This window comes from Convolutriloba macropyga, chromosome 14, assembly GCF_964194025.1.
Source record: "Convolutriloba macropyga chromosome 14, txConMacr16.3, whole genome shotgun sequence".
Lineage (NCBI taxonomy): Eukaryota > Metazoa > Xenacoelomorpha > Acoela > Convolutidae > Convolutriloba > Convolutriloba macropyga.
The window spans coordinates 13817939-13890027 of NC_134481.1; the positions used below are offsets into that span (position 1 = coordinate 13817939).

General features: G+C 37.8%; 3 protein-coding genes across 3 annotated transcripts in view; 2 read left to right on the forward strand and 1 right to left on the reverse strand.

Moving 5' to 3' along the window:
* Positions 1 to 11142: 11142 nt before the first annotated feature.
* On the reverse strand, positions 11143 to 30370 carry LOC142353267 (syntaxin-binding protein 3-like). Its single transcript, XM_075405498.1, has 12 exons — positions 30107 to 30370; positions 29540 to 29703; positions 26972 to 27158; positions 25125 to 25236; positions 24774 to 24815; positions 22241 to 22406; positions 21744 to 21803; positions 21016 to 21209; positions 20438 to 20679; positions 19899 to 20175; positions 18968 to 19523; positions 11143 to 11361 (listed from the first exon to the last, which is right to left on the reverse strand). Exons 1-12 carry the CDS (start codon positions 30157 to 30159, stop codon positions 11195 to 11197), a joined length of 2220 nt encoding a protein of 739 aa, XP_075261613.1. The 5' UTR covers positions 30160 to 30370; the 3' UTR covers positions 11143 to 11194.
* Positions 26338 to 40962, forward strand: LOC142353266 (catenin alpha-like). The gene is made up of 6 exons (XM_075405497.1): positions 26338 to 26458; positions 33230 to 35098; positions 35601 to 35795; positions 38670 to 38815; positions 39297 to 39469; positions 40268 to 40962. Exons 1-6 carry the CDS (start codon positions 26414 to 26416, stop codon positions 40765 to 40767), a joined length of 2928 nt encoding a protein of 975 aa, XP_075261612.1. The 5' UTR covers positions 26338 to 26413; the 3' UTR covers positions 40768 to 40962.
* Positions 40963 to 59902: 18940 nt separating this feature from the next.
* Positions 59903 to 72089, forward strand: part of LOC142353366 (kinesin-II 95 kDa subunit-like) — a 437531-nt gene continuing 425344 nt past the window's right edge. The window contains exon 1 of the mRNA XM_075405599.1: positions 59903 to 59916. The gene's annotated coding sequence lies outside the window, so the exon portion shown is untranslated. The remainder of the gene's footprint in view (positions 59917 to 72089) is intronic.

The following is a 72089-nucleotide window of genomic DNA, read 5'->3' on the forward strand; positions in this document are numbered from 1 at the left end:
TGGCATTTTTGGAACTTGCCCCCGCATCGCGCGTGAAATGTTTGAACGTTGTGAAGAGACTCCGCTGCCCGGCTCTCTCTTCCTGTGTTTCATTTTTTTATCACACTTTTGCTTCCGGGTGAACTCTTTAATGTGGCTGTGGATCAGCTCTTCGACGACTTTCTCCCCAGAACGTGGCCCGCGTCTGTCAGCATATACTTTTAATGGAGTCTGTCTCTCCTGTTGGGTGCCGAATTTGGCAATATCGCTATTGCGGACGGTAACAATTTGTTTGCCCGGCTCCTTGATGGTCGATGTGGTCGGGCTTACGTTGAGGATGTGCGACCCCGGGCGAGAACCTCATAAAGATTTTCTAGTTTCTTCTTGGATCGCCTTTTGCCGTGAATTTTGCGAGCCCAGTTTAACTCTACCGATCGTTCTTTTAGGGGAATGGGGCGGATTGCTTTTGTTTTGAGGAATCTGGGTTCGCCATCCGTGCTTGCCCTCTCTCTTGCGCTTGCTTCCGTTGTGACGCGTGTCATGCCCTTTTCGACTTCAATGTCGCTTCGGTAGCCACTTATCCATTTGTCATCGGGCAACATTTCCTCCGGCATCACTGTTTCTTCGTCTAAATAGTGATTTATGATACCCTTATACGACAAATTCATCAAATTCGGTTTAGTTGCAATCACGCTTAGCGGGGTATTAGGTTTTCTCCCAAAATGTGCTTCGAAGGGCGAGATCTTTGTTGCTCTTTGTTTACGTATTCGCAATTGGTGAATGATTATCTTTAATGCATGCTTTACATGAAAGGCGTGTGCAGCTAATTTCTCTTCTTTGATACATGCGAGTCTATTCTTAATTGTTTTTATTAACCGTTCCACCAACCCAATAGCATGGTGATCATTTACAGGCGCTTCAATAATTTCAATGTTGTTTTTATTACAAAAAGTCTTTACTTGATGTCCAATTAAACATTTAGCTTGGTCTAAACGGATAGATCTTAGAATTCCGTGAGTTTCGATGTACATGTCCAAAAATTTTAGAACATTTGGTCCATTAGCTTTTTCGTAGATATATGCAGTTGGATATTTAGAAAAACGGTCAATTGCTGCCAAAAAATATACTTCATTGTTCTTTTCATCGAAAATTGGTCCCCCAAAATCGATTTGAATTTCCTGATTAGGTTCAACACATGGTATATGAGGAGTAAATTGCTTAGCGGGAATAACGGATTTTAGATTCTTACCAGTTACTGTGCACGGTTTGCACTCAGTGGCCTTGACTATTAGCTCCCGATGCATGTAAGGCCACCAGCAATGTGTTGCCATACAAATCATGCCCCATGTACCCGGATGGCTGGCATGAATATCATCTATGAGTGCTTCGCGGAGCACGTTGGGGATAGCTACCTTCTCATCTATACATACGCACCCGGAGCGCACGTGAAGGTCCCTCCAGTACGAATGTATGTACGTGTTGATGGCTTTTAGTCGGGCTTCGTTATTTGTCAGTATGCAATCCCTGACTTCTTTTAAGACGGCATCTTTGCTAGTTAGAGAAGCGATGAGTGTTTTATTGAATATCTTTGATACTATATATTCAAACGTGGGGACGTGCGGGCTCGGCGTTAACGGGGTACTAGCATTAGAAGAATGGGTTGGGGATGTTGGGGTTATGTTGTGTGCCATGCTTGTTGCCGGCGGAGTACTAATGTTTTGCGGGCGTTGATTTGCTGTGCGGGGTGTAGATGTTGAATTAGATCGCGTACTCGCGGTGTGCGTGACGTTGTCACTGTTTGAGGGTTGATCCGCTGCGCGGGATGTATCGTTGAATCGTACTCTGGATATTGTTTTCTTTGACGGCATACTGTTGGCTATTAAATTGATGTCTTTAATTATGGATGACGATTTAGTTAAGTTTTTGAGATTAGAAGGATGCGACTGAATTCTAGATCGACAAGGGGCATAAAGCACTGATTTTAATTCTGGGTGGTGACTTTTGGAGTTATTTTCGGAATGTGATTCGATTGGCGGGATTTGTAATTGAGTAATTTGATGCTTGCGCTGCGCGTATGTCACTTTGTTCCTAATTTGGATTAATTGTTTATTATTACTGGTATTTTGCAGAGCGAGAGGAGTGCTAAGTGGATTTTGAGACGCGAGTGGTGCATATTTTAAACTGTTTAATTGGTAAATACTATTTGAGGCATGATTTCGCGGAGCGAGTGAATGACTAAATACATGTTCGCATACTTGCATAGCGCGTGTGCTAATTGAATTTATTGAGTTATTAAGAGACTCAAATTTAGGTGTGATTTGGTGTGCGGAGTTATATGCTTCAATTTTAGGTGTGTTTTGCGGGTCGAGTGTGTGATTTGTTAGTAACGGGTGTAAATGTGATGCGGGGTGTTCAGTTTTTAATTCTAATGTGTTAATTGATTTCGAGATTAGTTTCAACTTTGCGACTATAAATTCTTCATCATATGTGGAGACCTTTTTAGCTTTTTGAGATGGATTGCGGGAAATATAATCTACCAAACCCATTTTTGCCCCAGGAAAGTGTTCAATATCAAATTGAAAAGGGAGAAGACGATCTACCCATCGGATTAATCTACTGTTGTAGGAATTATTAGATCTGTGTTCTTTCATAATTGAGAGAAGTGCTCTGTGACCAGTAATTACTTTAAATTGTTTTCCATACAGATAATTTTTGAAATATTCTGTTGACCAGACTACACCCAAAAGTTCAAGTTCGTTTACGCTATAGCGTTCCTCGCATGAGTTTTAAAATCGAGACGCGAACGCAATTGGTTTCCATCCATCTACAGTTAATTGTTCGAGTGCCGCACTAAGACCTGACCAAGATGCGTCGCATTTCACACGTGTTTCGAGTTGCGGGTTGTAGTGACTATTAGCAGTAGCGTTCGCTATGCGAGTTTTTATTTCTTGGAAACAATTTTCATGTTCAGTCGTCCAAATGAATTTTGAAGACTTTCTCAGTAGCGGACGAAGGGGATGGCTTATTTGGGCTAAATTTGGGATGAATTTCCCAATATAATGAACGGATCCCAAAAATGAACGGAGTTTCTTTAATGTTTTCGGTGCATCAAGAGCCAAAATTGCCGCAGTCTTAGATTCGAGAGGCGAGATATCCTCTTGTGATATATGATACCCAATCCAGTCAATTTCTAGTTTTCCAAAGTGACATTTAGGTATATTTATCCTAAGGTTTTCATCATCTAAACGTTGTAGGCACTTCATGACATAATTTTTGTGATTATTCAAAGACCCTTTGCTAACAATTAAAATATCATCCAGAAAGCAATATGTATTTTGCAAGCCAATTAAAGTATAATCCATAGCTTTTTGAAATTCTGCTGGCATATCTGTAAGTCCGTAAAATCCTGTTTGAAATCTATACGTGCCAGTCATATCACCACTAATTATATTAAAGTTGCAATGATTAGCTGTATTAACATCCAAATTCAATTGACTGTATCCGTATTTCAAATCGATCGTAGAAAAGTAAGTTGTGTTTTGCGAGGCGGGAGCGCTTATCTGTTGAGAAATTGATTCAATGAGCGTATCAATATTCGGCATTTGATATTTGTTCTTGTGGATGGCTTTATTTAAAACTTTTGAATCCAATGCAAGCTTTATCGTTTGGTCTTTTTTAACAGTCACCACAATAGGTGAAATGAAATAATTATCTGGGCAGCTCGACAGTTTTATAATGTGTTTTTCGGCTAATAATTTTCGAAGTTCTGTATTAACTTTGTCTTGGAGATTGATAGGAATTCGTCTACCTTTTTGGTGTCTAGCTTGGAAATTCTTGTGAAGTTTAGATTTTGCTACATGACTTTTTGATCGTCCGATGCGTGATACCAGACCAGGGAATTTTGTGGCTATTTGCTCTTTAAATTCCGAGGATGCAATGTTATTGACATAATTACCTTTTTGAAGTGTAGATTGTGTTACTGCAAGTCCAAGTTGGTCGAACAAATCACGACCTATTAAGGACTTTAAGCCGTCAGCAACAACGGTGAAGGTTGCTGTGTCGCATACCCATCCTTTGCTTGTGATCGGAGCTTGGATTTTTCCCAGTACCTGTATTGGCTCGTTAGAGAAATTTCATAGTTGTGCTGGTGACGATTCGTGGATCCAGAAAGCGCGGGGGCTGTTCTGTACTACTTGCGACGCGAGTGAATGATGCAATATACTGCATGCACTCCCGGAGTCCACGAGCAGAGTTGTATTAACGTTTCCAATCTTGAGTGGCATATTGAGGGGTTCAACTTTCTCTACTGCGTATTCAATCATGGCAACTGTGTTGTCCTCTTCGCCGCTGCTGTAATCAGATTCATAGAGTTTTGGCGGTTGAACAAAGTTTACTGAGTCCTCTGGATGTGGATCTTCTTCCACTACCCAAACCATCTTTTTCTTGGGATCTTGTGGTTTTGTGTTGATGGTCTTTTGTTGTTTGCGGCAGACTTTCGCAAAGTGGTTTAGCAATCCGCAATTGTTGCACGTCTTTCCTTATGCGATGCATTTTTCGCGATGATTTGGGAGCCAAACTCCGCCACAGTTGGAACAATAGAGTGTTGATCTATTATTCTGTTTTGCAACATTGTTATTGTTGTTCTGCCAATCAGGTCTTCGTGGATTGTTGTTGAATTGGACGGCATTTACGTTCGCCGGGACAACAATTTTGTTATGCTGTTGAATTTGGTGTTGATTTCGCATTCCGAGTTCCATGTTGATTGCTAATTCCAATGCCTGACGCGGTTCCACAGTTTGTTTTAGTAGCTCTTTTTGAATCTCGGGGTCGATTAGGTTTGTGATGAACACATCGCGTATCAGAGTTTCTTCTTTGTTCTCAAAGTCGCAGTTTTCTGCCAATTCTTTTAATTTACCTTAGAAGTGTTCAACAGTTTCCCCCTGAGTTGTTTTGTGATCAGAAAGAAGTGTCTATCGAATGTTATGTTACGCGGGCGGATGAATGCTTCTTCTACGACTTTCCAGAAATCAAGAGTTGATAGTGTATCTATCATAATATGCGGGTTCTTACAATTTAAGATACGGCGTCCCTCTATTCCAATACTCAAGTAGAGAAGGGATACTGATTTTCGGTCCGCCAACGACCACGGTTTGTCACCACACATTATGCCTATCTCGATGAGTCGTTGGCATTTGTTTTGCCAATTCATCTTTTGTTGCGCGTTGCGCGCGTTCCTTTCCCTCTCTGATTGTGCAGATGCACCCACAATAGTCTCTTCATAGATGGGTTCCAAGGTTAGCTCCACCATTTCAGGCTTTGGGCCGAGTAGCGTGTCCAAAATGATATTCTCTTTGGCTAAGAGTGCTAATTTGTATTGAATTCTCCACTTCTCCCAGCGAAGTGGTGGGTCCGGTGTCGGTTTGTTCCAGAAAGGGTCGATTCCAAGAGGTGTTCTTTTCGTTGCTGGCTGCGCCATGTCGTACTTTTTTATTTTGCTGTGGTGATTCGCGGTGCGAGTATGCAGACGGAATGTTTATGAGCTATTCGCGGAGCGAGATCTACTTTTACTTATGTTTCGCTTACTTGCGGAGCTGGAGAACAAGAGACAGTTTTGCAAACTGAATTGAGTTGCATAAATTAGGAAGAATGAATTTAACAAATTGGAGCCACTTGGGCACAACGTGAATACGTGATCAGACATGTCTGATCACGAAACGGGAAACTATCAGACAGTGGAATGAAATCATATGATAAACAAATTGAACAAAGTTAGTGAAGGTGAAAGTAAGGTGAAAGTAATTGAACTAATTTAAAGGCATCAAATAAATTTAGCTGCAACAATTAAATAAATGAATAAATATATCACCAGGTATCACAAGATCCTTGAGGAACACCCGTTTTTATATTTTCTATGCATCAAATTTTCACCATCAATCAACACTTTCTGAAAGCCAAACTTGTTTCACGAATTGGAAGAAGTAATTCATGATTGTGAGTGTCAAAGGCAGCTGATAGATCAAGTCCAATATAAAAGTGCTTTTTGTCTCATATAAATTGAGGAAAAAATCATTTGTCACCTTGACGAGGGCTGTTTCTGGAGAAAAAATTTCCTGTAGGCACCTTAGTTTTTGCTAAAGAGAATAATTTTTCAAGGTGTTCACGCATTTGCATAAAAGCCGTTCGTTCTTATAGTTTTGAAATGTAACTTAGGTTTGAGATAGGTCGGTAATTTGAAAAATCTTCATTTTCAGAGTTTGCTTTTATCAAGTGAGGCGTAACAATGGCCATTTTAAAGGACTGGGGGAAACATCCCGCCGTCAGCGAAAGGTTAAGAATTTTTTGGAGGTCAAGAAAATAATAATCTGGAAATGACTCTAAAAGATGTGTCGGAATGATGTCCAGTGGAGATATACTATTTGACGGTGCCGAAATCAAATCTCTAAACTAAATTATCGACAACTCTGTGAACGAATTCATTGAGTTAACTTCAATTTTCAGAATTTCAGGACCTATCGCAGTGGGATTTGATGCAACAAAATTTTCCACTTTAGATATAAAGAACTCTTTGAAGTCGTTTGCAAGCTGTTTTTTGTTTTCAAATTTCGGGAGCTGATCTACATCTTGACCAAAAAACAACTTTAAGGTGGCAAACTTTTTACCACTACAGTTTTCCATCAACGCATTCTCAATGTACAATCTACGCTTCTCTAAAATTTTTTAAATTTTTCAAAATACATATGGGTAACATTTTTGTTTTCAAACTTGAGTAGAGGTGCCTTCGATTTTCTGCATTTACGCTCTGCTTTTCTCTTCTTTCGTTTCAAACTCAAAAGCTCGTCGTCAAAAGTGGGCATTTATATTTGGTAGATTTTTTTTATTGGTAGAACAAAATCCAAAATTTTCTCCTCAAACATTAGATACATATTCCAGGCTTCATCAATACTTGAGGCAACATGAGACTTTAAACACGGCTTCAAAACTTTATTAAAATTTTCAGAGTAAAACATCTACCAATTTCTATACATCAAACGGTGTTGAGATTTGCGTTGTTTCACACTGCTGTGCGAGAATCAAATAAACGAACGGTCCGAAGATGTAATGAAGGTATTCTAGTTAACAGTAATTGAAATATTGTTTGACGCTATGACAAATTAAAAAATCCCACCACTTCTATGGGTTTTCTCGCAGACGTGCTAAGTCAGGCAGAAATCTTCAAAAAATGAATTCCACATTTTCCATGCATCATTATTTACATTCAGTGAATTGATAAAATCACCAAGGAGAACAATCTTTTCGAACTGTAGCCTTTTCTCTTCAAAGAGAATAGTAAAGTGATCATTGAAAGATATAACATTTTGTACAGGTGGTCGATAAACAGCGATTACTGAATAACTGTTAGCCCAAACAGTTAAAGAGGCATAACAGCACTCAAAAAACTCAGAGGTAACTTTTTCAAAATTTTCAAAATGAGATCATATCAGTAAAAGCGGCAAATTCAACCTCTTCTTTTTTTAACCCTTGGTGCACTATAGAAAAGAAACCCCTGGGGACAACACTGTTTTAGAAAAAAATTGTCATCTGACTTGTTCATAATCCACGGTTCTATAAATACTCCAAAACTAATTTCATTTACTTCCAAGAGGGCATTTTTATCTTTTGTTTTGTTCCTGTCAGAGCGTACATTGTGTAGAAAAACGTTTAGTTCTGTATTGTTTCGTCGATCTTTGGTTTAACGGATGACTGGCTAGTAATCAATTTTGATCTATTTTTTTAGCCAATCACAGGCTGCTTCATTCAGGTAAAATCTTGACACCGTAACGTTTTCAGGCCAGATATCAGGTAATTCAAATTTCTCCTCTTCAAACATAAATTCACAAGGAAAAACTTTCAGTTGAGCTTCTGACTTCAAAATTTGGCGAATATGAAGTAGTTCAACGTTTTTTTCTACATAGTACTCCTCCGTTTCTGATGCTGTTATGTTCCAACTCAATCGATCTACAAATAAATGACGACGCTTCAGGGGTTTTTGACACCCTTGCTGACGGCTGGATTGGTGTTTGTTCCCGTTTTTACCTCCTTAGTTGATCTTATTTTTCTCTGTACAGTTTCAAATTCAAAATCATCCGTCTTTCTCTTTGTTTTTAGGGTCACACTGTAATAACCGGATGAGTTGGAGTTTCGATTCCAGCGGGAACCACTTTTTGCAGCTTTTAGAAAAGGGAATTTCGGTTTCTTTATCTCCACCATCTCATTGCGTATTATTGTCACCTCGCAAACCGAACAATCAAATCAATCAAATCGATCAAACAAAGCTTTCTCTCAACGGCCGTAATTCTGTCCAGCTTAGATAGATCTTCAGTTAAGATAGGAGAACAACCAGCACATGACCAGTAGATCATTCCTTTAATATTTGCGTTACTTCAAATTCCAAAACAACCAAAGTGAACATATTTTTTCTTACATTTGACACAAAATGCACTCACTTGTACATTGCAAAGCTCGTTACAAATATTGCAGAGAGTTTCAGGCGGTGGCGGCGTTGATGGGGGCACCATGCTAACTTCGGATAAAAGGGGGACTAAGGGAAGTGGCCGCTAGGGGCCTAAACTAATTTGTCAAACTAATGTGGAGAACACTCACACCAAATTTTCTACTATAAAAATTTTTAGGATGGCCAAAAACCTAAGGAAACAATCGAGCAGATGCAGAGAACTGTCTCGCCAAAGCTTGATACCAAAAATGAATCGTAGATAATTCTCGTATAAATTCTTCCGCCGGAATCTGAAATCCCATGTAACTGGTGCTACCCAAAAAATTGCAATGATAGTAAGTGCCGTCAGAAAGACGAGATGTCAATGGGTTTGTCCTTGGTAGTAATTTTTGCTAACATTTGGATGAAATTGTGGGAGCCACAACTGAAATTACAGACCCCTAAATCTGAAACCAACAAGCAAATTAGCATTTGTCGCAATTGCGAACACCGTGTGACAGCACGTTCCAGGGGTGTTGAGTGTGAAATTTGCAAAACATGGTTCCACGCAAAATGTCAGCAAATCAGTAACACAGAATATGATAGCATGGAAGACCAGTTTTGAATGTGCTCATTCTGCGGTAAAAATGATAAAATTGACATTGACCATTCGTCCAAAACAAAATTTTTTCTAAGATATGTCGACGATATTGTGAGAACAGTAATAGGCAACACAAACGAGCTGTTAGATGAGGTCAATAATCTCCATCCAAATCTTCAAATTACATTAGAAACAACGGATGACAAAAACACTTCATCATTTCTGGACATGTCAATTAACGTATAACCAGAGGGGACAATTGTTTGCGCATGGTATCAAAAACCATCAGATAACGGAACAATTCTGAACTATCGTAGCTGTGCATTCCTTCAACATAAGAAAAGCAGAGAACAAAACACCGCCTGTTCCAAGCCACCTGCAATTGGGAAGCGTTTCGTGGAGCTTTGACAAAAAATGAAGAAATTAGGGAACCTAATCAATATCCTAGGCATTGGGTAGGGCATATTGTCAAGGACACAATTAACCAGCTGCAAATGAAAGATCAAAGAAAAGGATACAACGCGGGCGTAGCCGTAAAACATCAGAGAAATACTGAGAAGCAACAATTTGTATTACAGTTCAGAGGCAACATGCCTAATGTATTTGTAAAGAAGCTGCACAAAGTTCATCCTGTACAGACAATTTTCACTACTCGCAAATTTAAGAGCTCTTTACCTAGCCTTAAATCTAGCTTTGATAAAGAACTCAAATTCCACGTGGTTTATGAACCCACTTGTAATGGATGCAAATCCATCTATGTTGGGCATACATGCCGACATGTTACCACAAAAGTTGCAGAGCATGCCATTGCGGACTCACCGATGGGAATTTATGCAATTGAGTGTAACGGTGATATAACAGCTTTCTAGTGGAAGATATTAGACCAGTGCAGCAACCAATCTAAATTAATGACACTAGAGGTGCTCTATTTAAGAACACTGAAACCAGTCATCAACACGCGCGCCAAATACCGAACACGAGAATTGACACTGAAAGCTTAGTTTGGAGATAAAATTCCAACTTGAAAGACACGTTATGAAACGAAAATTTCAGCTTTACAATTTGATGAAAACAAAAGTAAGTTAAAGGTAATTTATGTAGGTTTTTAAATAAAAATTGTCGATATGCATCTGCTACGTCAAATCGAAAATGTATATTTACTCAGATGTAAAGTTTTGTTGATACGACTGTTGATATGTAAAAATTCGTTTTAAATTTCCTTGAATAAGTGATTTTAGGGATTTGCATTTTATTTTCCGGCTTTTCATTTTATCATTTTGTATTGTTTATAACCTGACGATGAACTCAAGAGTTCGAAAACGTTCGTAAGAAAGTTTTAAATTGACTAAAAGTTTTAAATCCGACTAAACGAGGTTGTATGGGCGCTATAGTGGGGTATAACTTGGATCAACGTAGCATCCGGGTCAATATACTACCCTGGAACGAACGCCGAGGCTGTAGAAGACCAAACGTCATAAGTATCGATAATCGGATCTTTTCTGTTTCGGCTCGCCAACTTAGCAAGCATAAATCTTTTATGAACCCCAGTCGGACGTGCTATTTTCTTACGTACTAACGTGCTATATAACAACATATAAATTGTAACTGAGGGTCATAAAAAACAGAGGAGGGGGGGGGGGGCGAAACAGAATAGATCTCGAAAATTTATCGAGAAATGCCATGAATTGTTGCAATCGAACACAATTAAGTCGAAGCTTTTGATAACACTATTTATACGATACCGCTCCGATTTCTGTCAGGTTCACTTAGTCCTGATAAAATCATTCGGCGTGCGTTCAATAATTATTGTGTCGGCTAATACACCTAGCCCGGGAAAAACGAGTTCATTGGTTCCTGAGTCCCATACATTTATCTAGACCGCAACCGTTGAACTAGAATTAGGGGTCTGTCTCATTATAGCCCTCCCATGAAATTATAGCCCCCATTATGATATAATTACCGTGAGGGGGGCTATAGGTTATCCGACCAATATGCTGGTGAGGGCTATAATGGGAAAGACCCAGAAGTTGTGTATAACAGAAACTATTTAGATTCTAATTCCGTTCGCAAATTCTCTTTTCAAAAAAGGCCAAAAAATTCAGCTTGGTCTATTTTATATAAAAAGAAATTAGCATGAATAACTGTTAGTTCATGGTTGTTTCATTTTCATCAACTGATTCTGGATTGAAGGATCCGTACACTTCATCGGCTAAGCCTTTCATGAAGAACTGTGGATCATTAATTCCAGAGATGCGTTGATCGAGAATGTAGAGCGTGGACATTGACTCCCGGTGATCTTGATCTTTGGCGTCTAAATATAAGACTAGAAATGTGATACATGGATAAAAAAATGATGCAGCAAGTCATTTTATTTTTATTATGGGATTGGAAACTTTGTTACCCTGTTTTTTTTTCATTTTAGCCAATCTCTCCGCGATATCTTCTGCGGAGAGATGCAAAAGTCGGGTGTGATTGAAAAGCTTATCAAAAACTGAATCGATCGTTGGAGATTTTGTACCACTTTTATTTTCTGGAAGAATTGTGGTACACATTTCCACCTTTTCACGCTTCGTCTACGCTGATGTACTTAAATAACGTTCTTTGTTGATTACTTTAATAATGACTTGCCGGAAGCCCTCATGTTCTCAGAAACTTATTAAATAGATTTGATTTGTTTAAATCCTTCCAATCCCGACTCTCAATGGAGAGGTTTTAGAGGCAAGGTACGAATGGTTTGCTTCTCGGAGCTAGCCGTCTGGATAACATAAAGAATTCTCTATCCTATTGCGAACAACAAAATCTATCTGGAAGACTCTATTGTATTAGAGGGCTTAGTTTCAAGTCCACTAATTTGGAGCCGAGGAAAGGAGAAGAATTCAAAGATCTCAATTACTTGCTGACAAAAGGAAAATTGAAGACAGCGAACAAAATTATTTTGTGGCACGATATTGTACGCAACTCTAATAACAATCACAAGTCTAACCGAAATACTCCTTGTCACATCGACGAATTGAAAGGAATCTTAAAAGGATTCGGTGACCGAATATCTGCTCTGGTTTACGCTAGAAGATACGGTGCCCCGAATTACTTCAAGCAGCTGAAGAACAAGAAGTATTGGGTTATTGACGTGAAAACTCAGATCGTAAGCAAAAGTGTGCCGACACTGTAAGTGAACTGCAAAAGGTTCACCCCTGCGTGAAAGTAGAGCTTTACCTTTTCGACATTTCCTACCGTCACCGAAAAAATCTCAAACAACTCATATCCTAAAAGAAAGCGACAAACAACACCGGCAGTATTCAAAGAAAAGCAATGAAGGAGAAAAGTCTGAGAATCATTCTTGAAGGCAGAAGAGGAAGTTCTTCGAAAGGAAGCACCTCCAAGAAAACATCCAATCAGCAATCTCGACCACAAAGGTTTATTAAGAGTTATTTATGATAATCTAACAAAGGAGCCGTTGGTAGACTTAGTTGTCTCGCTGGTGCGACGTTGGGTTATCTTAAGTAGCTATAGATCAACGTAGAACTATGACTACCAGATCGAAACTTCAATCGACAAGTAACAAATGTGTTCAAGCTAAAGAAGATGTCAAGCTTGTGGAGTGTAGAAAACAGCTCAAAAATTGAAAGCAGAAAAAGGACAAAGTTTCAAATCACTAGAAAAAACTCTTTCTCAAATCAAAAAAGCGGTAAATGCACTGAGAGAAAACGTTAAGTTAAGTGACCAAAGTCCGCCAGCGAAGCATCCTCCCAAAGTGAAATCAATACCGAAAGGGATTAGAATTCGAGGTGTTCCCGAGTTTGATTCTGAAAATGGATGAGATCGTATTGAGCAGGACATTGAAGAAGTTTTAAAGGTTCTCACTCTTCATGAAGTCAAAGCACAAGTTGTTGACTTGAAAAATGATTGGGACGTTCAGAAGCGAAAGAATTCGAACTATAATAATAAATAGGAGTAATGTCTGGGAAAAACTACTCATTCTGTCTTCCGCTGCCAAATTAAGAAGTTTTGAACCACAAGTGTTCGTGAGCCATGAATTGACACCTTCTAAAGCTAGGCTGGAGCTTGAATTCTTGAAACGCCACAGGAAACTGATTGATGAGGAAACTGATAGAAGAGACCTTCGAATAAAACAATACCAGCAAAAAGATGATAGTTGGATGGAAGTGAAGCCTCAGTCAACTGAGGCTTCGAATTGACTAGACTCTGAAACAATTATGACAAAACGCATTCTGCTTTACAATATGAGAAGTGGATATCCAACGAAGGCTGAATTTTTCCAATGCGCTTGAGATAACCAGTCATAATGACATACTCTGTTTAACTGAGACTTGATTAACAAATGATATTCCCGACTCGTGTCTGTTCCTTGACGGGTACATCATTCACCGCCAAGATAGAGCCACTAAAAGCAGCTCAGACTCTAACCATGGTGGTGTTTTGATTGCAGTCAAACCTGAGATCATTCATGAGAGATTGGAGCCGGAGATTTTAATTGAAGATTTTATTGTCCTGAAAATACAAAGTAGTTGCGAAAGCTTCGCGTTTTGTCTGCATAGCTCTCCGAAACCAAGTTTTATCGCCTAATACAGATCCGCAATTTTTGTTTAGTCAACTTTTGTAGGCGGATTGTAAAGGATTGTTCATAGTGGGCGACATCACTTTTAATAGAACAAGATGGACAGAAAGCTATTCTACTGATCCAGAGGAAACAGGTTCTAGTTTTTCTCCTGCAGAACATATCTCAACTGATAAACGAGGGCTCAAGGCAACTCAATGTTGTATTGACTAACTGTCCTGATTGTATTTATAACTTGTGTTAGATCAAAAGTTGAACCAGGCGTTCAAGACAGACCATCTGCATATTCCATCAAGCTTATTATTTCATTTTGTTCGTCGAGCTACTACGGAAGCAGTGTAAAAAGATCAAAGCGCGATTTTTCTGGTTTTTCGCTTGACAAAGGAAATTGGAAGGCCTTGGGTGAAGTAGTATCGAATTTCCATTTCAACCGTACTGCTTTAGTGACGTCAATGTGGTACTAGAGCTTCGGTATGAATGGTTGTTTAAGTGGATAAGCTCAACCTTTCAAAGGAAAAGAAAACATCCTATGAAATTAGCTCCATGGGTTTCAAACCAAAGTTCTAACTTGATTAAAGTGAATAACACTCTTGAAAAGACCTCCCATCAACCAAGATCGAAAAGAAAGCTCAAAAAAGTTACAGATGACCTGAAAATCAGCCTTGAAGAGGATAAACTCAGCTTTGAAAAAGAGCTGTTTGGCAGTGACATTCAAAATTATCTACTTCTCAAATGTATTTTGAGAATACAGGCTTTCGAAGGCTTGGATACGGCCCAACTGTTCAATAAGTACTTCCTGTCTGTTTTCCCTAAGATTGGTTATAAAAGAAACATTAGCGAACGGAACTTGCAACGACAGCACGAAGTTCACTTTTCTGAGCATAATAGCAAAGATGTACCTGAGCAACTAGACACCATGAAGGCTAAGGGTGCAGATGGATTAGGCAACGTGTTTGTGAAGCGAATGGCAAATGTTTTTTTCCAAGTCGTTTTATTCAACACTAGTGCAAAGAAACATGTGTTTCCAGATGTTTGGAAAACAGCAGAGGCTGTGCCCACATACAAAAGTCAAGATAAGCAAGACATCTCCAACTAAAGAGGAATTAGCTTTCTCTCCTGTACCTCCAAGGTCCCTGAAAAGGTATTGGTCGAAAAGTTTTAGGCTGTCACAAAAGATGTCCTAACGATCAACACGGATTCTGTCAAAAGAGGTCTACAAGAACCCAGATGATAATGTTTCTGAATGAAATTAATTCCGGGTTGAACAGTGAAACTCTTTCTACACTCTACCTACACTTCCAGAAGGATTTCGATGTAGTGTGTCATAAGAAACTCTTGGAAAAACTTTTTTTTACGATTTTTCCGGGGGGTGTTTACGCTCTAATTGAAAGGTATCTGACTATAAGAAGACAGAGCGTCAGAGTGGAAGGCTTTTTATCCGAAGAAGGTACTGTTCTCAGTGTTGTCCCCCATGAGCTCGTGCTCGGTCCTCTTTTTTCATTGTTTTTATAAACGATCGGTCTAATTGCCCAATCTCCAAATGTTTTGGATATGCCTGACGACTTTAAACTTGTATCTGATAGCTCAGTAATAACGCTTCAAATTGACGCGGCTAAGTCGTGGAAGTGGAGTAACGAGAATTTTATGCAACTCAATCGTTCCAAATGAAGCCTAATGGTCTTCAAGGATGACGCTTCAGTTCGCCTAGGGGGCGTTGAAGTAGAAAAGCGTGCGACTCAGAAAAATTTAGGCCTTATCGATCACAGTTCTTTAACATGGACTTCACGGGTCAAATTTTGTTGCTGTAAGTCAAACCTGAGATCAGTCATGAGAGATTGGAGCCGGAGATTTTAATTGAAGATATTGTCCCGAAAATACAAAGTAGTTGCGAAAGCTTCGCGGTTTGTTGTCTGCATAGCTCTCCGAAACCAAGTTTTATCGCCTAATACATCATCAAATTTTTTTGTTTAGTCAATTTTTGTAGGCGGATTGTAAGGGATTGTTCATTGTGGGCGACATCACTTTTAATAGAACAAGATGGACACAAAGCTGTTCTACTGATCCAGATGAAACAGGTTCTACTTTTTCTCCTGCAGAACATATCTCAACTGATAAACGAGGTCTCAAGGCAACTCAATGTTGTAATGACTAACTGTCCTGATTGTATTTATAACTTGTGTTAGATCACAAGTTGAACCATGTGTTTCGAGATGTTTGGAAAACAGCAGAGGTTGTGCCCACCTACAAAAGTCGAGATAAGCAAGACATCTCCAACTAAAGAGGAATTAGCTTTCTCTCCTGTACCTCCAAGGTCCCTGAAAAGGCATTGGTCGAAAAGTATTAGACTGTCACAAAAGATGTCCTAACGATCAACACGGATTCTGTCAAAAGAGATCTACAAGAACCCAGATGATAATGTTTCTGAATGAAATTAATTCCGGGTTGAACACTGAAACTTTCTACACTCTACCTATACTTCCAGAAGGCTTTCGATGTAGTGTGTCATAAGAAACTCTTGGAAAATTTTTTTTACGGTTTCTCCGGGGGGTGTTTACGCTCTAATTGAAAGGTATCTGACTATTAGAAGACAGAGAGTCAGAGTCGAATGCTTTTTATCCGAAGAAGTTATTGTTCATAGTGTTGTCCCCCATGAGTCCGTGCTCGGTCCTCTTTTTTCGTTGTTTTTATGAACGATCGGTCTAATTGCCTAATCTCCAAATGTTTTGGCTATGCCTGACGACTTTAAACTTGTATCTGATAGCTCAGTAACGCTTCAAATTGACGCGGCTAAGTTGTGGAAGTGGAGTAACGAGAATTTTATGCAACACAATCGTTCCAAATAAAGCCTAATGGTCTTCAAGGATGACGCTTCAGTTCGCCTAGGGGGCGTTGAAGTAGTAAAGCGTTTTAGGATTTAGGCCTCATCGATCACAGTTTCTTTAACTTGGACTTCACAGGTCAAATTTTGTTGCTGTAAAGCCGTCAAAGCTTTCCATTTGATTCTACGCAATATCTGTGACTCAGCTGACGGTGATACAGGCTTGTTTCTCGCCAAGGGCTACATCGTACCGATTTTTTCCTATGAAGCAATTTTGTGGAAAGATTCTAAAAACGACCTCAAAATTATTGAGTGTACGAAAGAAAGCCTTGAAATCGATTTTAAGATACTGTCCCATTGGCTACAAAGAAAGACTCCAGAAATTGAAGATTTTTCATGTGTCGCTCTACCTTGAGTTACATGTTCTACACGCCTTTGGCTAACCTCTTCGGCCAGGAAAGTATTTCGGTATGGATGTTTTAATTATAAGGCGAAACTTTGGAAGGCGTACCTGAGCTATTTCAACGAGATAGATATGTGTTCTTGGCGATTGACATACAGCTGTGCTGATTGTAGAAACATTTTAAAACGCGAACTGAAGTGACTGTTTTTGCTGATGATATAAAATATTAGCAACTGGAAAAGAGACATGGGAGGTAAACGAAGACCTAAATACCATCCAAAAATGGGTGGAAACCATTAAAATAGATCTTGCCATGGAAAAATGCGCGAAGGTTGCGTTCAGGGGAAAAGTTAAGTTCTTCAAATTAATGGATGTAGAACTTTAGAACTCAGCGATAGTGAGAGACCTAGAGATTCATGTGTCGAGTAATTGGAAGGCGCACGTCGAAGAAAGTTAAATGAAAGCAAACAATGGGCTCTATTTACTACGCAGGAATGTTGCAATGGGTGTACAAACGTAGACTTATCAGTTTTCTAGTAAGACTAAATGAAATAAATTATTTAGATGTTTCAGTTGATGCTGAAAGCTTCTTTGTGAAGCTGATACTAATTGTTTAGAATTGTTAGTTAAGTAAAATTTTTCGTCGGTTTTGCTGTTCTTTTTGTTGTTTCATCATAGTATCGTTAATGAAGCGTTTCTTTTTCTTTTTTGCGGTCTATAAGGACACTTCAGAAAAGTTTGAGTGTTGCCGTTTACATTTAATGCTTTTCTCATTTCCACGCTATTTGTTTTATTAGAGCATAATTGATTTTTTGAGTTTTGACCGTGTTTGTTCTTATTTTGTTGTCTTGTTACGTAGTTTTTAAATGGCGGATTTCATATGATGGATCTTCCTAACTAAGTTTAATTGAGTATTTTAACAATTTCATTTTAGAGCTGAGTTTCAATGACCATGACATGTATTCAAAAAAATTAGTGTTACATTTTTTCCTTTTGCTCTTCCTTTTTGTGTAATCAATTCGCTCCAGCAATGAATGGTCGGTCTAATCAACCTTATATTCTTCTTAATGATTATTGGATTTTCATTTAATTCATTGTTTTGGTACGTTTCTAAATGTCCTTGACGCCACTACTTTTAAAAGATGAGTCAAATTCTTGTTTCCTTTTTTTTCCTGATGGGTGCTCATTGATTTGACAACATCTTGTTTCTCTTTATCTACGTTTGCATTTTTTTCAACATTCCGTGTTCAATTGTTTTGACTTCTTTAAGCTAGTTTCAATTCTTCTTTCGAATTCAATGTCAGAAATGAAACGCGTCAAAAACCATAAAGCCCATTTTCGGCCCAAATCATAAATCCAACAAAAATAAAATGTACCTTTGGGATTATTGAATCAGAAAATAATCCATCAATTTCCATTTTCTTTTAATTGCTTCCTCAGACCTAATGGCGTCATGAGAATAATTTTTGGCTTATTTTCGTCAATTTGTCAGCTAAGTTGTTTTAGGAGTGAAGCAATAGTACGTCGACTTGAACTCAATATTTTCCTAAGCCATTGTTCTGTGTGAAACTACACAAAATGTTTTTTTCGTATTTTCAAAGGTATTTGGTCGGTTGCCGAGTTTGAAAAGAGAAATCTGTTTAAATAACCATCTCCTAAATTGAGAGACTATCGGTTGAGCTTGCACAAATCTGTACAAAAAGTACAATGACTCAGTAGATTTTGAAAAAAAATAAAAGTTTTCTAAATTTTAATCAAAATTTTTTGGCTTTCTCAAAGCATTGAAAATTAAAACAAATCCGCGTGGTATTTTCATCCTTGTTGCCTGAGGAAACCTGGCCCAAAAAATTTTCCGATGATCTTTACAAATTGATACTTTTAATATACAAATGGATATACTTGATTGTATATATACTTTCTACAAATCTACACTGTTTTATCTAATTAATACTCACTGTTCATTTGCTCAACTCTTAAGTTTCTTCTCATACTCTCATTAAAAAATGATTAATTGATAGGTTGAAACACTTCCTGTGCGAAGCACAGTTGCTGTCAAACTTTCTTGTTTCAATATACAGTTATAAGGGCTTGTTTCTGTTTTTGACATAGAATCCACTCACCTTTTTTCTTCTGCTTTTTCATTTTCTTTTTATCCGCTGCGCGTACTGGCCCGGGACCACTTGAGTTCCCAAATGGTGAAACTGTTTGATACGATTTCTTCCTTAGTAAACCGTAACGCACAGTCTCGCTTTCAGCTGCGCGGACTGGTGGGCTCGGTTGATTGGTAATGTCATACTTGGTCAGACTGTTTATGCTGTTCACTTTTTCTAAAAAGTCGTCTGGGTTAATCATCTGGGAACCACCTAGAAAAACGAATGGACCCCCGCGTTGTTCGAAGTATTCGTTGAGAAGTGGGGCGTACTTTGCTTCTCCGTAAGTCATCCCACCCGCAATGAAAACTATCACGGACGACCTCTCTGTTAGTTGTTGTTCATGTGGTTGTATGTTGGTCAAGTTGGTTTTCTTTTGTTTCTTCAGAACTGGTTTAGGATGAATATCAATAACAGGGAATTTTTCCATGTTGTAGCTCGGGTTTTGAACTAATTCTTTAACCGTGTGATAAATATTTGGACACCAGTCAATGAGTGAAGGCATGTCATCTGGTCTCACAGGCTCCTTAAAAACCATGATGTATATGAATTATTCCATACCATAATATAAATATGTAAAACATAACTTTGCGTATAAAAATCCAAAACATGCAATTGAGCATCAATGTGTCCATTTGAATGCCAATGACTACGTTTTGAATTTCAACGAAGTCCAGTGATTTTTGAAAAGGCCACTTTTTTCAATTTTATTAGGCATGCTATAAGTATTCAGAGTTGAGCTTTAAAAGTATTAGGGGCGTGTCGCACCATTTTTAAACTAGTTTATTAGGTTCTGGTATAGCACTTTAGCACATAAGTATTTGTTTTTGTTTTCTGCAAACCTGGGATCAACTGAATGTTTGATCATTCCGTACAGTTCTCAACGTTCTTTTAAGGTTACCTTGCCCTGGTACTCGCATGACATTTCTTGCCTCCAATCCCTGTTTTGATCCCTAAAACTACCCCATTGTCCACTCTGGGCGATCATAGGAGTTCCCAGGAAATCCATGTTTGACAACACGGGAATGTAGTCTTCAGGAATCTCAGCCTCTTCGAATCGAATGCCCAGTTCCTCCATTGTTATCCCGCCTATTGCGGACAGGGATCGAGTGTAAAGGTAGAGCAACCGGATTCTCTCGTTTAAACTCAACTGTCGACCCAAAGTGCCGTCTGAATTGCTATAACAGATTGTTGTTCAGCTATTTTTATGTTTTAAGACAACTGAAAAGCAATTTTCAATACAAGAATTGTATCTTATGTGCGCGGAATTCGTGAATGAACTTATTGCGAAAATGAGCTTGCGAATAAGCTTGGATCGTCGCAATAACAGAAAGGGTTTTTAAAAAAAACAAGACTAGTTACTCCAATAATAGATGAGCCATTAGTCTTTTGTCGTTATCTCATACAAGAATCAAACCAAGAACAGGTGTTTTCTCCTACTTTTTGAGAACTTGTTGCACAATTCTCCAATTGATAAGGTCTCCCTTCTTTTTCTCCAAATTGCAAGCCAAGTACTGTTCGCATTCAATGACTGATTTGATGTACAGCTGGAATGTCTGGTCGATAAGGTGGGACAGAGCTCCTATTGTTTCTCTGAAGGTGCGCTGCTCTGGGTACTTGGACATCAGTTCGCGGAGTTTTGTCAAAGAGAGCTCTTTCACTTTGCCTTGCTCCAGTTTGTCCTACATAGAGAATCCTTTTAAGCTACAGGAATGAAGAGTCTCTTATCAGAGCATCTGCTAATAATTTTTTAAGCTTGTATGCTATGTTAAGGGTTTCGGTTGACATACATTGCTGTCTTTTGATGAAATAGAGGTATAGAGGTCTAAACATTACCCCTAGCTATAGACTGATAGCTAGGGGTAATGTTTAGACACGTCAGTGTTAGCTAACATAAATTGATTTGAAATTGACTGATGTGCAACTGGTAATTGGGTAAACTTTTCAAGGATGTTTCCGGTTATTCTCTACAACGTGTTGTCATCCTCAATTGCAAGTAATGATTGAGAGTAACTTACTTGCCCTTTGAGGTCATCGATCAGTTGCTGAACTTGCTTCATGGCTTCGGCGATATTTGTGTATCGCATGACCTTCCAAAAGGTATTTGAATCGTCCAAGTAGAGAACTCGCTCGTTTTTCATGCTCTCATCATCGGCATAAGTTTGAACAGAGTAGCAGTATTCGTCTTGCTTTAGAGAGTCAGGATTATTTCCTAAATTAAATTTAACTATCGCTACCGCCTGAAAGAGTTCTATGCAGGAATGTTCCTCATTTATTAATGGCTCTCAAACGAATTATGCAGAAATCACTCATACCCCCCCCCCCCCCCCCCCCCTCGCTTCCTCAATCAGTCAACCCGCCATTCCCCGGTCCACTCCGCCACCTGGCGATTTGGACCCTCTCATTTATTGACCTAGGAGAGATCCCCACTCCACTCACCCCACCCCCCCCCCCCCCACGCAATGCACGCCCTAATGCTAGCATCCCTAAGCCCCAGCTGGCTACTACCGAGCAATTTGCCCGACGTTAGACGGTTATGTTATCACTTATACGGTAATTTTTGCATGCCAATCATAACTTTTCCATTTCTTGAATTTTCTCAAGGAATATTGAGCAAAGCACGCAACTAATGGCACCCATATCCTTTTAGCTAAATTATAGTTGATGCTTGATGGGCAGGTGGCTTATTAATATAGCTCAACTGACCAAGTCGAATTTTTCAGTAAAATAATTTTTGAAGATATACCTTCTAAGCCAATGGCCAAGTAATCACGAGCCAATGCTTCAGTTGTCAGATCATGAATGACTAAAATAGCAAAATTGGTTGACAGGTAGAGGCTTCTACAGAGTAATATTTTATAATTAATTTCCTGTACCACAAGTCTCCCTCGGATCTTGTGCCCGAAACAAAGAAAAAAATTCACGTAATTAGGATGAAGAGGGCTATCGTATAAGTATTTAAACAGCATGAACTACAAATACCTATACGATAGTTATTGCATGAACTATATAGTTATTGCGTGAACTACATTTTCAAGTTTTTTTCTTACTATGCGACTACTATTTTTTTGTTACTATGTGACAGATTAGATTGTTTGCATAAAGCAAATATTGGTTTGTAATTATATTTATCAGGCAAATCATGAAAAATTGAGAAGAGGTCAGCAATGATACTTTACCGACGTAGTTGGTCTACGTTTTTTTACTGTGACCAGGATAATGTCATGGTATGAATTCTCTAACCAGGTGTGATAGTATCGAAGCTCCTGTCAACGATGACGACTGTGCTATCGATATTGTTCCAGACCATAGTGTCTCTATTCTCCAAATGGTACAGTCGAATTAGTCTCATCACCTCTTCTGCAAACTCTTTGTTAGTCTCGGCTGAGAATGAGTTTAGGTATCTCACCTAAATAAACTAATTTGCGTTTTCAATTTTTTGAAATTTTTTTCAGTCCCCTCAAGCTTAGCAATGGCACCGGAAATTTTACCCCCACCGAAAAGACCCATTTTCCTTAATAGCACGATCTTAAAAGAACATAATTAATTGTTCTCAAACGAAGTTTGTAGCAATTATATTAGTCATGCTTGTCTTATTTATGATATTTTTCGTACTATCAACTTCGTCTGATCCTTTTTGTTTAACCAATTAATTTCGTCCTCGAAAACGGAAAGAAGACCGGAGGGCATCAAGTTCTCATAGAGCTATATGGATCACTAGTCTCTAAGTATGCGATTCGCCGAAACTGTATGAGACATTACTCTAAGAGACATAAATTCATAGCGTGAAGGGCCTTTCGAGTTTGACCCCCTGCCACTTAACCCCCTCCAGTCCGGCAGCCACTCCCCCAACCCCACCGCTTCAACTCATTCCACTCGTAACCTGGCACTCTCGCTACCACCCGCGTTGACCAACCTTCACAATGCTCAATTCAGTCCATCTACATTAAGCTAAGCCGCAGCTAACAAATGAAGAAGCTAACCGCTCTCCAGTCGTTTGAGAGCAGTTTGCCTGAAGTTGGTTGGTTATGATTCGGTACTGCAGGTCATGATCAAAACTATTTAACGCAACGCTATATTTCGCATCTGACCGCTATTCTGACGGCTTGTTACTTTCGGAGTGGTTTGTCATCGGAGGGTTATTTGAATTTTCAGTTCTCGGTGTCGAACGTTCCTGTTTTTAAGCTCCGTTTTTCAATAATAATAATATTTGAATTTTGTATTTTTGAAAAATATTGTTGCATCATATAGCAGTTTTGTCTTTGCAACTGATCTTTCAGTGTCTTCTTTCAATGTTATGACCTTAATTTTGTGAAATAACAATTTTTAGAACAGGTGGAATTTATATTAAAGGATGGGGTTTCTGGCCTGAATAAGTTGAGGGCTATAAAGGGCCTTGCCCAAAACCTTGATATAAATGAAAAAGATGAATAATCCTTAAACAACTAGAAACCGTTTCTTATGAGGAATTTTTGAGCACTTATGCTCTTTAAAAAAACTCAAACAGATAAAGGAAAATTAAAGAAAATTGGTACCTTTCTATATTTCAAAAATTATATGCGACTGTTTTTCAATAATAATAATATTTGAATTTTGTATTTTTGAAAAATATTGTTGCATCATATAGCAGTTTTGTCTTTGCAACTGATCTTTGAGTGTCTTCTTTCAATGTTATGTCCTTAATTTTGTGAAATAACAATTTTTAGAACAGGTGGAATTTATATTAAAGGATGGGGGTTCTGGCCTGAATAAGTTAAGAGGGCTATAAAGGGCCTTGCCCAAAACCTTGATATAAATGAAAAAGATGAATAATCCTCAAACTATTAGAAACCGTTTCTTATGAGGAAATTTTGAGCACTTATCCGCTTTAAAAAAAACTAAAACAGATAAAGGAAAATTACAGAAAATTTGTACCTTTCTATATTTCAAAAATTATATGCGACTGCAGTAATATTTGGGAGTTAATCAGATATAAATAACAATTACAGAAACTGAAAACAGGTACCATCCATCGAACGACCCGAAAACAAAAACAGCTAGCTATACTTTTAAACTTAAAGAATTGGTTGACTTCAAAAAGATGAATACATCAACTCATTTAAAAAATAAAAAACATTGGGAAGACAAGGGGAAAACGTGAAGCTTAACGTGACGGCAACTAAATAAAAAAACATAGACTCAAGGCGTATCTCAGCGTCTAATTATCTAGGCACAAATTTCCTTTCTGTTCTCTCAACAAAAAAGATTTAGTTGCTGTTAAGTGTTGTGTAAGTTACTCAAGAGTCAGTAAGTTGTTCCTCTGATTTAAAAGCAATTAAGGAAACATATGAGAAGAAAAACAAAATTTGAATTAAGAAGGTGCAATAACTCCTCTATTTATTTCGTGGTCTAAATAACTGCTTCTATTTCGAACTCAACTTTGTTTTAGAAAAAGGATGAAAGTTCACAAGTCTTTTTTCCAGTTGTAGAATGTGTTGAAATGTTATTGCGTACTTCGTTTTATAAAAGATTGTTTTCGTCCTTTGCCATTTAGCGCCAACTTTAAAATGTTCCCCTTTTTCAAATTGTTCAAAAGACTAAATCAAAACTAGACGCCAAGATCTAGAAAATGGCTTTTCTCTCATATGCATAAACAAGAAGTGAAAGCCTGGCTGCAGAAAAGAAGCATGTATATTTCCTCATTTTTGAAAAAAAGATGTTGGAACAAAATCAGTTGGGTGAAGATTTTTTTTGATGGGAGAATTGCCTGCATTCAAAATTTGCGGCGGTTACTTACTTTTGATGGAAAGTGTCCGAGTTGTACTGATACAGAGATCACCTGAAAGCACAGATCGGCATTCAGTATATATCTACTGATACAGTTTGAATTTCATTGCTGAGGATAGCAAAAAAAAACTTGTCGGCAAAGCCAGAGTTTTGTAGCTGTACTCGATTCCAGTTAATCGGATAATTGTTCAAGGCGAGCTACGGGTTATTTGTAGATCTCTGGGCACGATCAAAAAGATTTTGTATCTGCTCTGAGAAATGAGCTCAAATAACCAGATGGTTTCGGTCGAGCATAGCAATACTGCAATTTGAGGCAATTAGATTTTGTTACGAAGAAGAGATTTAGGATATTATACGTGACCTGAGTTGCAAGCTTTGTGAGGTATGTGCTCTCTCGGAGGTATCTCATCTTTGGGTTGTAATACATGGAGAAACACTGGGTTGCACTTATGTGGAAGGCGTAATCATTGCACCTGCAGATAAAGGGTTAACTAAACTCATTCACTGCTGGAAAGTTATGAAGTAGTTTCTGTGTCTTTTCTTTTAAATCTGAAAACTTCAAGTTTTATATAAATATTAGTCAAGAACGCAAAGGGTAATGGCTTCTCAAGAAATTTCAACTGGTTTATCGTTTCAGTGGATTGTTATCATCGAGCATTAAATTTAGCTGGAGTATAATCAAAGTTTTTGGTTAATGTTGGACCGATCATCTTTTTTCACCCGCACCTTAACGGACTAGTTACGTACTGGCTGTCACAATTACTACTGCCCACTGGAAGGAGTGAATTATTTGCGACTGTGAAATTTTAATAGATAGGAAGCTAATTACCTTCAAGGCGATAGCTTGTCAAATTGTTAACACTGAACTCTTAAATAAATCTTGCGTTGCTTCCGGTGATTAACCTGCACCCATATAACTCTTAAGTTTTATAAGATTATTGACATTCATATGTGCGTTTTTGAACAGCTGTGTAAGAACTATGCACTCAGACTTTAACGTCTAAATGGATTTTGCGTTCTGTTTATTTATTTTTCACCTGGCTATTATGGTCTAAAATTTGGGTGCTATATTTTGTCGATGGTTTCAAAAAGCAATTACCGCTTTTGGGTTCACGCTAATTTATTTGCCGAGTTTTTCCTCTTAGAGATATCCTGTACTCCTTAAATTCGTGTTAATTCTGTACACATTTAAGTAAAGCTGAAATAGGTCGCTGCAAATTTAGTTGAGGAATGTTCGAATTTAACTTGAATTTACGACTTTGAGGCTTAAATTTGAAGTTTCACTATAATTTTGTCCGCAGTACGGACTAGACTCCGATATGTCTTGATCTAATTAAGACGCTAGGTTTCTGTACCGATTGTAAAGTGAGTAAAAACGGGGAAAGTTGTGCTTTTTGTATCTTAGTCAAATACGCTTCTGCGTGTTATGGGAAAGCGCCAAATATATTTAGGTAGTAGTTATTATGTCAATTTGAGTTGTTTTGGCCTACATGAGTTCTCCCCTTTGATATGACTGAATGTTGTCTTAAAGTGGTTCCTTCAAAGAATGAAGACCTCCTTTTGAAGTTGGTTTCTAGGTAATGGAGAGGGAATCATGCTTTTGGTTTCAATCTTTCAAAGTTGAAGCAGAATGTCCTGATTTGAACTAAAATGGCGACCAGTTGTTTGTCGAGTTTGTCAGTTCCTTTCGTTCTGGTGAGTACTAAAAACCGGCTCGAGCGCTAATCTTTTCCAATTCTTGTACAATGATGATCAGGTTATTGTTCGAATACTTCTATAGACGCTTTGAGAGGCTTTTTGGCAAATAGATAGCAATATAGGATTTAGTTTTCGATTTTTCTCTCCCTGCTTTTCATTTAAAAGGTTTTCTTGTACTTGGAAAAACCTTTCGCTTCAAATACTTCAACGGGAAAGTAATAAACTAAAAAAAAAGTTTAGAGCTAGCTGAGCAGAAAAGAATTTATACGGTTTTAAAGTAAGCCATTTGAAAATGAAATACTGATCCTATGTAGCTGTCTAGTAATGGTAACATAAAGATCCCGTTAATTTTAATAACTTCAATTGTAAAAAAACTTTTCGGCCTTTGAGTGTTAAATTGTAAGATTTGATCACCATTATAGAGGTGTATAAATCGTTTCGTTATTCCCTAATGGTAACACTTGTAAACTAAATTAAACAAGGCATTTTCTAAGGCCGAGAGTGTGTAACCTGATAAATCCACAATTGACCTCGTTGAGTGCTTTGAGTCTGCCCATGACCTTCGTAGAGCTTTTAAGCATGTTCAAACACACGTCAGAGCAATAACTGGTGAAGAATATGTAGATGTCTCCATAAAGAGGCTCCCCATCTAGCTCAAAGTGGGAGATTAGCTTGGATACATTCTCTTCTGTCGCAACTGTTTCGAAATTCACGCATCGCTTCTAACAATTAGTGCGGCTTGTTTCTATTTTTGGTCGTCAAGCCGAAAAATTTATACCCAATTTCATGAGAACTATGCATTCAAAAGAGTTTATAAAAACCAAAAGTTAATGTTCCTCAAGCTTGAAGAGCTGTTCTCTCTTTTTGGGCGCAGGTATTTCCATTTGTTGATTTGCCCGCCTTGAAAATTTGGAACCTCTATAATCTCAAAGTCTGTTGGTAAAGGTATTGGCTGCTGTAATGAGGGGGGGGGGGGGGGGGGGGTGACTTTCACGCTTGCAGAAGAGCTGAATTATAAAGCCCTCTTCTGTTGAGAGCAATTTGGACGACATTAGTTGAAGTTTTAGTCAACCGATGTTCCTATAGTTCTCACTGTCGTTTTAGTTTTTGATAGATGCATTTTTCAGAAAAAAAACGGTCACAAGATAATTTTGACGAGAACTGGAAAATATCTATTCAAGATTTGCATATTTGCGAGTTCCCCGAATTTCAAAAAACGCGCAGTAGCCTTCTGGTTGAAAACTTTTGTGATGACTGCTCGACGCTTGTAACGTAGAAGGTGAAGACAGATAATGGAAAATAAAGAAACAGAAACAACCTATATGGAAATAAAGACTGGAATGTTATTCAATCAGTGTTTCGCTATAGCCAGCTGTGGAAACTTTTGCCATAATCTCAAAATGTGTCATTAAAGTAATTATTGTTAACGCGTGTCTTTTTTTATGCAAAATTTTTGCTTGACCGTTTAGGATAGTTCTTCGATTTCACTTCTTGAGTGACTTTTTCACGCTCGACTTTTTTAATGCTTGACTTAACTTGCTCTCATTGAGATATTAAGTCTGTGTCGGAAAAATAAAACTGATTGTAAACCGGGTGATCATAAGGGAATGACAGCCGAGCGTTAAGTGCTTGAGTCTAGGACTCAGGAGGTCGCGGGTTTGAATCCGGTCCTAGTCGAATTTTGGGCACACTAAAAGAGTTTTTGTTGCAGCCGCATCTGTTTTAAATTTCCCCGCCTGTCGTTCAATAGCAATTTCTACGAGCAATTTCTTAGACGGTTTTTGTTTCGCTATTTGCTAAATACTATTACGAATATAAGCGAACAGCCAAACGTGAATTATCCGTTAATATTTTCAACTGGTACCACGAAATATGAATGTTATGGGTTGACATGTCAATGTTTGACCCTTGGTTATCATAATGAATCTACTTGTTTGGATTGAAAAAAATAAGCGCGCAGCAAATTAAGTACTTAAGTTTTTTGTTCATTTGAGGATATCTTTTCGAAAAATAGGCTCCTCAACGGTCGGTAATTAAAGACAGATGGGGGGTGCAATTGTGCCAGAGCGTTATTCAGTGAAAAGTTTTCTCGAATGAAGTATGTTCTCGAATGAAGCTTGAATTGCTCTCGAACGAAGCTTGAACCAATTTTAGTAGTCGTGTTTTTTATTCAAAATTTTTGCTTGGTTTTTATCGAGTGATATTTTCGTCTTTTAAATTTTTTGCCTATTCAATAACATAATTTGAAGCACTTGATTGACCCACAACACCACCCCTCTTAAGTAGTCTACAAGAAACGAGTCCCCACAAGTTGTTCGAAAGCAACCCGTATAATTATAGTCCGTTTTGTTGATTATCTTCGATTTAGTGCAACGTCAAAGTGAACGTGGACATTGTTGTTTCTGAAGATTGCTTGTTTTTGCTTTTTCACATTTTTTGTGGTGCGTAGTATATTCGAGTATACAAAATATATTTCAAAGTACAAAATGCTTAATCGAATGTATATAATGACGCTGAAAATTAATAGCTCTTTTTTGTTACCTTTTTAAAAATTTAGGGAAAATTATCTATCATTTTTGGGGCACTGAAATACTAACCTCTCAATATCTATATTCAACAAACTAAGCATTTAAATTAATTAAGGAGCTTAATTAAGGGGAGGCTTGATATCTGACGTCTTAATAAATTTGGGGGTAAAAAAGTATCGAATTTATTGCGTTGTAGTCCTCGTGAAAATTCATCCGCATTCAATAGCATATGGTAAATGCTCAGATTACTGGTTCTAGCTCACCAAGCCAGAGTTTCATTAGTTCTAGCCTTTTTGGTTATTCTGATTCCTATTCTTTTTTTTAGGGGGGGGCCTATAAATTTTTCGGATCTTTTCCGTTTCTGCCCCCCAGTACGTTATGCTCCCCCCAGTGACAGAGCACGTGTCATTACATAGTAAATCATATGTAAAAATATTTCACGTGCGTATGGGGGTTGCAAATAATATGCACCCACTAAACTGGGGGGGGGGGGCACAAACGGAAAAGATCCAATTTTTCCATATGTGCTGGGGAGGTGTTACAAGCGAACCTAGGAAGAATATGACAGGTGCTTGTGAGGGTTCGAGCACTGGGTGTGAAATGTGTCTCACATCCAATACGTGTCCATTCTGCAACAAATCTTTCATCTTCATAACTGCTGACATCATCCTCGTTGTGAAGTCATCCAGGCTCAGAAATTTTAATCCTTCCACGCTGAAAAATGGCATTAGTTTTTGTGTGGGAGGTACACAGTCCAGTCAAAATAGGCCACAATAAAATCAGATTTACCGCAGCAGTAACAAACTAAGTTATGGGGGTGGGAGTGCTGATAAAATCTTCAAATTTCAGATCTGTTTTGTCCCCCGCAGTTTAGTGGACATATAACTTCTATGCCCCCACGCGAACATGCTATTTTTACGTGGTAACGTGATATATAACAACTCATTATTTGTATTCTCGCCTCTCTTCCAGCTTCTCCTGTGAACAGTTTAATAAAGTTACTGATAACAAAAGTTTTTGTATTACTGGGCTTGTATAGAAAGGGGAGTGGGTGAGGCTTCCATGGAAAGAGCCAGAACAATTTCCTGTCAAAGAACAAGGTTAAAAAGGGTCTAGCCTGTTCAGCATTTTGTTGATGAGTACATCCTGTTGTACTTCTTGCAGGACCATAGTGTTTGTATGTATGTACGTATAGGTTAGGTTGCACGCGTTGTTATCTGTACCAGTTTACATAAATACTCAAAGGTATGGTAACATCAATAGGCGTGCTTCAGTGGACAACTATTGCAAACGTGCACGTGATTTATTTGAGATTTCTCTGTCTGGAACATGCATCCGTTCTTATAGTCTTATATTCTGGACACTAGAATCGCACCTTAAAAGTACTGGGAATCTCTTCTGTCCCCCCCCCCCCCCAGCTTAGTCGCGATTTATTTTTTACAACCCACAGGCGCACGTGCATTATTTTTACCTAGTAACGTGCTATACAACAACACATAATTTGTATCTGGGGGTCATAAAAACACTGGGGGGGGGGCAAACAGAATAGATCCAGTACTGGCTAGTGGCGCAGCATCTTAGATAAAGTTAGGGACCAATTATGATCTTTTTATCGCCTCCACCACCCCACTCCCGCTTAGTGGAGTGGGTACATTGGTTTTACGGGTGTTTCGCATTATAGCCCCCCCCCCCCATAAAATTATAGCCCCCCCATAAAATTATAGCCCCCCCATTATGGTATAGTTACCATGATTGGGGGGGGGGGGCTATATATCTGACCACTCAGCTAGGGGGCTATAATGGGAATGACCCAATTTTACTCCTCAAGATGCACGTGCTATTTTAATTTTTTCAAATGGCATTGTGCAGCATAATAAGTCATAAATAGTACTGAAGTGTCGAGAAAAACACGGGGGTGCTATAGATTCATAATTGAATTTGGCTGTTCTAATTTCTGGATCTTTTCCGTTTGTGCCCGACCCCCCCCCCCCCCAAAGCTTAGTGGGTGCATATTATTTGCATATTCCCAGACGTACGTGCCATATTTTTACATAATGATTTACTATGTAATGGCACGTGTTCTGTTACGGGGGGCTGCAAAACTTTCTGGGGGAGGGGGCACAAACGGAAAAGATCCTAATTTCTGATCTCGGTTTTAGTGGTTTTTATTACACGATAAGTTGGTGATGAAATTAAGAATTGCACTTGTGTGAGATCGTTATCCTGCATCTAATGGTTCTGTATTTTGCTCCAAAAAAGAAGAGGTTCGAAACGTTAATTCCTCTCTTGGGCCGATTTTTCTTTGGGGATTGAACTTTGTTTCGGAAAAAATCAATTGCAACTGCAATGAAATCTCAAAATGTATCTTGATATCTGAATAGTTTTTTGTCAAATAATTAAAACACGAGAACCGGATCTAGCCGTTTTTAAGCTTAAATTTGCATCTGGTATCCCTTTTGTAATTTTTATAGGATCTATTATGTTTCGCCCCCCCCCCCCCGCAGTCTGTTTTACGCCCCCTCAGTTACAAGTTATATGTTGTTATATAGCACGTTACTGTAAGGAAATAGCACGTGCGCCTGGGGGCGTAAAAAATTATAAGCCCACCAAGCTGGGGGGAATAGAATAGATCCTTTTTATAAAGCAACTTAAGATCCCCAAGATAGCATTAACTCTCGTGCGGTAAAAGGTTTTGTAGGATCTTTTCCCTCTATGCCCCCAGTCTATTATCCACCCCAGTTAGAGAGCACGTGTTATTACACAAAAAGAATGGGACCACCGTTTTTCTAATTTAACAGGTTGTACCCTGATAACTAGATATTAAACCTTCTCCTGAAATTCTTGACGTGTTAAATTCTCGTGAAGGAGAATAACGCTGAAAATAATGACAACCGGGATCTATTTTGTTTCGCCCCCCCCCCCCCAGCTTAGTGAGCATAAATTTTTAATGACCCTCAGGCGCACGTGCTATTTTCTTACATGATAATGTGCTATATAACAACACATAATTTGTAAAAACAGAATAGATCCAACAGCCATTGTTTTGGGAACGTATTAAAATGCGTATCTTGGGCCCGCGCAGTTCGTTATGCTCCCTCAGTCACAGGGCACGTGCCATTGCTTGGTAAATCATTGTTAAAATATGGCACGTGCGTGGGGGGGAAGGGGTTTGCAAATCATGTGCACCCACTAAGCTGGGGGGGGGGGCACAAACGGAAATGATCCTAAAATACTGCAGAAATTTTTGGGTCTTTCCCATTATAACCCACCAGCTTAGTGGTCAGATAACCTATAGCCCCAAAATGGTAATTATGCTATTGGGGGGGGGGGGGGGGGGTGGGGCGTAATGGGAAAGACCCAAATTTTTAAACGGGCGTTATGAATATAAAAAAAAATCGGAGCTATTCTGTTTCGCCCACCCCCGCTCCCCAGTGTTTTTACGCCCCCAGTTACAATTTATATGTTGTTATATAGCACGTTACTATGTAAAAAATAGCACGTGCGCCTGGGGGGCGTAAAAAATATAAGCCCACTAAGCTGGGAGGGCCAAAACAGAATAGATCCAAAAATTCCAAAGATTTCATTGACCATTTGACTGGGCTCCAAATATTCTCGTCAAGTCGAACGGACTAGAAGTTTAAATGGCTTTATATCCAAACATTTTGTGGGTCTTTCCCGTTCTAGCCCCCCATGAAAATATAGACCCCCATTATGGTATATTTACCATGATTGGGGGGCTATAGGTTATCTGGCTGGAGTTAAGCTGGGGGGGGGGGGGGGGGCTATAATGGGAAAGACCCCATTTTCTTTAGTGGTTCACTAGTCATCAGTTATCACAAATATGGTAATATTTTTTGACTTATTGCAAAATTACGACGGAAAAGTTGCAAAAAAGTGATGCCACTCCATTTAAAAATTCGACTAACGAAATGCTTGGAAATTTATCATCTAAATGTTACTTGGATGATTCCGCTCTAATTACTTCCCAGAAGTTAGACTCGAGAAAATTGAGAACAAATCGTTATGTAAAAATATGGCACGTGCGTCTGGGGGTTCAAATAATATGCGCCCACTAAGCTGGGGGCACAACCGGAAAAGATCGATTTGTCATACAAAAATGAGTTAACAAAAACACACACACACACACACACACACACACACACACACAGTGTCCTGAATTTAGTCGGATTATGCAGAATCTTTTTAGTCTAAAAGATGATTATCCTTTGATCTATTTCAGACTCCGATGACTTCCCCTTTGGACGGTAACGAGCAGTCCCTCGACATCAAATGGGATCCACAAGCAGTCGAGGTCCACACCAAGTCCATCCAGCAGGCGCTGGAACCCCTGGTGAACAAAGTGACAGCTCTCATGAACACGAATGGCGATTCTGGACTCAAGAAGGGAAAGTCCAAGAACGCACATGTTCTGTCCCTCGCCATTGAAAGAGCTACAGCTGAATTTATAGAGAAAGCGGAACAGATTGCGAAAGAGAACCCGTTTGTCGAGAACGACCTTATGAAAGCTCTGGATGAAGTGAAAGCGACTGGAGATAGAATGCGAGTTGTGACTACCGATTTTTGTGAAGATCCTCTATCGGTGAACGTCCGCAAGCATTTAGTAACGGCTTCGCGTGAACTTCTATCTGCTGTAACACGACTTTTAATCATTGCTGATATGGTAGATGTTCACGTGTTACTCAAATCGCTCAAAATTGTGCGGGATGATTTAGATACAATGAAGAAGGCCAGCTCTCAGCAAGAACTTTACTCAAAGTTCCAGACTTTTGGCGAAGGGATGATGGATCTGGACAGCAAAGCGTACCATAGACAAATTGACCTCAGAGATCCCCAGCAGCGCGATGACATGGCTTCGGCAAGAGCTACCATGAAGAAAAACAGCATGATGTTATTTACTGCTTCTAAAGCGTACATCAGCAATCGCAATGCCCCGGAAGCGAAGAACAATCGAGATTTTGCCTTCGAACAGATGGAAAATGCTGTCAATACCATCGGGAAAGTTACTACAAGTAAACCGTCTGGAAAGCCGAAAGCGAAAGACAGTCCAGGGTTCCTCGCGGCTGCCATGGATGACTTTGACAGAAGATGCGTAATGGAGACAGTGTCCTACAAAGATTCAGTATCTCGACCAGCTCTTGAGAAACGACTCGAAACGATTATATCTTCGGCAGCTCACATGGCAGATCGTCCGCATACGAGAGATGAAAGACGTGAACGAATTGTGAACGATTGCAACGGTGTCCGGCAAGCTTTGCAAGATCTTCTGACCAGCTATGAGAAAAACGCAGGCAAGCCTGACCGAAGTCTTGAATTGGACACAAACCTCGGAAAGACCAAAAAGAAGTCGAAAGATTTGCGACGACAGCTACGACGTGCGGTCGTTGACCACGTATCGGATTCTTATGCTCAGACCGATGTGCCAATTCTGATGATGTTTGAAACCGCTAAGCAAGGAAACGGAAAGTTATTCCCGGATTTCGCGGCTGTTTTTGAAGAGCATACTAAAAAGCTGATTGAAGTCGCTGAGTTGTGTTGCTCGATGAGCAGCGACATCGAGGGAGTCAAGCTTGTCCGCTATTCAATCCGAGAACTCGAAAGTTTGTATCCCCAAGTCATAAACGCGGCTAAATTTCTCAGTCACAGTCCCCGAAACAAGCTGGCAAATGAAAACATGGATGTCTTTAAGTCGGCTTGGGAAACACAAATGCGAATTTTGACTACAGCTGTTGATAATCTTCTGACAATTGACGACTTTTTGTCTGTCAGCGAAAGTCACATTTTGGACGATGTGAACAAATGCGTTTTTGCTTTGCAGGATTGCGAATCGGAGGAACTTGACAAGACCGCGGCTGTAGTACGTGGTCGAGCCAATCGTATTTGCCAAGTTGTGACTCAGGAGATGGAAAGTTTGCCTAGGAACACGACTTACAATGATGAGGTCATGCAGGCGGTGTATGCGTTTAGAGATAACATTATGCCGCATTACAGTAAGGTTGTGGAGAATGCGATTGAGTCCCTGGCTGTGAACAAAAATGGAACCATGGATGAGAATGAGTTCATTGATGCGTGTAGATGGGTCTACGATGGGGTAGGTTGTGTTCAATGTAATCACTTTTATTCAAATGGTTATGCCCGAATTCCAGTCTAGGCTATTGCCCTATCGGAGCTGTTATGTCACAATTATGTCTAAATTAACAGCAAACTGAACAATGCTTACACAATCTATGCAACATTCTAACGATAGGATATAATAATATAACTTAACAGAGTTTAGATTATTGCTTCATACACTTGGTTACTGATTCTCCTTTCCATATGTTGGCAAAAATTCCAGTGAACAGATTAAGGAGCGCATCCTTATGGCAACCGTGGATGCTGCAAATAGTTAAACAATGATTTCAAATCTTTACGAGTTGATGTATTATAAGGAAAGAACTAATATTTCACCTTGTTCTGAGCCAATTTTTGCGGTTTGATCAAGAGCAGATGATAAAATTGGGTTAACGAAATTTCTAATATGCTAGGAAGTTCAATGTTTTGTTTTACTTTTTGTGCGTTCGCGTCTAAAACATGCGTTTGCGTCTATTTAGGTGCGTGAGATCCGCCGTTGCGTGCTTGTGAACCGTGCCTTTGACGAGATAGACTCGGATAGTGACTACGAGGAACAAGAGGCAGCCGAGCAGAGGTCCAGGGCAAACTCATATGCCCACACACCTGGATCTGGTAGTCAGAGAGGACGGCTAGATAGTAACTCCAAAACTCACACCTCTTCAGGAACTTGGCAGGTTGGAAAGCGAAAAATCCCCCCTCCTGAATGTTTAACCCCCAAATTTTACCCCAACCAGTAAAGTTAGGATCCCTAAGCTTAGTCGGTTAGCTTAGACTAACTCAAGTGGGTAATGTTAAACATCCACGAACCGGTAGCGACGCTATTATTGGTCTCATTGTGGTTTATTTGCTTTTTTCGCCATTATTTTATGTTGCGACCATTTGATCACTTCTCAAAAAGTCAAAGAGCGACTTCCGTGCCGACCTCTACCGCTCTGCGGCCGAGTTTGTGCGCTTGATGGCATTTATTGCTCTCTTGATATGAGTTTTTAGATCAATAGTGTGATATATGTTTTGATAATAGAAAAGGAAAATTTAAACTCCAAATGATATTGAATCGAATCACACGAACTGGAATATTATTAAGCTCTTTTACATAAAGTTTGAGATTTCTGTCCAAAATAAAGACAGAATTTCAAATCAGACGTTTTAGAATGGAAATTTCTCGTGTTCGACCCCAGAGGTCTTTGTGACTAAAGATCTGTCTATTTCGCGTCTATTGTCCGGCTCGATAAAACCTAATAGTTTTTATGTCGTTCCTTTTCGAGTGTTTAAATGCTCTCAAACGAAGGCTTGTAGCAATTATGTTAGTCATGTGGTCTCTTTTACTCGATTTTTTGCCCTGCCATTTTTTTCTGACCCTTTCAACTTTTCGTCCTCAAAAAACGGGATGAACAGGTAAAGCCCGGATGGAATTTTGTCGATGAGTAGCACGCTTAGAGCCTTACGCCCTACTAGTCTCTAAATATGCTATTCACCAAATGACTGCGCAGCACTCTTAGAGCTGTACGCCCTCTTAGTCTCTAATTATGCGATTCACCAAAAGTGTTTTGAAAAAAAGTTCGTGGAAACAATTTTACTTCACCGTTTCCTTAAAGCAGATTGCCAGACGTCCTTTGACTGCTGTCTCTGGTTAGTTTTTTGCCACTAGTTGCTGTCAGCCTGAACCGTTAATGTTTGGGTGTTCTCCTTTTTTTTACAATTCAAAGACTTTGAATTGTATTGGGACACTGTCTGTATGTTTCTGTCCATTTGTTTTGCATGAAAATTTTAACCACTAATTTCAAAGTCGAATAACGGTGTTTGAACGAAAAGTTGTTTTCTCGCTATTGGGTCTTTGTTCACAAGCGGCTATTTGACTTTGTTTTTTTTTCGTTTTTCCTATTTTGATCTGATTTTTTTCTGAAAGGTTTTTCTAATTAATTCATAGTCCATTTTAGATCCTAACTTACCTCAATCATTGTTTCAACTGAATGGATTTTAATTTCTTCTTTCATTGAATCGTGCAATGTTGTGAGTACAGTCAATGTCAAAAGAGCAAAATAAAAAGCCATAGTGCATTAGGTTTATCAAAGTTCACAAGAGCGATTGCTAGCTGGCATTTGTTTATTCGCCTAAATTGGAGTTGAATTAAGTGAAAGTTTAGAATCTCGCTGAAACTGCACACCGAATTAGAACAGATATCACTTTGAAACAAATTCTGTCAATTTTTATCTTTTTTGTTTCAATCCCGATACTGGCAGCAATTTGCCGGCTATGCTTTAAAAGGGTGTTGTGATAATGTTAAAACAGGTGTTTTAAGCAATGTTAAGATTGTAAGTCTTATCTTTGCTCCCTATTGCAAGAGGTGACTTTTCTTGAATCGATTTTAATCAAGGCAATTATCAATTATGATAGAGTATTAACTTTCACGTTCAAGCATATGCGTAGTTGAGAGGTCGAAAATCCTTTAAACCTTTTAATTGCTCTCAAACGAAGTTTGTAGAAATTTTATTGTTCCTGTATTTTATCCGATTTTTCGTTTAACGATTTTTCTTTTGACCCTTTTGAATTTTGGTGCGCAAAACCGGGATAAACCGCTAGGGATGTATCGGAGAGGCATTAAGTGACTAAGCAGCTCTCTTAGATCTTAACGCCCTACTAGTCTCTAAGTATGCGACTCACAGAAACTGTTTTGGAGACATAAGTTCCTGGAGTGAAGGGCGGTTCTTCGAGTTGGACCCAACTCCCCCAATTACCCTATCCCCCTACCCCACTTCAGCCCTTAATCCTCACTTCAGACTTCAAACCCCGCACCTGCACATCTTTCCACCCAAAACCCAGCGCGTTCGTTCAACCCCCCCCCCCCCCCCCCTCTGTGCCCTTCGTCACCCCCCCCCCCCCCCCCTCTGTATATTGTTCGCTAATCTTGTTTGCAGGTGCTTGAAGATGTTCTTGGAGAATACCTCAAAGGAGTATGAATCGCTAAATATTAAATTATTAATAGCCGCCCTCATCTCAGCCGGCTATTATTGCGCTCGTATTTTTTTTTTACTTCGTCAAACTTTTTTTCGCTTTACCATTTTGCCGCTTTTTCGACATTTTGCGTGAAATCTTTTTGACTTCTCTAGGCTAGTTTCTCTCTTCTCTCATTCTGCTAAAAGTGAATTTGAACATCAGTTGCTAAGCAAAGCAATTCAAAATGAACAGAGTCGGTATAAAAAATTGAAGTCAGAAATAGAAACGGGATAAACCCATAAAGCCCAATTTTAGATGCCCGCTATTTGAACGTCGTTCCTATAAGTCTTAGTTACCACCTCTAATGCTTATTGGTGTTGATAGTAGCCCCTGTAGCCGCTCTCTAAGAAAACAGAAGTATGTTCAACTACGAAATGCCATCAAAATAAATCGGACTTAAAAAATATTTTTGTACAAAAATCTTTTTTTTTTCAATATATTCTATTCGTTCAATCCCAATCATGCTTATTGGAATCAACGGCGGCTATTTTCCGGCAATCTGCCGGGTATGTTTTTGTTATCTAAGGTTGATCAAGATTAATTGAACTGCTTAGGTGTCAAATGGTGGGAATGTGGACACCCTGAGTCAGCCCAGATCCAGGACAGCGAGCATGACCGAGAATCAGATGCTAACACAGATGAGTCAGCAACAACTGCAACAGAGCATTGATGATAACCAAGTCAACCGTGCCATGATGAGGTCAGTTATCAATCGTGCAATTTTTGATTGGCTGATGCATAGAAAACGAAAGATATCAAGAACAATAAAGTTTTTACATTGAGACGTCACAATACCATCTGTCATTTCGCTCTATAGAAACTTCAAATTTAGCTCTACAAAAAGCAGACAATTTGACTAGTTTTATGTTATTAGCCCGCACTTTTGATTACTCAGCAGATTTCTATCAAAACATTGAACTTAATAGGGCAACCAGGTGGGTTTACCAATGGGAAAACCAAGCCAATTATTGGATAAGTTTTTTTTTGTTTATTGGTGCTTAGAACTTACTGATGCTCTAGACTAATATTTCCGAGTTTCTGATCGAGTATGGTTGTTGTTTTTGTTCGATAGAAATTTTTGTACATTGGTACTGAGTATGTTGCTTTGAATTTATTATTGATTGATGCTCTAGACTAATATTTCACAATTTCTGACCGAGTATGATGTTTGTTGTTGTTAGGTCTCTACCTGAGGAAGAGAAGCAGCAGATAGCAGCTGAGGTGGCTGTGTTCAAACAGGAGAAGGCCAAGTTGGATGCTGAGATCACCAAATGGGACGAGACTGGCAATGATATCATCACCCTTGCCAAACAGATGTGCATCATCATGATGGAGATGACTGACTTCACTAGAGGTGTGTCAGTTTCGGTGTATTTTCTCTTATGCTTATAGCTCAGGGAGTGAATTCGGGGGGGGGGGGATGTTGGGATGGGATGGGATGGGATGGGTGAATGATCGTGTTCACTGGTTTAATATCACAATTTCTGTAATAGATTCTCTGGGTTTGAAATTGCTCTCAAACGTAGTTTGTAGCAATTATATTAGTCCTCTGCTCTTTTTTAATGCAATTTTTCGTCTGAGGCTTTTTGACTTTTCGTCCTCAAAAACGGGATAAACAGGTAACGCCCAGAGGGCATTAAGTGCCCCGCGCTGCTCTCACCCCACCCCCTCCTAATACTAGCATCCCTTCGCCCCAACTAGCTATTACCAAAGCCAGCCGTTCGTTTGGGAGCAATTAGCACGGCGTTACTCGGTTATGTTCGTTTTGTTGGGATATTGTTTCTCACTTACTTTCTGTCAAGTAAAGATAAACATTTTATCGACTTTGTTGGATATCTAAGTTCTATGCTGTCCTCGTTCTTTTAGCTTGTGAGAGAAATTTCCGAACAAACTGTATAATGTTAAGCTGTTCATCAACACTAGGCTATTTTTATAATCTTTGAGTGAGCTATCAATGATAGTGAATGGTCCTATGCAGTCCTCGTTTTATTTTCTTGTGACAAATTATCGATGTATTCAGCAAACTGTAGACTGCTTAGTTTTACTTTAACACTAGGAATTTTGGTCATCTTTTGATGCACTATCAATGAGAATGGTTCAAATGGTCACAGACGACGCATAAGTTTCAATTCACGTTGGTTTTACTTTGTAGGTCGTGGTCCTCTCAAAACGACCATGGACGTCATTGGAGCTGCCCAGAACATCTCTCAATTAGGCAAGACTATGGTGGAACTAGCTGGCGAAATAGTGGAACAATGCGTGCAGTCCAGAACCAAAGTGGACCTGCAAAACTACTTGAAGAACATAGTTCTCTACACACACCAGCTTAACATCACAAGCAAAGTCAAAACTGACATTACCCAAATTGGAGGCGAAATGGTCCTATCGGGTCTCGAATCTGCAATCTCTCTAATCAGCTCGGCTAAGAATCTCATGCAAGCTGTAGTGCAAACAGTGAAAGCGGCTTATGTCGCCTCGACCAAATACAGAAGCGGGAACAACAGCACTGTGGCTGTTGTGGTTTGGAAAATGCGAGCACCCGAGAAGAAGCCTCTAATCAGACCCATAATGCAGGAAGAAATTAACGGAGCAGTACGGAAGGAATCAAAGTATGTTGTTCATCCAGTGAGAGAACTGGGAGAATTCAGATAGAGAATTGTGGAAAAATGCAGCTGTTGTTGATAATTATGATCCTTAAACAATCAGGTTTAATTGTGATTCAAACTTTTTAGCTTCTAGAATGTTTCTCTGTCTGTCTGAGTCATCTTTTAGGCGCCATTAATTTAGAATTACATGATTGCACATGGATTAAAACTGAGAATTGTGGAATAGCATCTTTTTAGCTCATAAGGTTTAGGGGTATAGGAAGGTTACAGATTTCCGATCATGCACTTTCGAAATACATTTAGTAACAGAACGATCATGGTAAGCCCCGTTTCATCTCGAGCCCGAAGAGGGATATGACAAATGAATTAATTCATTAACACTTTCTATAAACTGAGTTTTAGAGTTCTTGGTTGCCATATATAGCATCATGTTGCGATGATTGCATGTTTCAATATCTATGAATAAGAATTTTGCCCAAATCTGATGTGCAATTATGAATAAACGCTGTAATGTGCCTGTGTAGTCTTCGAAATATTTCTATCTCTTTTGTATTTTGTTGAAATGATTGATAAACTCACACTGATCTTGCCGTGTTGTGTATTGCGGATGCGCTTTATTTGTTTATTCTGTCTAAATTTAAACCTTCGAGACTTGCCTTGAGCTCCAAATTCTCGATTAAAAAAGTCAAAATGACTTAATTAGTACTGTTCTCTTCTGATCAACGGTTTTTCAAATGAAGTTTTTTGCATAGATTTTTCAATACAGGTTGAAACTTATCTGATAAGTTTTACGGGAAACTAATCCAAAAAAGACCTCTGGGGTGGCATATTTTTTCTCGGGAAAAACCTCTTAAAATTGCGCTAATGCTGTATGATGCTTGTGTTTTCAATAATATTATTTCACATATCAACTACAGTTTGCCTCTAACGCGACTGATCAACAACTCTTACTTCGCCAACCAGTGTTAGTTACTTAACTTACCAATTATCAATTAATAATGCTTCACCGCAGTGACTTAAAATGTAATGATGCAGTTTATCACGATAGCTTCGTCTATATACCAGCTCTCAAAAAACCTTGCCAACCTTTTCTCCAAATTAAAAAACAAACAATAGATATTTTGTCAAGACATGTTTACTGGTTTTGGTTTTGATAGAGGTCAAGATCCCGAGCAGCTGGTATATTAATTTCATATGGCTTCTATAACCTCTATTTTCAAATCTTTTCAATTAAATTCAATTTCATTTTAACCCCTCAAGTTAATATTTTGATTTGATGACTTTAGTATTTTTGTAAATAATTTTCGATAATATAAACATAGATTTGTGATAAAGCTTATTGCAAATACCTTGGTCTTTAGTTGTTAACTGAAATTTGATTTAAGTTAATTCATTTTGTACTCTACTTTCTGATCAAGTTCTACTGACCCATGTTACACGTGTCATCAACAAATTTCTAGGGACTTGTATGAACTTTAAGCTCGGCAGAAGAGCGTACCGGTTTTTTGAGGAAGCAAAGCTGGCAAAATTTTATTGTTAATTAGGGAAGTAGATAGGAAACAAAGTCAGCTTTCAAAATCCTGCTTTAAAGGTAGGTCATAAATAATAATTCAGAAATTTGTTCAAAATAAAGTGGTAAAGCCCGATGACATGCTGTTTTTTAGAGCAATAAAAGTGTAAATATATGTTGAAATGTAGCTCTGACAATTTAAAAACATTTTCGGTTTTGATTGCTTGGAAAAGTTCAGCAATCTTGAATTTTGGATAGCTAGTTTTTTCTCTTTCAACTTTAGTACATCACCATGATATTGAAGTCAACTACTTCCGCCGCACACATATTTTCGTCCTTTTTAAAAGATCAAACTTTGATATTCAAATGATTTGTACATACGAGAAAAAATGCATACATCAACAGATCCACTGCAAATTGCGATTTTCTAATTTCGAACATTTGGAGTTGTCTGGAGATTCTCTTGATCAACATTCCTTAATTGCTCTCCAAAGAAGTTTGAAGCAGTTTTGTGAACGTGTCGGTCTTTTTTTTGTGGACAACTCTTTTTGCTTGACCGTTTTTGCGCTTTTGTTGTACATTCATTGATTTCTTGACGTGACTTTTGTATACTTTGTTTCTTTAATTTTGAGTGATCTAAGTTGATCGCGTTCTGAAATCAAGTTCGTTTTTAAACGGGGTTGTGAGCGAAAGGAAGACATTCTAGCTGAGTGGTTGAGATAGACTGCTAACCTGGAGGTCATGTATTCGAACCGCTGAGAGGTTTTTCCATAAATAAAATCTTTTTTAAGCTACACGCGCCCTAAATCTTAAATGCCCCGCGTGTCACTTGAGAGCAGTTATTCGGTTAGTTTTTGAGCATATTCAAAACAGACATTTTCGTTAGCATAGAAATGAGTTTGGTAAATTTTCAAGACAAATCTTACCGAGAAGAAAACGGGAAGCTCAAAGAAATATTTCTTAGTTATATATCTTGAGGAGCAGTTAATTGCTGGTTTTTGTAAACATAATACCTCAATTTTGCAGTAAGTTTAGTGCGACACAAAAAGACAAAAGATACATATGGCTGCAACATAATATTAACAAATGTTTATGAACCAACTGATAAATTGAAAGACATTGATGGATTTGATAGACTTTGTATTGTTTCTATTGTTTGCGATGCTCGCTCCAAGAATTGAAACAAATATTATTGCAAATAAACGGAGAGTGGTGAGTCAGTCTATGAAATGAGGAGTGGTAAGGCTGCAAGTTTTGCAGTTGAAAACTTTCAAAACATTTTATTGATTGTAAAAAAAATAATTCCATTAACGTTTGTCTTTAAGGAGAGCTAGAGGACTGCAATTTTCTAAAGGTACATTTGATTTTCCTCTTTCATAAGAGGTTGAACAAAAACTATTAAGATTTTGCAAAATTGAATCTGAGGGCGAGTTTTGTTAGTTATCTGATAGAAAATAATATCCTGATTTGACTTTTTGGTGATTCACACATTTCAAACACGTTTTGAAGGCAACTAATTTCTTCTATTTTGTGGAAGTCTGCATCTGTGCACTCTTGGATAAAGCCTGCTCCTTCAACAAATTTATTCTATTTGTATACTGATTAGTAAAAAATTCTATAAATTAATGTTCTATAGAAAGAACCACACAAAAAACAAAAACGCAAAAAAAAATCGACTGCAATGCAATTTTGTAGAAAATAAAAAACGAAAAAATATTGAAATCCAGAAATCAACATCCATCTCGTTTTCAAACTAAAAGCACGAACCGTAATGAGTTTAAGGGAACACCTTTTTTGAATCTACTCTGTTTTGCCCCTCCCCCAGGTTAGTGCGCTTATTAATTGCTCTTCAACGAAGTTTGTAGCAATTATATTAGTCCTGTCGGTCTATTTTTTTATGCAATTTTTCGCTTGACCGATTTTTTGTCTGACACTTTTGACTTTTCGTCCTCAAAAACGGGATAAACAGGTAGCGCCCAAAGGTCATCAAGTGCTCTTAGAGCCTTCCAGTTCTGTTTCAGCTCAAACTGTTTTAGAAACTTATACCTATGGTGTCAAGGGCGTTTCTTAGACGTTGAGGACACCCCCAATGTTGACCCCTCCCCCACTATTGCCCCCATCCCCCACCGCACTGTTGCCCCTCCACCCCATTGTTGCCCCCCTCCCCATCAGTCCCGGTGCACTCCCCCCCACCCCGTGACTAGCTGATGACGATGACGAACGTACAACCGCTTGCTGAAATCGCAAATTTTGCAAATTTATTCGATTTTGCAATTTTTTTTCAAGCTTTTTGAAAATTTTTGACAAATTTTGATTTTTATCAGAACTAGGTGTCAAGGAACCTCCTCTAATTTTTAATTATAAGTTGCTGCGTAGTTTCTAGTGGTAGTGGAATGGTTTCATCACTTTAACATCATGAATTTTAGCAATTTTTTGAAAAAAATACTTCCAATTTTTTTCAAACTTTTTAACAATTATTTTTCCTTATTCAGGTCTTTCCATACCCAGGGGCTAGAAAATATCCTCAGGGGTTTGATAATAAGTTACTTGCAAATTTTATTGGCCACGGAATAGTTTCTCAACTTTTTAATAAAATTTGTTTTTTTTATGTTTTTTTTTAAATTTTGTTCGTTTCTTAGGTATTTTCAGCTTCAAGGGCCAAGGAAACACCTCTAGGGCTTGCAAATAAGCTCCTGTACAATTTTTATATTAAATGGAAAGTCTTACAAGTTTATAACATCACGAACTTTAGCATATTTTTGACAATTTTTTCCCCTTTTTTCAGTTGTTTGACATTTAGTCATTATTCAGGTTCTTCGAGCCTCAAGTTTCAGAAAACCTCCGTTAGGATTTGATAATAAGTTACTGGAAAATTTTTGCTAGTCATGGATTAATTTTAAACTTTTAATACCACAAGTTTAAGCAGTTTTTTAAAAAAAAAACTTGCAATTTTTTAAAGCTTTTTAATTTTTTTGTCATTTTTTAGGTTTCTCTAGCCTCAAGAACCACGTATCTTTCTCTAGGGTTTGATAATATGTCACTTTATAGTTTAGAAATGTAAAGGAAAGTTCTTCAAGATTTAAATTCATGATTTTAAGCAATTTTTTAAAGTAATTGCAATCTTATGTTTTTGAATTTTTTTCCGGCACCAGAGGCCCTGGGACCTCCTCCAAGTTTTGGTAATAAGCTTCTGCATAGTTTGGGAAAATAGGCTGCTGCATAGAGTTAATGGGATGGTAATCAACTTTTCTTACTAATCCAGTGTTAGTAATTTTTGGATAAAAATTTAACTTTTCAAATTTTCGGAAAGTTTATGTTCGAAGTATATGGATCTTTTTAAGCCTGTGAAAATGTTGCAGGCTTGAAACAGGGATAACAGTTAGTCTCTTGAGACAATGAAATGGTTTTTAAGATATCAATATCTTGGTTTTTAGCAATATTTTGTTAAAATTTGCAATATTTTCCAAAATTTTTTTTTCCTTTTCTGAGTTCAACGACCATTACTGGCCAACGAAACCTTTCAAATCTCGGAGATGGGTTACTTCACAAAACTTTCGAGGCAAAAAATGGTTTCGAACTTTTTTTAACAATTGAGTTTTAGTAGAAATGTTTTTTTTTCATAAATGATCTACCAGGCACTTTTTAGGAAATCATTGTTAATTGCTCTCAAAAGCAATTTTCAGCAAATTTATTAATTCTGTTAGTCTCTTTAACAAAATTTTTCGCTTGGCAAATTTTTTGTCTGACCCATTTGACCTTTGTCTTCAGAAACGGGATAAAGGGGTAGCGCCCAGAGGTCACTAAACCTTGGCTAGCTGCTGACGAAGCCAACCGCTCGCAGTTCGTTTGAGAGCAATTCGCCCGACGTTAGTCGGTTATGTTATTTTTACGCCCCCATAGAAGCGCGCTATACTTATACATGGTAACGTGCTACATAACAACATATTATTTGTAACCAGGTGGTGTAAAAAACGGGCGCGAACGGAATATCTTGGACTCCATTTAATTTTGAGCAGAGTTTCAATTATCACTTCAGATTTGAAAGTGCGTGCAGATGTCAAAATGACAGCTGCACTCAACTACAAAGTTAAACCGAGCAACCAAAAACAGATCAAAATTGAGTAAAATTTGTCCACAATAAATAGATGATCGCGAGGTAAGTTATGATTTACTCAGGCAATTTTTTCTCTGGAACGTATCAATTTTATCAAATGATTGATCTAACAAATTGATTATCAAATTTTAAAAAATTACAAATAGGAGACATAATGAACAAAAGCAAGATCCAATTTGCAAACTTGCGGTTTTATCTGTTAATACATGAAATCATGTTTTATGGTGTTTAATTGATTTTTACCTCCGTCGGCTCAGCGCTTAGGAAAACGAAAATTCAATGACGTATGGCAAGCGGGTGATGACTTATTTCGGAAAACTAGTGACCAAAAAGAAGCAGATCTTTGTCTTCGTTTTTGAATTCATCAAGTTCTCTTCATTTTACAATTGATTTTCTGATCCCATCGGAAGTTTGATGAACTGATATCTTTTGACTGTTTTAAGAACTGGTGTAAGATTGATTGTGCGAAAATTTTCATCATATCGATAATGGCGATCAGTTTAGTACATTTGGAAAAAAAACATTCTGTCGAATTTAATTAATAGCAGTCTATTTATTTAAATAGGATGATTTCGCTAAATGAATGCGTTTATTAAGATATACGCTTCTATTGATGCTGAGTGCTTGTGTAACTACCCCATTCTTCCTTAGGCATTATTAGGTTTCAATTTTTAATACATTAATCTTTAGACGCTTTTCCATCTAAACTTTATTTTACTTTCGCGCCACTTGTGCATAGTGTATTTTTTTCTAAACCAAAACTTGGCACCAAAACTTATTGAGTTTTTGAGTGTTCCAAGAGCTAATTGACATTTTGTTCCGTTGACCCTATTCCTTCGCCCGTTAGCACATAAAACTTTTCTGCTTTCAAATCCAGTACGTTGAGCTCTTTCTCAACAATTATTTGTAAGAAACTTATCAATTGTAGTTTGTTCTTAGTCAAAAACTACTTGGAATTCAAGGAAGAAATCTTGAGGTCAGTAATAAGGTAACATCATTTAAATCTAAAACTTAAGTAATGCAAATTTACTGAAACAGCCCAAAACACGAACCCCGAATTCGAATAGTTTAAGTAAACTTTAAAAGTGAAATACATTTTTGACAGGTTCGGGATTCTTATAATTTTGACAGGTTCGGGATTCATTTTTCAAAAACAATTTTTTTCGGAAACATTGAAGTTCATTATTTTTTTTCGAAAACGCATCAAGACATTTTGGTCGCCTTTGTGATCTGCTTGACAGATAACGGTTTTTCCTTTTCTTAGTTATACAGTATTTGCTTTTAAATTTAAAACGCTTTGACAGATGGGCACTGAGATCAGAGGTTTCTCAAGCGTTGTCGGATTTATCGGAAAATAAACGTTCCTTGCTTCCGCAGCTTCTACGTTCCCAGTGTCTGTAGGTCCCATGTTGTAAAACTAAGGGGCTTAGCGAGGGAGGTTTGGGCGGCTGCTACAGCAACCTCAATCATATCCAACTTCAAATCCTAGGTTTGAAGAGCGTTCTTTTCTTATTTCGGTTAGCAGCCAGTTTTTTCTGGCGCATATTTTTCAACAACCGATATCTCACTTGCCGGTCAATACCAATGTGAAAGCTTTGTGGAGCGTTTCTTTTAGAGTTTTTAATGTGAATAGTAATAAAAGGCTAAAGGGCTGACGCAGCTCTGGAATCTAAACTTCTTCCACCAGAGCTTTTCAACGGAACAAGTGTTGTTCAGTCCTCCAAAAACACAATTCGAAATTTTGAGTTCGCTAAATAATTGGCTTAAAAAAGCATAAAATAGGGGTGGTACTCCGCAAAAAGACAGCACTGGTCAACAGGTTTACTTTAATAAGCGCTATTCTATTTTCCTTTGCGATTACGAGGCAGTGCTATTGAGTTTTATCAGTCATTAATTAGAGAGCACCACAAAAATTGATTACTCAGAGATTTTTCCGTTCATCTCTTGCAAAACGTATTCAAAGCGAGCAAACTTCTTTTTAATAGGCCTTTCCACAAGACGCGCAGGCAATCAGAGGCCATATTGCGCTTCAATCTTTCTTTGATGGCCTTCACAAGGTTCATGTACGAGTTAAATTGAAAAAAAACAAGCCGACCGATATATACGCGGCCTTAGAGTCAGCACTCTTAGAGTCAGCAATTGGAAGCAAATTATTGTCTCGAAGCAATACAAATAAAAATCTCACATCGGCTACTTCCGTGAGTTCTATGAAGCGCTTTCTTGTAATGTTGACAAACTCATGGCCAGACAAGTTAGTTATTAATCACGTTTTCGTCCGATGAACAAAGAATCGCGTCGCATACGAACCTCCCTTCGCATATCATCTCCATTTAACAAACGGAAATCACCTACTTTGTCCCGTAGTCCATCACAGCAAGGAGATGGCCGACAATTGTTCTCGCCGCGAAAAGCGTTTCATGATAAATCATAGAGTCGCTCAGTTAGGAACGAAAGAAAATTCGGGTTAAGTGGATCAACTATCTGCTATGGTTGTAATAGACAAATTCACACCATTTTTAATTAAATAAATTGTTGAAACTGCGGTTTCTCTCAACACCAACAACGTAATTATCCAGAATAAAGTCATTTTCTAAACAATTGTTTCTTCTGTCGCCAAAGTTTTCTATGAAAACACTTGTTCTCTATTTTTATAGAACTCATGGCAGGAAACAAGTGTACATTTGGTATAGTCGCTCTTTTCCAAAATAATAATCGCGATAACTTAATGCCTGCCCTAATTGATTGAGGTGTCGCAATAAGTGTAATTTGTGCCAATGTTTTTGGCAAGTTGAACAATTCAAGCCATTCGCTAGCCTTGGAAGCATCTGATATTCAAGCGTACGCCATAAACGGCTCTACTCTCCAATTTTAGGGTATATGCTTGCTTCCGTGTCGTTGGTTTAAAAATAAATGCATGTTTTTTTTCAAACTTCACATTTAGGCCCAACTTAGTGTTCCGTTTGTAGTTGGTTTTGATCTCCTACGCAAACAAAACTGTGCATTAGACTTCTTTCGGGGCTTATTGGATCTAGGAAACAAAGTGCTCGAATGCATCTGTCCGTTGTGTCAGTGGTTTGAGCACAAATTTCCGACAACTGACACTTCGCAATGTGCAGTAACTTTGCGTTTTCCTATACCACCTCGAAGGGAAGCACTTGTAAAATGTAATCTAAAGTCAAATCATGCGCATAATTTAACTTCAAACAGACGTTTCAAACAATCAAGCGACTTCATCTGACATGACTGTTGGTTTCGGTGAACCCTACGTAGATTTCGCCGGTTTAAATCCCCTTTTAGTTTTCTCATCTCTTGTATCAATTTCTCAGAATAACTTTGGCTCAAAGTACCTAACACTACTTGCAACTGCCTGAATTTTTTTTTCGCAAACTATTTCACAAATCATGCCCTATAACGGGACTATTTTGCAAATTGTTGGTTTCAATACTGTTAATGTTACTTCAGCCAAAACTTTAATGCCGGTGTTTAAGTCAAACTTTAGCACTATCAATGAATAACAACAGGAGGAAAATTTTTGTCTACTCCAACAATTTGAAGGCGCGTTTGCTAACGTCGAATGGGAGATTGGTTTACGTAGTTGGCATAAACAGCGTATTCAGTTGAAAGGAGATGATCAGCCTAATTGAGCGCCATACCGAGCAAGGAAACCTTCTTATAGAAAAGATCTGAAAATTACCAAACTCCAACAAAAGGATCTTATTTCTTTTATTCAATCCGATTGAGCAGCTCCAACTGTGTTATTCCCGAAACGTGATAGGTCATAACGCTTGGTCATTTATTATCGGAAACTAAACGCTCAAACTGTTAAAACATCTTGGACTCTTCCGCGAATTTCAGATATTCTGAATAATTTTGAGGGAAGCTTTCTCTTCTCTAGTTCTTTGCGATGCACTCGGAGCTTTTCAAAGACTCATGTAGGTTGTCTTACCAGGAATGACCAGCAGAATTGTTCTGGTTTATCTTGATCATGTTATGGTATTCGGTAGATCATTCTCATTCGATGAACAAATACATCGTCTCAAACTTCGGTTCAAACGCTTACGGAAAGCAAAATTGACATTTTCATTGGACAACCGAAAGACAAAAGGCTACTTCCGTGAGTTCTATGAAGCGCTTTCTTGTAATGTTGACAAACTCATGGCCAGACAAGTTAGTTATTAATCACGTTTTCGTCCGATGAACAAAGAATCGCGTCGCATACGAACCTCCCTTCGCATATCATCTCCATTTAACAAACGGAAATCACCTACTTTGTCCCGTAGTCCATCACAGCAAGGAGATGGCCGACAATTGTTCTCGCCGCGAAAAGCGTTTCATGATAAATCATAGAGTCGCTCAGTTAGGAACGAAAGAAAATTCGGGTTAAGTGGATCAACTATCTGCTATGGTTGTAATAGACAAATTCACACCATTTTTAATTAAATAAATTGTTGAAACTGCGGTTTCTCTCAACACCAACAACGTAATTATCCAGAGTAAAGTCATTTTCTAACCAATTGTTTCTTCTGTCGCCATAGTTTTCTATGAAAACACTTGTTCTCTATTTTTATAGAACTCATGGCAGGAAACAAGTGTACATTTGGTATAGTCGCTCTTTTCCAAAATAATAATCGCGATAACTTAATGCCTGCCCTAATTGATTGAGGTGTCGCAATAAGTGTAATTTGTGCCAATGTTTTTGGCAAGTTGAACAATTCAAGCCATTCGCTAGCCTTGGAAGCATCTGATATTCAAGCGTACGCCATAAACGGCTCTACTCTCCAATTTTAGGGTATGTGCTTGCTTCCATGTCGTTGGTTTAAAAACAAATGCGTGTTTTTTTCAAACTTCACAATTAGGCCCAGTTTAGTGTTCCGTGTGTAGTTGGTTTTGATCTCCTACGCAAACAAAACTGTGCATTAGACTTCTTTCGGGGCTTATTGGATCTAGGAAACAAAGTGCTCGAATGCATCTGTCCGTTGTGTCAGTGGTTTGAGCACAAATTTCCGACAACTGACACTTCGCAATGTGCAGTAACTTTGCGTTTTCCTATACCACCTCGAAGGGAAGCACTTGTAAAATGTAATCTAAAGTCAAATCATGCGCATAATTTAACTTCAAACAGACGTTTCAAACAATCAAGCGACTTCATCTGACATGACTGTTGGTTTCGGTGAACCCTACGTAGATTTCGCCGGTTTAAATCCCCTTTTAGTTTTCTCATCTCTTGTATCAATTTCTCAGAATAACTTTGGCTCAAAGTACCTAACACTACTTGCAACTGCCTGAATTTTTTTTTCGCAAACTATTTCACAAATCATGCCCTATAACGGGACTATTTTGCAAATTGTTGGTTTCAATACTGTTAATTTTACTTCAGCCAAAACTTTAATGCCGGTGTTTAAGTCAAACTTTAGCACTATCAATGAATAACAACAGGAGGAAAATTTTTGTCTACTCCAACAATTTGAAGGCGCGTTTGCAAACGTCGAATGGGAGATTGGTTTACGTAGTTGGCATAAACAGCGTATTCAGTTGAAAGGAGATGATCAGCCTAATTGAGCGCCATACCGAGCAAGGAAACCTTCTTATAGAAAAGATCTGAAAATTACCAAACTCCAACAAAAGGATCTTATTTCTTTTATTCAATCCGATTGAGCAGCTCCAACTGTGTTATTCCCGAAACGTGATGGGTCATAACGCTTGGTTATTTATTATCGGAAACTAAACGCTCAAACTGTTAAAACATCTTGGACTCTTCCGCGAATTTCAGATATTCTGAATAATTTTGAGGGAAGCTTTCTCTTCTCTAGTTCTCTAGTTCTTTGCGATGCACTCGGAGCTTTTCAAAGACTCATGTAGGTTGTCTTACAGGAATGACCAGCAGAATTGTTCTGGTTTATCTTGATCATGTTATGGTATTTGGTAGATCATTCTCATTCGATGAACAAATACATCGTCTCAAACTCCGGTTCAAACGCATACGGAAAGCAAAATTGACATTTTCATTGGACAACCGAAAGACAAAAGGCTTTCGAAGAACTGAAAACACCGCTAGTATCCGCTCTCATCATAGGTTTTTCCAAATTAAAAGGATCAATTCCTCTTTTTGACTTATGAATCTCTTACTGGCATTAGAGCTGTGTTCTCTCAATAACAAAAAACTATGAAAAACTTTTGCACATCCTAGCAAAGCGCTGCGGAAAGGTTCAAGAATTTACTCAGCTCCACAACGTGAACTCTTTGCTGTGGTTTTCTTCACATGATACTTCAAAGAGTTTCTTCCGGGGGAAAAGTTTCAGATATTCACTGATCATCACGCTCTCGTTTGGCTCTATTCTCTCAAAGAGCCGGACGCAATAGTAGCGCGATGGCTGGAAAAGCTAAGCATGTATACTTTTGAAATCGTTCATCGGCCAGGGAAAACCATTGACAATGCTGATTCTCTTTCCAGATTACCAACATAGAACTTATCCGCTACTTCTATCACTTCTGTTCTTTCGTTGCTGTGTTTTGCAAAAACTCAAGATCAAGATAAAACTATAAATGCATAAAAAATTATGGTGTCAATCAGGAAAGAAACCACGATAGAGACCTGAGCTTCGATGTTTGATTTTTCATCTGTCTTTCAGTGTTAATGGCAGTAATTCAAGTCTTTGAAATTTGTGGACGCTGTTTTATACCGGATGTTTCAACGACTCGACTGATCTACGCTATTTCTACAATATTGCTTTCCACTTATTCAGGCTCAGAACATTCATCTTCAGTTGCGTGGTTTACCTGCATCGGCACATATAGGCAACAAGAAAACTCTTGTTCGCCTACGCCAGTGATTTTCCTGCCCAAGATTGAAACAAGATACGGGTTCCTGGATCTCAGATTGTGCAATTTGTCGGAAAAGAAAAAAAACCAAGCAATCAGATCAGCATGAAATGCAGCTCTGGTCAGTCTAAGAACCATTTTTTTGTTGCGTGTCAGGTGATATCGTTGGCCCCCATCCAGGAAATTGGTTGAATCAAACATTTATAAATACATGTAAATGGTTTGAGATCATTTCACTCGCTTGTTCGAGGCTCCACCACTGCAGGATATCAGAACTGAGACAATCTGCAGCACTTTTTTAGATCAAAGGGTCACTAGATTTGGTGTACCTGAATACTTCGCAGTGACAACAATCACAGATATGTGCAATCGGCTGGCTGTAATTAGCTAGCTCAAGATCTACTCCATACCACCCGCAAGGTAATGCCAAAGTAGAGCGGATAAATGGAACTTTTGAAAATGCGTTGGCAAAGTATTGTGAAGAACGGCAAGATGTTAGTTCTGTTCATCTTCAATCATTCATGATGGCTTTATCCGTAGTTCATGAGTCAAGAGGTCAACCCCCTTTCCGAATAGTTTTTGGGAAAGTAATGCGCCTGCTTATTGATATGCTATATCCAACATTGCCTACTCCAAATTTTGGTCAGCAGTACTATTTTTCTCAAGATTAGTGGAATCTTCTTCCTTTTTCGGTTCCATAATTCAGAAAAACAGATGGAAATGCGCCGATAAAAAGCCATTTTTGACAAATAGAAGCATGTTTGTTCTCATAAGGAAGGTGACTTGGTGCTTGGTCATTCATCAGTTTGCTTGCAAGGACAGACTCCGAAACTCAAACGTTTCTGGTCTGAACCTCACTGCGTAAAAACCGTAAATAACAAATTAATTTTGTTCTGCAAGATGTCTAAAATTAGAAACAATATTTTGCTTTTTACGATTGCATTAAATCTGTTACGCCGTCAGAACAGCAATTGCGCAGAAAACGCTCCAAACAACTTGTGAGAGCCAGTCTTCAACTCATCGCCGCTGAAAACAATGATCATGTGTTGGTTGATTTATTTGAACGAAAGCCTCCTACCTCTCATAGATCACAAAATACTACAACCCCATCATGCTGTTGCTGACCATGCACGGCATACAAGATTTTTTCGCTTAGCTAATTTTGATTCTGAGAGTGATGTTAAATGATTTGTTTAGAGGATCTATGTGCAGCAAGTGTTGATGTTGTTGAGTATCCTTGCAGAATGCAGTTTCTCTACACTTCTAGGCTATGATAAGGAGGAGGTTTCAAAACAAAAATTTACTCGCTTCATCCGAGTGAACAATGTAAGCCCAACAAACTCAGAACCAAAAACATCACTTTCAGTGGTCTGGTTCTTCATGAGCCTGAGGTAGTCATTCAGATGAGATTTTTTTCGTTTCAAGCTTCTAACGCTGCAACTGGAATAGCGCTTTCTGCCTGGTTCGATGACTCCATGTCTTTGAAAGAATACTCTCGCCTAGTCCCTACGTTCTATTCATTAGAAATTTGGACTGGCCGAGCAATTTGGAGTGGTCACAGTTTCAAACTCCCAGGTTTTGCAGATAAAACGTTCAAAATGACTGAGGAGGATGTTCTGTTTGGTGGTCGGCCATACAAACCTGGCCATTTTAAGGTTTTTGACTATTCCAACTCATTCATGCATAGTCGGAAGGAAGCTGGAATTTATTTCACCTGGCCTGTTGAATGGATTACACCACGTGGTTCCCAAATACAGGCTTCAGGTGTTATAAAAGCTTAAATCACTATCGGCAAAGTAGTGGTCACCTTAGACAAAACCAGAACTCCTTGGTCGCTAAACATGACCGATCCCAATGAATGATCAACATCCTGAAGCTTTCCAGGATCTGATTCTCAACATGACTCTTATTTACTGCTATTTTAAGGCCAATGTGAGATTAAATTAGTATTCAAATTTTTGGGCGGAGAATCCTGATTTTCAGATCTCATCTGCCGATTCCATGTACTTGAGTGGAAAAACTGCTTCCAGGAATGGTTCCCGCATCTTTTATATTGAGCTTTTGAACACCACTGTTAGCGTCTGCTAATACAAAGTGCAACCAACCACCTACTCTGATGTTTTTTGTCATTGGACCTATAACAGAACAACCTCCAGAAGTAGACTAAAACACAAATGCGATTCCAAACTTAGCCTATGGGACTAAAACTGTAAACTTCTTCAAAAGTTAAATTTGCCATTCGCGTCAGATGATATTAAATGGAGTCAATACTTTAGCGTTCATTTTGGATAACCCAAATTTTTCCCCCCGATCTGGTTCCATTGTTAGTACACAAGCGAAAAAAAGCAGGCGCAGTCCTTGACGCTCACAAGTGAGCAAAAGTTGAAGCTAGGATTGCGGATTTGCAATACTGCACGGAAGAAGTTTGAGCAATTTTGGACAATGATACGAGAACTCGTAGGTTGTTTATTTAAACTATACGTTATCGGCTTGCTTATGAAACTATAGCACCTTACATGTATTGCACTTCTGAAGGCGTCTGGATGCACTATGGAGATGATTATTCGGCCGCTCGTCCGCCCGAATCTTTACGTGTTTTCAGCCAATTAGATTTTAATGATAACTTACCCTCATTATGAAACCCTGGTCTCTTTTCTTGTCAGAATTTGAGGCAAACCCTACATGCTCGAGCAGTAATATACTCGTGACGCACATTTTGGGACGAGAAGTATACATTAGTCTTCGCAGCCATTATTCTCGTCTCGGTTTAATGCATTTTAATCCTGGCGCTTCCGACGAAATGGAAAAAGTGGCATCTTGGAAACACTTGATTGATTTGCAATCTGTTGCCGGTGGTGGTTGGTATTAGCCGATAGGTGCACTGTGATTACGCTATCAACTTTGGTGCTTCCGGGACAATTTGTTTCTACAAATACTTCAAAACCACATACATAATATACACACATCTGCGTCTGCGAATCCTGACCAACTTTGAAATGAAATTGATGACACTCCAAACAATCAAACTGTTGCAGTTGATTCAATTCATCCCTCAGCACAATTAATTTCTGCACGCTATACAACAAAAATCTGAACACCAGCTTATCCTTTGTTTTACATAGTGTTTTGTTTTCTTTTGTAAACAGCCAATACGCTGAATTTCTTTGATTTACGCAAAATTTTATTTTGTCACCAATTAATAGAAGCTCATGTGCACTTCTTTAAATCATGAAAAGTTTATTTTTGTTCCTAATTTTTGAATCAATCAACATAATGCCGGCTTCTCCTGGCCCACTTCTTCTTGACCTGGATCTGCTCTCAGGTGTTTCTTCTCCTTCAATTTCGCAGCCACGTGATAACAGAGAATCGCAACTAAATTAGGCATACCTGGAAACTGGGCAAGTGACGAGTCGCTGGAGTTCAGGGAGAATCTAACACAGCATCGGGATCATCAGCAGCAGACAAAAGTCTTCATCTGCCTCTTCGGATGAAATGACTTTTATCTTTTGTACACCATCCGAAAACAATCCTGTCGTGCCGACTGCTTCTGCAACAGGCGCTTCGGGCTTGCGAACCAGCCCGCAAGAACGAGGCAATACACATCAGCTCTGGGTCCTCAGATAGCTAATGGTCCGGCTAAACGGTTTGGTCTATTCACCAAATCTGCACGCAGTGTTGCGTGTTGTTGAATTCTACCGCAAAAAAATCGCCTTCAGGATCCTCACAATGCAAGGCGCAGGCCTCTGCTAGATCTTGTGACAATCCCAGTAGACAACTCCGCTGAAAACTGCAATCTTCGTGATCAACTGATCAAGCTTCGCCGGTCTCGTGAGACTCACGAACGGGACCTTTATGAGGCCACAAATGGGATTGAAAAATTAAAAGCTCGCGTATCCGAGCTCACTGATATGTTCCCAATCAATTCCCCTATCAGATTGTGGGGTGCAACTGAAATTGGCCCGCAGAGTGCATGGCAAACTCCGATTAAAGAACATTAAACAATAAATGTCGATTCGCCGAGCGAAACACTTATTCCCCCATCAAATGCCCCAACCTCAGCGCTCCAACAAATTGCTCCCTCCACATCTGCGACAACTATGGATACAAGATCATCCGAATGCAATTGACGAAGCACAATATATTATGGTTTCGAAGATATGTCATATAAATCCGCGAAATTCGCTCCGCCAATAAAATAATGACGCTGTGGCGACTTTGAAATTTTTCAGCCATGATTCTTTTGTAGAAACTGAATACTCAACAGCAGAGCAACCTCCTGACCAGCATTTCGCCCGTGATCGGAAATATCTTGCCTCCTGACCCGAGGAGAGTGCGATATTTAGCGGATTACAGAAGCCCGACAACATATGAGGCGGAAGTGATCAAGAATTTGGAAAAAAAACTTAGTTAGAGCTCAAGAAACTCACATTACCTTTTTTGTAAATACCAGTGGTTATGATAACCAGCAAATAAATTGTTATTACATTTTTAACCCGGTACAAGGTATTAATTTGTAAATATGTTACTATTATTTAAAAATTGTCTTAATTGTACATTTTTTTCGTCCAAGGAGGTATTTGATACCTGTACAATACTCACTAATCATCATTTCATTTATTGCAAAAAAATTACACCATGCCTTGATTTAAATCTGTTTTTATGTTGCCTCCATCAATTTTCATTTACCTCCAGATACTCTTTCATGTTTCCCGCTTTTAAGTTACTATTCCTTCGTATGATTGTTTTTCCCCGCTGCGTGATCAGACATGTCTGTTCAATTTTATTCAATTTTTTGATATCTACTTAAGTTCATTCTTCTTAATTTGTCAATTCAAAATCGGTTAGCACATTCTTCACACCCAGCCCACAAATACCCACCTTTGATAATATAATAGGGAAAGTATTCAGAAAAACTTTGATAGATTATTTCAGAAGCAAGGACGCTGTTCTCAAAGAGGTGTTTGATTGTATCCTCAACAACAATGAGGAAAGGCTGAAGAAGATAAACCCGTATATCCATTCATATTGGCGGGATCTCCATGTGCGTTCCGGTTGCGTCTGTATAGATGAAAAATTGCTATACCTATATTTTTGCGGGAAGCATTAATTGACGACTTGCACGCTAGCCTCCCAGGTACCTGAGGCATGATATCTATGGCTAGACTCTTCTGGTGGCCATACATGAATAGGGAATTGATCGTCAGATCAACAGAGTGTAAACCCTGCACGGCAATTGGTGAAAATCTTAAATCATCATTTCAAGCCAATCATTTCCACCCCTATTTATCTTGTGCTGAACCGAACCAGGAAATACAAATTGATTTTGATGAACAAAATTATGATGAAAAAAGCTGTTTTTCTAAAAGTTCTACTGCATTTATATTTGACAAAGCGGATGGCCTAATGTAATTAACCCTTAAGTATTCATGATGGCCCTTATTTGTACTGAAAATCATGGAATAATTCGTTCCATCCGTTTGGATCAAGCACAATGCCTTGTGGGACATCAACTAAAGCCTTTCTGTAATTTAAAAATTAGTGAAATCCCCGTCAACGATCATCGAGCTTTTCAACTGGTCGAAATATAACTGCAGACAACAAAGAATAGAAATACATGTATTTCGTTCCACATAAAGCATGCACTAAAGACTGTTATCCACCAACTGCGAATATGTCCACAGAAAACAACAAAGATTTCGTCCTTCGGAGCCCACTTTGGTAGAAAACCAAATACCCCGGTGAGCGTAATCAGTACTACAACTAAGTTGTCTAATCTCTCGTACAAGAATATTGTAAACTATTGGTTTGAAGAGACGCAGTTACCCCTGAGGCCATCCTTCCTGGAGAAAAATGGGAGAATGGCTACCGGAGCGACATAGAATTTGAAAAAGGAAAGAAACCAGCCACCAAAGATGCTAATGACCACGAAAAAAAGAGCACCGATGGAGAGACCCAATCCCTTCGCTCAACAATATGCCGACCATTTCCCCTATGAGAACGAGGAGTGCAACTCAAAATGGCCCGCAACGTGCATGGCAAACGGCGATCTTTGAGAGCCGCCACTCGGGTCCAATATTGTTAACGTCATTCGCACCACCTTTACCATCAAGGAACCGGCAAATGCAATCGTCACAGTTCTCAAAAGTGACATTGCAAAACTTGGCACCCAACAAGAACGCCAAACACCATTAAAGGCGTAAGCAGATCGTCGTGGACCACGCACGAGCGCAATGTTGGTCGATGAAAAGGTTCAGAGCCACATCAAGGAATTCACACGAAAATTGAAAGGAGATAAAAAGCCGAAACACGAGTGACGCAATCCGGGTAGCAGTGTGTCATCATATAAATAGAACATCGCACGCACGATGCGGGGTCGTATAACCAAAGTTCCTAACTTCTCGGCACTCAGGGGCCAAACTGAAACAACGCATGACCCAACCTCATCACTCCATTATGGTTTTGAGGATATTTCATCTAATTCCGCGATATCCGCTCCGCCAAAAAGATAGCGGCGAGCTGGCGACATTGAAAATTTTCAGCCATCTAACGTTTCTGTTGTAGAAACTGAAAAGTCTGTACCAGAATAACCTACTGAAGAGACGAAAAAATTGCCCGTGATCGGTAATGTCCCGCCTGCTGACCCGCGGGTGTGATATTTAGCAGATTACAGAAGCCCACACCCGAAGACGAAGTCATCTCCATAACAGTATATGAAGCAGGAGTGCACAAGAATTCGGAATAAACTTATTAAAACTCATGAAACTCACCTTACTTTTTAGTAAATACCACTAGTTATGATAATCAGCAAATAAATTGTTATTACATGTTTAAAAGGAAACCAAATATTAATTTTGTAAATAAGTTACCTTATTAAAAAGTTGTCTTAATTGTACATATATTTTTTTTCGTTCAAGGGGTTATATGATACCTGTACAATTCTCGTTAAACATCATTTCGTTTAGTGCAATAAAAATTTTACGATGTCACAATTCAGTTCTAATTTTATGTTGCCATTCAAACTTCATTTTGTTGATATCCACTTAAGTTCATTTTTCTTAAATTGTCAACTCAATATCAATTACTTTAATATCTTTAATTCCGCTCCACAAATCAAGCTCAAGAATTAGAAATTATTTCGCCTGGAGAAATCCAATCTCAAATTGAAAGTGTGTCTTCGCGTGACGAAGTTGACAATAATTTAATAAAGTACGACAACCTCTTTCATCAAGGCACGTTTGCGCAGAATTTAGAAGATGTGAAAAATAACATTACAAGAGTTGCTGATATTACAATACTACTATTTTTTTATTTTTAAAAATAATGTTGAGTCTGTAAATTATTTCACTCTTATATTTAGATATAGCGTGAGCTTTAACGAAGCCTTGTTATTTTAAAAGACAACGTCCATTCAGTCGAAGCATCCTATACAACTTGCCAGACTATACACTTGACTATTGACTAGATCTTTGCCGATCGTATTAAATACTTAACATGTATTTTACTCCATCTACAACATAGGTCAATTCGAAAAAACTGGTGCTTATTCAGTTCAATACATTTCCTGCCCTGCGTTTGTATTTTTTTCACTTTGCTGTTGATTTTGCACAAAACTTGGTATCTCCTTGATGCAAAACTGTTTTTTAAAGAAATTAGTGTATTTCTTTTCATTATGCATAATGCACATAATGCTCTGACCCCACTCATCAACATTTTTGATTCAATGGTCCACTAAGTGGTGGAAGAGATAGGAAATTTTCAAAAATTAAAATTTTGCACTAAAAGGATCGGTATATGAACATTAAAAATGATTCTAAACAAAATCATTTAGAATGTATGTATTAGAACTGCCTTTTTCCAGATTATGAGACAAGACAAATAACAAAATCACAAAAACAGCAAACTTTGTTCAAATCCAAAACCCAATGACTTTTTTTCGGAAAAAATTAATTGATAGCAAAGTCGAAAAGCGTCAATTACAATGTAAACTATACAATTTATTTTTTTTTCAAAAGAAAAACATGGGGTTAGTGCTTTTGAGTCTCGATAACATCCAGCCAAAAAGATGTAAAACAGAAAAGCTAACAATTTCGTTTATTTATTTTGAGAACAAACAAATTCCAGTATTGAAAACCATTCGATATCAATTGAAATCTTCAATAAATTTTATGTTCAATCATATTTCCAATTGAAGACGTTGAAATTTGTATTAACCAGAATATTTCATTTATCTACTAAAAAACAACAATTACAGACAAAAACAAAAATGCATTTCATGGTGTCGAAGCCCTTGAAACCATAATATAATTCGTAAAAATTATAATCAGTTGCACTTTCTTTGACAACCGCAGAAAATACGTGTGATATATGAAAAATGAGAATTGAGACTATTTATCATTAAAAAAGAGCAAAAAAGGGGAAAAATGTTTTAAAAAAAGAATTTGGATTTTTTGCAATCTCTTTTTTTCCAAGCCATCAAAATTTTAGCCATGAAATAATATCTACAAAAGAGTTCATTCTGCCTCAATCTCAAACCATTGGGGTCATAATTGTTCAGAATATCTCATACGTCTACAGAACGAAAAACAAATGCAGACTAAAGTCAAAACATAAATAAATTTTTGCGAAAAACAGGTGTAGGAGCCGATAAACAAAACAGCAATTCACAAAAAACATTGATATGTCCAATCGTACCTTCATTCAACACCAATAATGTAAAATGCAAACTCTTTTTAATGAGACTAGGTAAAAGTAGAGAAAAAAATTATCAAGATTATCAGAGTGCAAAAAAATATCAAGATTATCTTTTTAATGAGACTAGGTAAAAGTAGAGAAAAAGATTATCAAGATTATCAACGTCCATTTTTTTCGTTTAATTTTTTTTTCGAAGTCCCCAAAAGCTTTATCAACTGCAATTAGCAAGTTGAGACTTCTGTTCATCTTTAGGAAACCATTATGATAAGCAATTATCCAGACTCTTTGCTTTGACTACAAAAAGAATGACAAAAATCCAAAAACAAAAAATTTCCATTAAATTCGCCGTTAAAACCGTAATCGTTAAAATCGTAATCTGATCCTTGAAACGACTGATATATTCACTTGTGCTTTTTGTCAGGCACCAATATTTTAATGAATGACCTGTCAATAATGTGATTTTTCTTATGCTATAAAACAACCAAAAAAGAGACAACAAATTGACAAAACTCAATAATTCAGTGTTTATTTTGAAAACAAGTTGATTTAATAGTCGAAACGATCATAAGCTTTCGACAAAAATATTAGATTTTTTTCCTTAAAACTCCTTAAGGGGCCATTCTGTCCTGTAAATTGTATTCTTGATTTGAACTGTTCTAATGCGTAATTGACATAAAAAAGCAAAAAGATGATAACATGTTTTAAAAAGACAGCAACCGATTAGAATCCGAAGTCATTTTGGAGTGTAAAAAACTTTGCTATTGCGATTACTTGCGGTTAGGAACACGTAATTGTTCCGAATTGTCAGATATAGATAATTTGCAAAAAAATTTATATCATAAATAATGCACTTTGGATAATCATCGAGTTTAGTTAGCAGAAAACCGGCGAAGTTTTAATTCAAGATCACTCTTAAGGGAAGCGCAAGTAAAACTAGCCTTCTTTGGAATTTAAAAAATGCGTCAGCCATTTTTAGGAATGAAACTCTGAAATTTTTCTCTTTGATTACCAGCCAATTCGTTTTAGAAAAAATTTGTTAAAAATTTGATGAATATTGTTGTTGTTTTTCCAATCAGGAATTTTCTACTTTCGAAATAGCATCTTTGTCATCAACGGAAAGTTTTGCAATTCTGAATTGCTTATAATTGTTTTTGAATTTCTGAACTCTGCAGTTCCTATGTGCGATTAGAGGTGAAAAGCTATTCTTTGATCACACTTATCTCACCATTCTGCTTTGCTTATTTTCGTCGGACCCAATAGGATTTGATATATATTTTAACAATTCTTTTATTTTGCACATTTGAGATCAGCTTTCGCGTTCTTAAATAGAAGATACACTTTCTATTGTCTTTTTATAGTTCAGTTTGTGTTTTAGGTTGATATTATCTGACTGTTGCGACAAGAGATTATCCAACGAATTGCTTTCCTTTGCAGTTAAAGAAAAAATCCAGCCTTTTTTGCATTTATTACCACGGCAAAACTGAATACTGAGTTCATGTCAACCAACACAAATGAATCTAAGAAAGCCTGTTTTTAGACTCACGCACTGCTGGTTGCCCCATGTTGGTGCGTTGGTTACACTGAGTTTTAAATTCTCTTGATGAAGACAAGAAGGAATTTAAATTAGCAGACTATATTTATCGACCAGACGTGAATGTGAAAACAAAGAGATGCAATTTGGTTCAATTGTACACGTAAAATATTTTGTTTTTCAAATTATGACGGATATAAAGATTAGTACGTTACATACAGGAGCGAAGTGTGAAGGAAAATCTAAAAAGTGGCTCATTTGAAATTCTTATAATCTATTCTCGATGCAACAAAGTGTCATGTTTTCAGAAGGATCTTTTTATTTGCAGCCTCTATTGAAGTTTGAGACAGTTATTGTAAAAGTTTTGGTCTTTTTGCAAATCGAAGAGGAGTTATGGTGATCTATTATTTTGTAATGGTGGCATCTGTTTTTAGGGGATGGGTTTTTGAAGAAGTCAAATACATAACGCGAGCAAAAATAAGTAATTAAGCCTATCTGCTTAACAGAAGTCAGATAGAAAATTTAGTGTCGTTTTTTTTTCAAGAATCCTGAGAGAAAAATAGTGGTTGTGAAATAACTTCGCGCTGAGTGAGCGATAGTTTTTGATCACTTGCTGCTTTCTTTTTTTTTGTTTTAAACTTTACAGCCAAAGAAAGGCTTCAACTCTAATTTCTATCAACTATCTAAATTATTAATAGTAGGCTTAGGTTCATTTTTGAACTTTTGAGGCAAATATTAAACTTTTAAACGCAACATCGAGGTATTGTTGCATTTCTGCTCTAATGGACACCTTTTTAGCACTTTTTGTAAACTGCTTCAATTTTATGGCATCTGTGGAGTTGTTTGATCGACCTTTGATGTTTACGCGGTTTAGATAATCTTTCGATTTGATAGATCTTGGTTTCGAGTTTGCTTGTTAACAAAAACGGGATCACTTTAATTCGAAATTCAGCACAAATTTGTTGCTTTTTAAAGTATTTTGCCTATTCTTTTTCTGAATTTAAACTTTTCGCAAAAACTTTTCTTGTTCACTATTTAACGTAGAACTAGGTAATATAGGTAATACGATACAGGTAAAAAGGCATATCGCTGCTAAGAGTTGACACTTCAAGGTTATACATGGCCCTTTTTACTGAAATTTATTATAATAAATTATAATTTCGTCTTGTTTTTTGTTAACTTTTCCGGTTGTTTAATAGTATTATTCTCACTGGCTTTGCGTTGTTCTGTGATCTAGTGGTAAATTGTCTTAAAAATTTCTCAGAATAACTGTCGGAGGGCAGTTTTTTTAACATTTTAAGGCAATTTTGGAACAAACATTTGTTTTTGAATTTTTCATTTCCCTTTCCTCGGTTTTTCGTTAAGTGTTCCGTTGTCTTTTATCAGATGGCACTAATTGATTGAATTAATACTATCTGTATTCTAAGCTGTTCGCCAATAGTTGTCTCTCAGACGCATCTGGTGAAGAAATTTTATCATATGTTTTCCTGATATCAATTTTCTTGTTCTTCTTTTGTTGTTGGCGTTTCGTTTCTTATTTTTTTTTCAGTTGATGTTTCGAAAAAAATTTTTAAAAAAGAATTTTATTCATTTACTGAGTGGTTGGCTGGACCCTTAGTGAATTTCTGCTTCGAGTTGTTTTCGGAATCTTATAGTTGTTTTTAGTGTTAGTTTTTGCTTGACCGGTCTGACTTTCCGAGTAACTTTTACGCCCTTAACTTCTTTGTTTTGGGTGAACTAACTATCTCTCTGATTCAAAAATATTTGCAGTTAAAATCAAGTGACAGCATTTCATTACTAAAAACCAAATGAAAAGTGCTCCAAAACTGAACTATTTTTTCTCTTGTAATTTTTAGTGGTTTTAGTGGTGTATAATCACCTCTAATGACGTCATTTGAAGCCCACTTTCTGAATTCAGTTATCCCCACTGAAGCAGGTTGCAAAAGATTCGAGCTTCCATTGGTCGTTAGAGTGGTATTTTTTCGATGTTAACCGGCTATAATTTTCTACAAATTTTTTCTGTTACTTGAATGACTTGTAATTGTTTTGGTACTCGATCTCAATCTTTCAGCTGTGGCTCAGCGGTTAAGCGTAAAATACTTATTAGTAAAAAAAATTTTGAGACAAATCTATAGCACGATTAGCATTCCCTCGATACCAGTCACTACCGAAAATATGGTGCACTTAATTATAACAATAGAGATGCTTTTCCTAAGAGTTTCCCCCCAGAAAAAAAGCTTCTTAAAGCAGTTTCATTTATTGTATCAGAAACAAAATCTCTAGTGTATTTTTCGGGGATGTGACAGTTCAAATTTAGTTTTTTTCAATTTGAAACTCTGTTTATCAAGTATTGCGTCGGTTTTGATAACAGCGCGATCTTTTTAAAATGCAAAACATTAGACCAAAAATAGAGCAGGTTATTTTTAGCAAAAATTTCTAAAAACAAAACAAAACCCGGGCACCTGATGCATTCGGCTTTATGTATCCGGGAACGTTGAACTTCATCCGAAAATTGAGTTCTTGATTTGTTGATATAACAACAAACAATTGCAGTTTTAAAATATTTTGGAAGATGCAAAAAATGGTGGTTTTAAAAAAATGGGACTGTTTCAGCTGATTGTCAAACAGTAGAGTCTAATATTTCTGTTTATTCCTGTTTCTTTTTAAACCTTTTTTCATTGATGTGGGCAAAAATCTTGCCAAAGGAGCGTATAGAAGAATGAGAAAAAATGGGAAGCAGATCCAATTCATTACAGTAATCCCATTGGCAGTTTGCAAAGCATCATTAAACCGCAATTAGTTGCCGTTTTTTATAAAAATAAAAAGTGTTTTGTTATTTTCTAAGCAGTTTAGTTTTACGCGTTTCTCAGAATAACTGTCGGAGGGCAGTTTTTTAAACTTTTTTAATGCAATTTCGGAACAAACCAATTATTTTGTTTGAATTTTTCCTTTCCCTTTCCTCGGTTTTTTGTTAAAGTATTCATTGTCTATTATCAGATGGCAATAATTGTTTGAATTAGCACTATCTGTGTTCTAGGTGGTTTTGCCAATACTTGTCTCTCAGACGCATCTTGTGAAGAAATTTTATCATATTTTTTTTCTTATATCACGTTTTTTTTTCTTTCGGTGATGTTTCGAAAGAAATCAATTAATAAGCTCAATTCATTTAGTGAGTTGTTGGCTGGAGCCTTTGTGAATTTACGTTTCGAGTTGTTTTCGGAATCTTATGGTTGTTTTTAAGCACAATTTCCGCTTGACGGTTTTGACTTTCCGAGTAACTTTTACGCCGTTAACTTTTTGTTTTGCGAGAACTAATTATATATCTCATTGAAAATATTTGCAGCTAAACTCAAGTGGCAGCAATTCATTACTAAAAACCAAATGAAAAGTGCTCCAAAACTGAACTATTTTTCCTTGTAACTTTTTTTTACTGGTTTTAGTGGTATATAATCACCTCTAATGACGTCATTTGAAGCCCACTTGAATTCAGTTAGCCCCCTGAAGCAGGTTGTAAAAGATTCGAGCTTCCATTGGTCGTTAGAGTGGTATTTTTTCGACGTTAGCCGGCTTCACTTATCAACAACTTTTTTCTGTTATCTGATGGAATTGTAAATGTTTCGGTAATCGATCTAAATCTTCCAGCCGTAGTAATCAAAATTCAGCTATTACATGTTAAAAATTTATTAGAAAAAACTTTTCAGAAAACTCTTTAGCACGACTAGCAATCCCTCGATAACAGTCACTACCGAAAATATGGTGCAATTAGTTTTAACGATAGACACATGCTTTTCTTAACTGTTTTCCCGCAGAAAAAAAAATAGATAGCTTCTTGAAGCAGATTCCTTTATTGTATCAGAAACAAAATCTCGATTTTTTGTGGGACGTGACAGTTCAAAGTAAAGTTTTTTAATTTGAAATTCTATTTATCAAATATCGCGTCTGTTTTGATAACAGCGCGATCTTATTAAAATGGAAAACATAAGAGCAAAAATAGTGCATGTTTTTTTAGCATAAATGTATTCAAAAAATCATTTTTAAACGCAAAAAAAAACAAATGTTGAATTGAAACATTGTTCCATTTCTAAAAACAAAAATGAAAATCGGGCACCTGATGCATTTGGCTTTACTTAATCCAAAAAATGAGTTCTTGGTTCGTTGATTTAACAACAAATAATTGCAGTTTTAAAATCTTTCCGAGAATACAAACAGTAGTTGTTTTCAAAAAAATTGAGATTCTTTTAGCTGATTGTCAAAGAGTAGAGTCTAATTTTTCTGTTTATTCCTGTTTCTTTTTAAACCGTATTTTCATTGATGTGGGCAAAAATCTTGCCAAAGGAGCGTATAGGAGAATGAGAAAAATGGGAAGCAGAGCCAATTCATTACAGCAATCCCATTGGCAGTTTGCAAAGCATCATTAAACTGCAATTAGTTGCCGTTTTTTATAAAAGAAAGTCTTGTTATTTTCTAATCGGTTTGGTTTTCCGTGTTTCTCGCTATCGCTATAATTACCACTTCTTAGCCTTCATGATCACGAAAAAAAAACTTGACTGATTGTTCAATTGCTAGTTCAAAAGCTGGTCAGATCCATCAATCATTGATCTTTATTTAGGATCCATACAACTGAATGATCAATTGATGTCTCAAAGATGCGGAACGAGAGACGATTAGATCCAAGGTTTAATTGTATTGTATTTTTTAAGCTTCACAACTTAGCCATGATGAAGGGCGATTGGTGAGCTAATTTGCCACTTTGTGTTGACTGCAGCCAAGGTTTTAGAGATCTTTACTTTGTCTATTGACTTAATACACTTCTTTTGCTCTTCTGGCACGCCAACAAATGGTTTTCTATCTAAGCTTTAGAATAACACCAGCTGACATTTGTAGTTGTGAGAGCGGAATGAAGAGAGTGATCCCATAATTGGGTCTGTATTTTGAGTTTCAAAACTATGTTGGCAATATCTCTCTCAATCCTATTATATTATAAAGATGTTGTAAAAAAAGCTTCGTTGCCTTAATTGTGCAAACGTTGTGCGCGGGTTCATTGTAATTTCTCATTATTTTATCTCTGTTATCAAGTTTTACCGACTATTTTTTCTACTTCAAGTTTTGGTGGAGCAAAAAATTGTTCCGTTTGGCCTGGAATGGTTTTTAAGGCCGTTAAATAGTTTTGTTCTTGATTCAGTGCGTTAACATTTGATTGAAACAAGTTGCTTGCGGATGTTTTTAACAACTTTTTTTTGTGAAAAAAAAACAAATTCACTCTGCTGAGTTAAGTTTGTCGGTTGAGCGGTTTTTTGCTCTGTTGATTTAATAAAAAAAAACTTTTGTAAGAGTTAAAAAGAACGTTTTTGTGTTGAAAAGAGAACGTTTTTGTGTTCCCGTGTCACAGACATGCTAAAGATTTGTTCTTTAGTATAAAACATTCCCATCTCCGATGCTGGAGATGCTTGCTCTGAAGAAACATTTTCTTCTTCGCAAAAGTTATTCTGTTTATTGTACTTACCTGAATTTGGTTGGGGTTTGCTTCTACACATTTTTGAGAAGTGTCCCACGTTTTCACAGGTGTTGCATTTCTTACTTAGCGCTGGACAAGGTCTACTAGAGTGTGGCTTACCTCCACACCTAGTGCACATGTTGTTGCTTTTATTAGCCGTAACTTTTTCATTTGGTTTTCGAAAAGTCTTTTTGAAGTTGAACCCAACTTCTTCTTTCACCGTAAAGGGCTTTTTACCTGATGAAGAACTTGCAAAAGCCATTGCTTGACTTCTGAACGGTAACTCTCGGTCATTTCAGTAACCGATATTGCTGGTTTTGCTTTAAAACCGTCTAGTAGTCTAAGTTTTGCTTCAGGGTCCCTCAAACCTGAGATAAACTTTATTTTTACCAACTCCTCTTCGGGGTTGGCCGCTGTTTTCAATTTTTCGATGTCACAATAGCGTGCTTCTTCTCTAAGACGTGCTAGGAAGTCGTCGTCTGACTCCCCTACACCTTGGATTACCGACAGAAATTTAGCCCTTTCTGCCGTTACTACTCTCTCTTTCGGAGAAATATAATTTTGAATCGCCAATCTGATGTCTTTATACGGAGTGTCTATCAAATTCCTAGGACTCATTAAGCTCCTAAGTTTAATAATTGCATCTTGCCCGCACAAACTAAGAAAGAGAATGGTTACCTGTAGGTCCTGTACAGTACCATCGGTGTTGACCTTGTCCTCTTTCTTCTCTGCGCGACATTTCGCCACAAAAGACATAATCCACGCAGTAGCTGATTCTGCATTCTGTAGATCCAAAATTTGTCTGTCTGTAGCTGGTCTGGACACCATTGTCATGGTCGATAACACGGGTCAAAGAATTCAATAAGTTGAACTTTAAATTAAATTTTGAACTGAAAATATACAAAAATTAGCTTGTATTTATAGTGGTTATCTATGCAAAAATATACAGAGAAAATTTAGATTAGCTAAAAATTTTTTACATGTTTGGCATGTGAATAGATCTTAACTCCGAATCCCGGAGGTGATTTTCTATTTTCATCAACATTTCATGAGAATCATATATGGCTTGGGTACAATCGAGTTCATTAGTTGGAGGTCGGTGGATGTTAGAATCAGGTTTCTGTTGGTGGGAGAATTTACTTCTGACATATGATTGATAGGTCAATAAGATAATGATAGCACCAAAACAAAATTAGAATTGAGTTTATTTTTGTAGCCATTACTTATCGACACAGCAATAAAGTTCGTCAGGTAAGTTCTTCTTCCGTTCTTTGAAACTTTAATAAAACTTCTGAGTTTGTTGATGTTTCATTGAAACCATCACACCATTTATCAAGAATAGCCGGAGCACCAGACCCGCGAATATAGTGATCTGTTGGATTGAATTTAGCTGGATCGGGCCTAAAATTTCCGGTTTCTGCTTCTCTTTTGATTTCCTGTAGGCTATTTGTCATACCTATCTAACGGGGAATGGGGCTGACGCCTGCTACCAAATAATTTGTTGTTGACGTCTGCTACCAAATAATGTCAGATCTTCTTGGTCACGTGACTTCTCAAACCCTTCTACAGAAAGAAATAGTTTTATCTGTGGTAAAAAAAATCCTATTTTAAGGTGTCTTGAGGGTCTGTTGTAAGAAAAATAACGTTGTCTGCTTGCCAAGTCGATTTTGGTCTTTTTTCTTAGCAGCGGTTTCTAGGTGTTTTTTAAAGATGGGTAAAGCACTCTCTATAACTTTTTCATTGAGGAGAGGGATGCTGACAAATTCTGTGTCTTAAAATTGTCAATATTTCACTCCGTTTCTGCACGCGAGTGATCGCCTTTTAAAAAGATTTATACTAGACAATCTGGTTTTCTATATTGGTTGCTAAAGTTGCTGCTTCTCTGCAATCGTTATCGAGGAAGAGTGATTAGTATACTCTTGTCGGGTTTATTATTATTCATCAACTTTCCTCGACACTTGGTTCCTCTGGCTACGGAGAGGTTGAACACCATCCGATGGACACCAACAATTTTTGTCGAACGAACAAAAGATTTCTTTTGTCGCCTCATATTTTTTAAAAACAACATTTTCGATTTGAGCAAAGGTTTTGTCGACCAATCAGATTTCTCAACTGAACGCCATTGAAGCATTCGGCTATAATTCTCATGTTTTCTCTCTCTAACAAACGCCCCTCTTTTAGAATTTCGTCTATAACGCCTCCTGCCATTTTTTTATTGTCTTGTTTACAAAGTGTTTCAATTTCAAAAAGTTTTAATGCACTACTAAATATAACAACCCAAGACTGAACTGTATTTCCGAAATAAAACCTCAAAATCTTTACCAGAATCTGACATCTCTATCTTAAAATCAGTCCAAGTCCATAAAAATCTGTGATAAATTAGATCAATTCAGGCCACTGAAATAAAATGAAGACCAAAGAATCTTTTTTCAATTTAGGATACAAAGAAATCATAATTCATGAAACTATCTGAAATGTTAAATACCTTGATTCGGTAACCGGAAAAGAAAATGTAATCGAAATTAAAATCACAAATGACAAATAATGATTGAGATATGGTCTCCTCCACTGCTGGTTCAGTTTTCACATTGTCCTCGTATGGTCTCGCAATTTGGTTTTCGCTCACTAGAATAGTCCGTGCTGTGTTTTCAGGCTGTATGAAAGATGTGTTCAGGCCCTTCTTTATGATGAAGGTAGCGGGAACTCTCTTTGTGTTTTCGTTGGCCTTGAATAGAATGGGTTCGCACAAGTCGAAATCTGCTATTGCTGGTAGTCTCACTCTCTGTCCCAACAAGAGTTCAACTGGAGTTTTGCTCCTCGTCTTTGAAGTGTTGCGATGTGTCATCAGTGCCCTTTGCAGGAATGCTCCAAATGACACTTTAAGGTTGGGACTCCACGCTTGAAGTGCCCGCTTCACTGTCTGAACTGCTCTTTCAGCTAGTCCATTAGCTCTTGGATGATAGACGGGTGATTCTATTTTCTTAATTCCCAGTGATTCACACCACTGTATAAGGTCACCACTTACAAATTCAGGACCATTATCAGAAACTGAAGTTTTTGGTATTCCGAATCTTGCAAAGATTTGACTAAGATAAATTTTAACTGTTTCTTATGTTCTATTTCCCGCGAGGAAGGCTTCTATCCAACCAGAACCCGCGTCAACAACTACTAAGATATTGCCTTGGTCCTTAACATAACCCCAGTCCATG

Excerpts from the sequence above, each read along its gene's own strand:
- LOC142353266 (XM_075405497.1), top strand. The coding sequence starts at position 26,414 with ATGGCGACCAGTTGTTTGTCGAGTTTGTCAGTTCCTTTCGTTCTG. Across the intron at positions 26,459-33,229 it reads TGTCAGTTCCTTTCGTTCTG|ACTCCGATGACTTCCCCTTT; the intron begins GTGAGTACTAAA and ends GATCTATTTCAG. Across the intron at positions 39,470-40,267 it reads GATGACTGACTTCACTAGAG|GTCGTGGTCCTCTCAAAACG; the intron begins GTGTGTCAGTTT and ends TTTACTTTGTAG.
- LOC142353267 (XM_075405498.1), bottom strand. The coding sequence starts at position 30,159 with ATGGTCCTGCAAGAAGTACAACAGGATGTACTCATCAACAAAATGCTG. Across the intron at positions 29,704-30,106 it reads ATCAACAAAATGCTGAACAG|CGTGGAAGGATTAAAATTTC; the intron begins GCTAGACCCTTT and ends GCCATTTTTCAG. Across the intron at positions 19,524-19,898 it reads CATGCGAGTACCAGGGCAAG|GAGCCTGTGAGACCAGATGA; the intron begins GTAACCTTAAAA and ends ATGGTTTTTAAG.